General features: G+C 34.8%; 1 protein-coding gene and 1 pseudogene across 1 annotated transcript; one reads left to right on the forward strand and one right to left on the reverse strand.

Annotated features, from left to right (window-relative positions):
• Positions 1–23,997: 23,997 nt before the first annotated feature.
• LOC149229624 (monofunctional isopimaradiene synthase, chloroplastic-like) lies at positions 23,998–38,697 on the forward strand (annotated as a pseudogene).
• A 9,469-nt stretch (positions 38,698–48,166) lies between these two features.
• LOC149229625 (cytochrome P450 720B2-like) lies at positions 48,167–49,129 on the reverse strand. Its single transcript, XM_089378689.1, has 2 exons — positions 48,786–49,129; positions 48,167–48,659 (listed from the first exon to the last, which is right to left on the reverse strand). Exons 1-2 carry the CDS (start codon positions 49,001–49,003, stop codon positions 48,560–48,562), a joined length of 318 nt encoding a protein of 105 aa, XP_089234815.1. The 5' UTR covers positions 49,004–49,129; the 3' UTR covers positions 48,167–48,559.
• Positions 49,130–72,089: the final 22,960 nt, after the last annotated feature.

Consider the following 72,089-nt stretch of genomic DNA (forward strand, 5'->3'; position numbering starts at 1 on the left):
CACTGAGATGAAGCGCTGACATTTTGAAGGCTAAAGGAAGGACATGGTCTGCTTTGTTGTCCTAAGGAGGACCCCACACGGGCCATTACCCCACTTTCCTCACTCTCCTACTTACATTTCATGCCGCTCATTTCCTAACCCGACCCTCACATCCCGACGAAACCCTCTTTTGCCTTAGCCTCAAGAAAATTAACCCAAAGCCCCGCAAAACCTTACCTTTCCATCATACACGCCCTCCACACATTTCCAAGGACACTTCATACCTCCGTGTCTCTCTGTAGTTGATTTTCCCCCGTCGATCCAATGGTCCATGTCTCGTCCGATCAATGAAACCTGCCTGATCATTCCCCACCGTCAGATCACCCCCACCAGATCTGACAGCTATCGCTCATATCGCACAGGTAATTAGCGAGAGGAATACCCACCCAATAAAGGCGGTTTTTCTCTCTCTTCTGCTGCGATGTGTCATCCGTTGAATGGAATTGAGTGGACTCCACCGTTTACCACTTACTGCCCAATGAGCACCTGATATAAATCATAACTGCCCAAACCAAACCACCTCTGGGTGTTATCATCCACGCACCTCCTTCACCCGATAACCATCCGATCTGTTCACTTAAGATCTAACGACCCGAACATGTTCCTCTCCCACCACGACTTTGAACCTCATGTGCATGATCTCCACTGTGCATTCCCCTCGATCCGACAACCCTCATTCACAACTGCTCTCGATCATCCTCCACCTCTCTGTCACTTCTCTGTCCATCCGATTTGGCACATCCGTCCACCTATGCACCTCATACTCCACTCCATATTTGTTATCCGAAGAACAAGGTGGCCAACTCTGTCATTGTCATGACAGTCAGACCGCTGAACCAATTAACAGAAAGCATGGCTGAAGGAAGGACACAGCATGATCTCTGCAAACATAACTAATTAGTCATGGAGCTCCACTACCACAATCAAGCCATCCACCTAGCAGGACATCACAGTACCATAATTAATTACCATTTTCGTGATGGAAGGAGAATTGTATCCTTGTACACAATCAGACAGTTAATGCCAGTAGGTGGTCAATTAAGACATCCCCAGCCCTAAACAGCTAAGGATCATTGTAAAGAAAAACTATAAATAGCATAATGGAAGATGTAATCAAGGTTGGCAATTGTTTTTTGGTTCAACTTCTAGAGATTGTAGATATTCTGTAACTTGCAGCGTCTCATCTTCATTTTTAACAATGCAAGCTTCTTTTGTTGTTAATTGCTCAATGTCCATTTCTCCTCTATTCTAAACTTGTACCTGGAATATTTTATTCATGATATCTTCTATGCCTAATGCTAGATAACTGTCATCTTATCTCTATATTAGTAAATTGAATGTATCAGTGAGTAGGTCACTCGGGTTTCTTTTGTATCAACTGCAAGATAACTGTCATCTTATCTCTTCATGGATAGATTAGATTTACAAGTTTCTTTACTAGTTGCAACTGACCATCGTACATTCTATATGCATCTACTAGTGTGGTTAGTATTTCTCATCTATTCACCTAATTCCCAAATGATTGAGTATTGGTGGTCTAAATCCTTGTAGTCTGACGGTGTTCATGCATGTCTGGAGTGAAAATAGAGTAGAAGTGGTTATCTGGCTTGAACCAAACCATCATCCATCCCAATAAGTTCCTAGAACCATATTGAAGATTATATGTTACCAGGCATCTCCGAGCTACAATCTAGGAGAGTTTCCTGGAGCCCTAACATAATTAGCACCGTTGCCGAGGAGAGGAGATTGAAGCTCATCTTCACTCGGAGAACGACACAGATCCAAATTTGATGATAGACAAGGTCTGGACACATTTTTGGTTGTAATCATCTATCTGGCGACTCTACTGGAGGCCAAACCTTTTGGCGACTCCACATCATAGTTTTGGCTCAGCTTGTGATGCATACTCGGAGAAATCCTCAGAAGTCATCAGCTAACCCAGTACCTGGTCTTGAGAAGATCATCATGGAAAGAAAGATATCATAGAAAGGAGCATCAGGATCAAGTAAACCTAAACAATCTTATGCATATGGGCAAGAAAGGCTTGGAATAGAACAAATACATGTTGAGAATATAGCCTCTAGCACTAGTAGTAAAGAAAATTTTTCAGAGATTCATAAAGCTCCTTATTCTTTAGGTTCTCCTTTTGGTTTAATCCCAAAGGAAACCTCACATCCTATCCCCCATATTCCTTTAGTCCTGTCAATCACTCCTCAGCTCTCTATCACTCAGACTGCCAATACTCTTCAATCCACTACATCCATGGCAGGCCCAAAAGCACTCACCAAAATGGAGAGAATTATAGCTGCTAGGTATGGACCTCTAGTACTGCCTATTCCTCTGAAACTATGCCTGCTGGAGAATATCAGAAATACATGCCTAAGTTCACCAGGATTGAAGGGGTTACTGCTGAAGAACATCTTGAGTCCTTTTATAGTTATGCTGCTAATCTAGACATCAGTGAAGATGATGTGTGGATGAGAGAATTTGTCCAAAGCCTAGATGGAGAGGCCAAAAAATGGTTCAGAGAGTTGACCCCCAGATCTATAACTAATATTGAGGCCTTGGATGATGTATTCCTAAAGCATTGGGGGGATAAGAAAGACTTGCTCTACTACCATACTGAGTTTGGGAACCTGGAAAGGGAAAATGGGGAGTCACTTTCTGAGTTCAATAAAAGATTTAACTGCATGTACAACAAGATACCAGCTGAAGTGAAACCCACCCCTACCTCTGCTAGACTCATTTATGCCAGTTCCTTTGATTCCAACTTCTGTTTACTGTTGAGGGAGAGATGATGTGCTACTTTGGCTGATATGCAAGATGTAGCCTTGGAAGTGGAATCAAACATCATGGCTGCAGAAAAGCTCAAAGGTAACGCTGATAGAAGAAGATAGAGAGGCGAGCCTTCATCATCTTCAGATCCCAAGATCGATAGAATGGCCAAGATGATAGAGTCATTAGCCTCTGAGGTTTCCAAATTAAAGGTTGAGAAACACTCCGGGAAAGGAAGAGTTCCTAGCACCTTTGCTCCTCCAAATCAAAATCCATATAGAAGAGCCAATGAGCAGTGGCATATTTTGCAAAGAAACAAAGATGCTAATGAGGACCAAAGGGTGAAGGCCCCTTTTTAGAATGTAGTCATGGAAGAAGAATAGTTTGAGGAAGATGATGAGATTCGCTGCATGGAAGGCAAAGGCAGTGCTACCCTTTTTACCAAAGCTGCCTATGGGAAGTCATTATTCAGTGGCCAGATCAGCCAAGAATGTTATGGTGGGGCTGTTCTACAAACTGTAGATCAACACCAACACAATCTGAGGACTATGATGAATAACATCAAAGAAACTCCTGTTCATAAAGTTTTTGTCCCTGCAGAACAACAAGCTAATAAGCAAAAGCAACCAGAAGTTGATCCTGTCATCCTCAAAGCTCTAGCCATAGAGGTAAGAAGACTTGACAAGTCCCCTTCTTCTTTCAGTTTTCAATCAGAAATCCAGAAGCCAAGAATACCGATATCCCTGATTGAACCAGTGAAGAATGATTCCTTCAAGAAATCAATCCTTGAGGATCTTGAGCCTAGAACCATCCAAGCTTCCACTGACTATGTAAATCTACAGGATGACCAACTAGCTGTTATCCTCAGCGCAGTGATCGAAAATTGTGAAGATAGCTCCCCATCATTCTATGTTACTCTGCCTATTCAAGATAAAATCCTCCGTAATTTCCTTCTGGACACTAGAGCCAGCCATAATTCAATGCCCAAGGCTTTCATAGATAAGCTCGGTCTTAACATTATCAAGCCTTATTAGTTGGCTTCCATGCAACTCAGGAAACCAATTTGCCAGATCACAAAGGAGGGAGGCCCACAAATTTGGGACATGTTCTTTGAAGGGGCCTGCTCTAAGGAAGCTACAGGAGCAAGTGAAGTCGTTATGTCCCCCACATAAGAATTCATTGATCCACCTTTTATATTAACTTTTCAGGTCACAAATGACACAGTAGAGTATAAATCAGACCTTATTATTCAGTAGGTGTACAAAAGCTTCCAAGTAAAACATCAAAGGCTGGAAGCATGCAGAGAGGAGTTGAAATATAGGCCATCTCTGCCTAATAATATCAAATGCTGGAAAGTTTTTGAAGTGGGTGATAAAATCAATAGTCTTTTGCAAGTCTTTGATGAATTGGCTGATATGCACGTTGACCAAGAGAAAGAAACCTTTGGTAGAAAGGTAAAAAGGGTCAATTTTCAGTTGGGTGACTGTTTTCTCAAAAGGAATGCATCAAAGGAAGGAGGGAATGTTTTTGATGGCCCATTCAATGAGTTGTTCTCTGAACTTTATTTCAGTTAAGGCTTTCAAGCCTTGGTATTGTAAATATGTTGTTTTCAAAGTTTTTACTTATGCAAAATAGACTCCATGCCCAATGGAACACTAGGAGGAAGTTTTGATTTTTGGTCTTACTAGAAAGGCAGTGGTCTAGAGTTCTTGAAACCTCACAGGGAGGATTTCATCCCCAGAAGGAGCCAGTGTTAACCCTGAGATGAAGCACTAACATTTTGAAGGCTAAAGGAAGGACACAGTCTGCTTTGTTGTCCTAAAGAGGGCCCCACGCAGGCCATTACCCCACTTTCCTCACTCTCCAACTTACATTTCATGTTGCTCGTTTCCTAACCTGACCCTCACATCCCGACGAAACCCTCTTTTGCATTGGCCTCAAGAAAATTAACCTAAAAACCCCGCAAAACCTTACCTTTCCATCATACGCACCCTCCGCACATTTCCCAAGGACACCTCGTACCTTTGTGTCCCTCCGCCGTTGATTTTCCCCCGCTGATCCAATGGTCCATGTCTCATCTGATCAATGAAACCTGCCCGATCATTCCCCATCATCAGATCAACCCCGCCAGATCTGATGGCTATCGCTCATATCACACGAGCAATTAGCGAGAGGAATACCCGCCTGATAAAGGTCCTTTTTCTCTCTCTTCTGCTGCAACGTGTCATCCGCTGAATGGAATCAGGCGGACTCTACCATTTACCGCTTAGCACCTGATGGGCACCCGGTATAAACCATAACCACCCAAACCAAACCATCTCTGGGTGTTATTGTCCGTGCACCTCCTTCACCCTATAACCATCTGATCTGTTCACTTAAGATCTAATGGCCATGTTCCTCTCCCACCACGACCTCGAGCCTCCTATGCACGATCTCCAGCGTGCATTCCACTTGATCTGACGGCCCTCATTCACGACCGCTCCCGATCGTCCTCCACCTCTCTGTCACTTCTCTGTCCGTCCAATTTGGCACGTCCATCCACCTATGCACCTCATATGTGACTCCCTATCTGTTATCTGAAGAAGAAGGTGGCCGACTCTGTCAGTCTCATGACAGTCAGACCGCTAAACCTAATTAACAGAAACCATGGCCGAAGGAAGAAGGACATAGCACGATCTCTGCAAATAGAACTAAACAGACATGGAGCTCCACTACCACAATCAAGCCAACCACCTAGTAGGACATCCCAGTACCGGAATTAATTACTGTTTTCGTGATGGAAGGAGAATTGTGTCCTTATACGTAATCAAACAGTTAATGCCAGTAGGTTGTCAATTAAGACATCCCCAGCCCTAAACAACTAAGGATCATTGTAAAGAAAAACTATAAATAGTAGAAAGGAAGATGTAATCGAGGTTGGCAGTTGTGTTTTGTTTCAACTTCTGGAGATTGTAGATATTCTGTAACTTGCAGCGTCTCATCTTCATTTTCAGCAATGCAAGCTTCTTTTGTTGTTAATTGCTCAATGCCCATTTCTCCTCTATTCTAAACTTGTAACTCGAATGTTTTATTCATGATATCTTCTATGCCTAATGCTAGATAACTGTAATCTTATCTCTCTATTAGTAAATTGAATGTATCAGTGAGTAGGTCACTCGGGTTTCTTTTGTATCAACTACAAGATAACTGGCATCTTGTCTCTGCATTGGTAGATTAGATTTGCAAGTTTCCTTACTAGTTGCAGCTGGCCATCATACATTCTGTATGCATCTGCTGGTGTGGTTAGTATTCCTCATCTATTCACCTAATCCCCAAAATATTGAACATTGGTGGTCTAAAGCCTTATAGTCTGAGGGTGTTCACGCATGTATAGAGTGAAAATAGAGTAGAAATGGTTATCTAGCTTGAACCAAACCATCATCCATCCCAATAAGTTCCTAGAACCATATTGAAGATTATATGTTACCAAGCATCTCCGAGCTACAACCTAGGAGAGTTTCCTAGAGCCCTAACAGCGAAAAAAGAAAATTTCCATCTGACAGTAAGAAAAATTACGGTGATGTGAGGTAGATTATTGAAAATTAAGTTTCAAGCAATGCAATATATCATAAAGATGGAAAATTCTTGGAAATGTCATACCACATGAAGAACGAAAAATTGATCTCATGTGATTTTTTGCTAGTAAAAATGAGATGGGCATGAAAATCATAGAGGAATCATTTTGGAAGACATGAGAATGAAATTTTAGCCAATTCTTTTGGAAAATTTGTATATTTGAACTTTTTTCTTGTCATAAACATAATATATTTCATAATATGTGATATGTCTCGTGAAGAAGAGCTTCATGTTCAAGTGAAACATTACAAAAAATAAAACCTTTACAAGATATGTCCATTAGGGGAATTTTGAGGTAAAGAATGGGTCTCAAAAAAAAATGTACTAACAAAATCAACTTTAAAATAACTAATAAGATTCAATATGGTGATGTGATATCCAATGGTAAATATTTTGGAGGGAAAAGAAGAAAACTATTTTGTTTAATTGTATTTTTTATTTTATCTACTTATAGGTTCACTCAAATTTCCAGTGTAGACACCTTGAATTTTGCATCCAACTAATACCCACTTTGAATACTTTTGATTAGAACCATATTAAAAAATGAAAATATGTGAAAAAACCATGTTCAACACAACTTTTATAAATTACAGTAGTATGGTTATTGCAAACTAGTCTAATAGGCAACAAAGATTATGATACTTTTGATGGTAAATAGGTTCATAGAAGATAATCATTCCTTTGATGGTAAATAGATTCATAGAAGATCATCATTCTTGACACCAGACTTAGAATCAAGTTTATATGGAACGAGGGGATTCCATTAGGCTTCCTTCCTATTTTAGATGTTTTGAGTTTTAGAAGGAGATATTTTGTGATTAATGAGGAAGGATTGTGTGATGGATCACAAAAGGAAAAGGAACTAACTTCAATAGTGATTCACATTAATTGATATGATTCACATTAATGGTGATTCATCATTATTTTGATGGTAAATAGGTTCATAGAAGATCATCATTCTTGACACCAGAATTAGAATCACATTTATATGGAACCAGGGGTTCCATTAGGCTTCCTTCCTATTTTAGATGTTTTGAGCTTTAGAAAGAGATATTTTGTGATTAATGAGGAAGGATTGCATGATGAATCACAAAAAGAAAAGGAACTCAATTCAATGGTGATTCACATTAATTGATAGTGCTGAAATATGGATGTATTTACAAGGAAAATTTGTATAATGAATTGCAAAAAAAAGGAACAAACTTTAATGAGGATTCTTTGTTAACTACACTTATAACGTGAAAGGTATGCCTGCTCAGTCTCTTAAAACCAAATGCCAATATTTTCTTTATTTTGTTAGGAACTTTTTCTGTATCATTTCCACCCGTTAATGGCATTTCTTCGCTTTAAGCTAAATCTACCATTTTATTTACTTAAAAGTTTGTTGCAAGAACATTGAGCGATCCTTATTTCATCAAGGGTTAATTTGAATGTTGGTTAAACGTTATTTGGATAAATCTAGGGATTCCTTGGAATCCTTCCCATGTAGGAATGATTTAAAAAACTTCAGGTTAATGAGAGACAAGAAAACCATTGTGGGGTTTCGCCCAGTTCTAGAACAAAGAACTCAGAACTTGCTGAGTCTGATAGCATTGATGATTTTGGCCTTAATAAATCTTCCCATTTATCCCATTTACATATGTAGTATTAATGTGATGAAAATATGTTCAGAAATATCATTTTGACACCTGCTTGTGTAATGTGAAGCATGGTAAATAAAATGAAGTTTCAACACATTGAAATGTAACTCGAATTCAAAGATGAGGTTGAGTCAACCCTCTCAGACCATAATCTCCATTCTAATTCTACACAGAAGGAAGAAAATAAGTAGCCAGGTCCTGAATCTCAATCCAAAATTAAGAAAAAAACATATAACCGATGTTGGAATTATGGTACATTTGTTGTCCTTGATAAAAACCCACATACAGGTTAGTTTAGAAATGATAAAGGGAAACTCACATTGTAACAAGTCTATTTAGAGGTAATAGAGTAATGTTACAGAAGAACGGGATGATGGGACAAAGGATTACAGATCAAAAATCAAGAAATTGAGGAAAGAGAATGTTTTAAGTTATATAAACTGTTTAACCTAGTCCAAGTAGTGTGTACATGCAGGTACATAGTATAAAAGGAGCTTATACGTATGCACACAGTTTCACAGAAGGAAAAGCACATATGGGATGGAAAATTAAGGTTAAAGAATACCAAGGGTCCATACCATGGTATTAACCCACAATATTGAACGGAATAACAGTTACTTTATCTTGTCTAAGAATACCATAGGTTCTAAGTGTTGTTTTGATGCATAGTATTGAGAAAGTCTCTAAGTATATAAGGAGGAGAAGATCAAAGGGCTAAATGTACAAGTGAAAGGGTTTTTCATGAATACTTCTATCTGAAGTATATTTTGTGTTGTAAGGATTATGGTTATGATCTGAAACATCTTGTGCGCCCTTGGATACAATGTTGGATTAGGATCATGAGATATGAAATGACTTATCATTGTATGATCTGATAATGGATAGACTAGATCTAAGTGCTAACGCATGTTTTATCATTTAAATGCTATGATCTTCGTATATCTGAAGTCTTGAAAAGTTGCGAATTTAAAATTCATTATTTGCAAATCTATACGTAGGTTCGCCTTGGTGAAGGAGCGTATACACGCAGGTTCGACACTTCCAAGTAGCGTATGCAAAGGAAGGGATTGTTGTTCAGAAATGACTAATCTATCTAATCAATGTTTTTGTTTTACTATTGTTTGTTAATGATGTCTTCATTAGATCTGAAGTAAAACTGATTGTATAAGGCAATTGAGTTTGGCTGACTGATTGATTAAGTAAGAAGGGTGATCTTTGTTGCTATCTGTTTAGAACTCTGTAATATGATAAGAGATCTTCAAAATGTCTTTGGGTAGTACAGTTTTTGGTTGATAAGTTTTATGATTTAATATATTTAGAGGTATATGCAGGTTGGATTACAAAAAGTAGTGTATACACACAAATTATCCTCATTGAAGTAGTGTATACATTCTGACATATGATTTTTGAGGTTGCAGTTGGTTCTAGCTGTTGATGCAGTGTTCTGGGTTCAGCTCTGTGTTATGGTGACAATGATCTGACTCTTCAGATTGATTAATTGTGTTTTGCTTCAGAGTTGATGGGTTTTAGTGATTAGTTGATGTAATTGTATTTGATGGTTGTATTACAGTTATGATGATCGATTTTGATGTTCAATGTTACTGATGGGTCCAGTATGAACATTTGATGAAACGTGACCTGCATATTGTGTTGATGTGTATGAGGAGTATCGAGTCTAAAAATTTATGAAACATGGTTCCTGGAGGAAGAGTGGAGGGGGTAGCATTCTGTAGGCTGGCACCTATGTATTGGTACAAGTTTACACTAGTACAAGAGCAAGGGGGTTATAGCTCTCTTCCAGTAGCAACTGGAGAACGAGTAAAGGTTATAGCCTTTTGTAGGTTGGCACCTACGTACTGGTAAACATATCAACTAGTATAAGAGCTAGTTGGTTGGAGCTCCCTTCTAGTAGAAGTTGGAAAATGAGTGAAGGTTGTAGCCTTTAACAGGTAGATGCCTACGTACTAGAAAAATTTTGCACCAGTGCAAAACTTGTAAACACTTTTTATAATAAGAAGATTGAAGACTGAGATGACAACAATGGTGGTTTTTACCCACATTGGGTTTCTGTCTGAAAAATCATAGTGTTCATGTGTGATAGTGTTCATAGACAAGCCTGTATCGAAGAAAATAAGCCCCAACCAAATCATTTCTTTTAATTTTTTTATAATAATACTCCAACTCATAAGGATGATGATAATTGTGATAGCCATTGTCAACACAATGATGATAATGATGTATTTAATCAAAGTATAATTATAATAATAATAATAATAATAGTTAAATAATCACTTATTGTTAAATAATAATAAAAGTTTTTTAATTAAATACTGTTAAATAATAATAATATGAATATAAATTAATTAAATAAAAATAATAATAATTAATTCATTTTTACATAATAATACTTAATAATAATAATTAATTCTTTGTCACAATGTGACGTTGGACCATGGTTGACTATGATTCACCATGTTTGACCCAAAGGAATAACAAACCATTGGGATTAATACAAAAAACCGAAGATTGAACATGTTTGATTCTATAAAACATGGTTGGCCATCGTTGGTTATGGTTGACCATGATTGATATTATAAAACCAAGTTAATAATAAACCCAATGGATTGATATTATGAACCCAAGGGAAAAATAAACCAAAGGGAATAATATTAACCAAAGGGGCTAATATTATCAACCCAAGATATAAAAATAGTAAGATAAATATTAAAAATACTAAAATAAACATGGTTGAGCATGATTAATTTTCATATCGAGACAATCATTGTCACAATGTGACATTGTACAATGGTTGAGCATGGTTGATTATGGTTAACCATTATTGAATAATATTAAACCCTAGGAATATGAACCCTTAGGTCAATAAACCCAAGGGATATATATTATAAACCCAATAGAATAATAAACCTAAGGGATAACAATTATAAACCCAAGGTATATAAACCCTAACATCAATATTATAAACCCTAAAATGAACATGGTTGACCATGGTTGATTTCCATATAAAGACAATCCTTGTCACAATGCAACATTGGACCATGGTTAACCATGGTTGACCATGACTAATTTTCATGTTGAGACAATCTTTGTGAGAACACAACGTTAGACCATGGTTGACCATGATTTATTTCCATATCAAGCCTTATTTGGCAATGGTTGAACATGGTTGGTTATGATTGACCATGATTAACAATGATTAATATTATAAACCCAACTGATGGATATTATAAACCAAGGGATTAATAGTAAAACCCCAAGGGATTATGAACCCAAGGGACTAATATTAAACCCAAGGGACTATTATTATAAACCCAACATATATAAAACTTAAGATAAATATTATAAACACTAAAATAAACATGATTGACCATCGTTGATTTTGAACATATTGAGACAATCCTTATCACAATTCGATGTTGGACCATGGTTTACCATGGTTGACATCATAATAAATCATGGTTGATTGGGGAATAATAGACCCAAGTGATTGATATTATAAACCCAAAGGAACAATAAACCGAAGGGATTATGAACCTAAGGGAATAATATTAAACCCAAGTGATTAATATTATAAAGTCAAGGTATAAAAGCCCTAAGATAAATATTAAAAATACTAGAATAAACGTGGTTGAGCACAATTGCTTTTCATATTGAGACGATCCTTTTCACAATGTGACATTGGACCATGGTTGACCATGGTTGATTATGGTTGACCATTGTTTAATAATATTAAACCCTAGGAATATGAACACTTACATCAATAACCAAAGGGATTGATATTATAAACCCAAGGGAGTAATAAACCTAAGAGATAAAAATTATAAACCCAAGGTATATAAACCCTAACATGAATATTATAAACCCTAAAATAAACATGGTTGACCATGGTTGATTTCCATATAGAGACAATCCTTGTCATAATGCAACATTGGACCATGGTTAACCATGGTTGACCATGATTGATTTTCATATCGAGAAAATATTTGTTAGAACAAAACGTTGGACCATGGTTGACCATGGTTGATTTCCATATCCATATGGTTTGGCTATGGCTGAACATGGTTGGCTATGATTGACCATGGTTTACCATGATTAATATTATAAACCCAATGGATTGATATTATAAACCCAAGGGAATAACAAACCCAAGGGATTAATACTAAAACCCCAAGGGATTATGAACCTAAGGGAATAAGATTAAACCCAAGGGACTAATATTATAAACCCAACATATTATATAGAACCTAAGATAAATATTATAAACACTAAAATAAACATGATAGACCATGGTTGATTTTCATATTGAGACAATCCTTATCACAATGCTATGTTGGACCATGGTTGACCATGGTTAATTTTCATATCCATACAATCTTTGTCACAGTGCAACGTTTGCCCATGGTTGATCATCGTTGATTTTCATATTGAGACAACCTTATCACAATGCCATGTTGGAGCATGGTTGACTATGGTTAATTTTCATATCGGGACAATCTTTGTCACAATGTGACATAGTATTATGGTTGATTTTCATATCGAGATAACTTTTTCCATAACGTGATGTTCAAACATGTTTGACCATGATTGACCATGGTTGACCATGTTTGATTCTATAATACACAGTTGACCATCATCAACCATGGCTGACCATGGTTGACCATGATTTTCCATGGTTTTTATATGTAGACAATTTTTTTCATAATGCGAGATCTAACCAAGATTGACCACGGTTGAACATGGTTGGTTATGGTTGACCATGGTTGACCATGATTGATATTATATACCCAAGTCAATAATAAACCCAAGGGATTGACATTATGAACCTAAGGGATTAATACCAACCCTAAGGGATTATGAATAGAAGGGAATAATATTAAACCCAAGGGACTAATATTATAAACCCAACATTGGTAAACCCTAATATAAATATTATAAACACTAAAATAAACATTGTTTATTTTCATGGTGAGATAATCCTTGTCACAATGCGACATTCAACCATGGTTGATCATGGTTGGCTATGATTGACAATGGTTAACCATGATTGATATTATGAACCTAAGGGAGTAATAAACCCAAGAGATTGATATTGTAAAACCAAAGGAATAATAAACCCATGGGAGTAATATTATAAACCCAAGGTATAAAAACCCTTAGATAAATATTAAAAATACTAAAACAAACTTGGCTTAACATGGTTGATTTTCATATTGAGATAATCCTTGTCACAATGCGACGTTGGACCATGGTTGAACATGTTTGTTTATTGTAATGTTCCCAATTGTTGTGAGTGCAAAATTCACCAAGGAGTTTTGCCAATTTTTGGTGATATTAAATAAAAAGAAGGAAATATTATTTTCTAGTAGAAAAGTGGAAATTATTATTTTAATGAATAATGGCCCAAAAGTAATATTTTATTAGTGGAAAGTGGGGACCACCAAGGGAGAGGACTAGCAATTATAAATAGAGCTCACAAGCCTCCATTAGTATCTTTGACATTTGAAAACAACTACTCATCTATTCACTTTGATGTTTAGTGAGTCTACCAGTTGTTTTGCCACAAGTCTCTCAAGCGGGAGATTCAACCTCTGCTTCGGGGGACCATCTGTTTCCACCCTAGGGAGGTTGTTCCACAAGAATGTTCAGGAGTTCCAGAGCAATGACATACACCAACAGCCAGTGCAAAGCAAGGAGTGCGTATTTCTCGGCAACTAGGAAACACGCAAAGGGAGATTGAGGCAAGCAGAGATATGATTGCTTGTCCGAGAGTTAGGGAGTTGAGGTAGCAGCATTAGACCAACGTTCTTGCTGGTTTTACAACTAGTTGAGCCAACATTCCATCAAGTCGAACTGATGGCCTGAGGGATAGCGCAAAAGCCACTAAACATATTTTCGTGGTGCTTGGGAGCAGTTGATTTGGGCCAAGAGATCATCCGTGAAGTTAGGGATTGGATAACAGGGGTAAACTCAACATTTTGGAGGATTTTTTCTAGTGTATTTACAGCTAATTTCCAGTCGGCCGAGTTTTGTAGCTACAACTAAGGGGAGGCTCCAAGGGGGTCGAAAGTCAGAAGTTAAAACCAGCCAAAATACCTTCTGTCTTTTTCTGGGTTTTGTCCAAGGAGTCTGGGGTTAAAAGAGTATAAATTTCTGGGCAATTTTAGTGCACTTCCTAGCCATTCGAACTTCAGTAGAGCAGTAGTTTTCTAGGCAGCGCAGTGCAGATTGTTATAGCAGCTGGGTGACCTTCACCTCAGCCATTTGCCTACCTGGGTTTGGTCCTGCTTATCCATTTTGACAAGCCTAAGTGCACCATTCCATCATATATTGTATTTGGCTTGCAGAAATTAAATAAAATGGCTCAGAAGGTCTTGATTTGCAACTTTATATGGGTGTTTGCTAAATATTTCGTTTTTGTAATTTGTTGCATATATTATTTGTTTGTTATCATTTGTATTCCTATTTAGGATCATTACATTTATTGTTGACCATTGCTGAATAATATTAAACCCTATGAATATGAACACTTAGATCAACAAACCCAAGGGATTAACATTATAAACCCAATGCATATAAACAATAACAATACTATTATAAACCCTAAAATAAACATGGTTGACCATGGTCGATTTCCATATTAGATTAATCGATTGTGATATTGACATAATCATAAATAGTTGGACAAATATTTAATTCTTAATATTGGGGTTTTATAAAACCAAGGGATTATTAATATTATAAATACAAGAGATCAATAAACCCAAGGCATTATTAATATTACAAACCCATGGAATTAATCTTATAAAAAATAATGATTAATAAATGCAAGGGATTAATATACCCAAGGAATCAATAAAACCAAATGAATTATTAATATTATAAACTTGAAAAATGAAAAAACCCAATCATTTGATATTATAAACCCAAGGAATTAGTAAACCCAAGGGAAAAATATTGGAAACCCAAGGGATGAAAAATTGCAAGCGATCAATATTAGAAATAGAAGGGATTAATAAATCCTAGGAATTAATATTTTAAACCCAAAGGATTGATAAACCGACATGACTATGAATATTATAAACCCTAGGGATCGTTAATATTATAAACCCAACAGGTTAATAAACTGAAGGGACAAACATTGTAAACCTAAGGGATTAAGATTAAACCTTAGGACTATTATTTAAACCTTAATATTGGGGATTAATAAACCCAAGGGATTAAATGATAAACCCAAGGAATTATTAATATTATAAACTTAAAGAACAAATAAACCTAAGCATTTAATATTATAAACCCAAGGGAAATAGTAAACCCAACAAAATAATATTTTAAACCCAAAGGATTAATAAATCCAAGTGATTAATAAACTCAAGGAATTAATTAACCCAGCAAACTAATATAAAAATTGAAGAGATTAATAAACCCTAAGACTTAATATTTTAAACTCAAGGGATTAATAAACCAAAGGGATTATTAATATTATAAACCCAAGGAACTAATAAACCCAACAGTTTAATATTATAAACCCAAAGAATTAGTGAACCCAAGAGATAAATATTAAAAACCTAAAGGATCAAGAAGCACAAGGGATTGATATTACAAACACAAGAGATTAATAAAGCATGGGAATTAATATTCTAAAAATAAAGGATTGATAAACACTCATGATTATTAATATTATAAGCCCAAGTGATCAATACACCTTAGAGATTGTTAGAATTATAAACCAAAAGAATAAATAAATTAAAGGGATAAATATTATAAACCCAACGGATTAAACACTTAATGTCAAGGTTTAATATACCGACGAGATTATTATTATTATAAATCCAAGGGATTATTACTATTACAAATACAAAGGATGAATAAACATGATGCATTATTAATATTATAAACCCAATTCATTAATACTATAAAAACAAATGATTAATAAACCCAAGGAATAAATAAACCCAACAAACTAATATTAAAAGCCTAAATGATTAATAAACCGTAGCGATTAATATTTTAAAGTCAAGGGATTAATAAACCCAAGGGATAAAATGTTAAAGCAAAGGAATTATTAATGTTATAAACTCAATGAACAAATAAACCCAAGAGTTTAATATTATAAACCCAAGAGAAAAATATTATAAACCTAAGGGATTAAAAAATGCAAGGGATCAATATTAAAAAGAGAAAGAATTGATATTTTAACCCCAATGGATTAATATTATAAACTCAAGTTGTTTAAACCCCACGATAAATATTATAAATCGAAATATAAATATCAATGACCATACTTAATCATCGTTGATTTTCATATTGAGACAATATTTGTTACAATGCAGCGTTGGACCATGGTTAACCATGATTCGCCATGGTTGATTACGGTTTTCATTTGAAGACAATCTTCATTATAACATGATGTTCGACAACGTTGATGATGATTGGTTTTGAAAATGAGAGAATATATGTCATATTAAATATTGTAAAACCCCTAAGCCTTAAATCGATGACATCAATATTATAAACGTAAATAATGTTATAGTACAAAATAATAATAATCAATATAAGAACCATATTGTTAAGCATTAAGACACCAGTAAAAAAACATTAATATGAATACATTAATAATAATACACTATAAAACATTAAAACATGATAAATCATCAACACATTAATAATAACACATTTATATCACCACATTATAGACAATAAATAATTTTTAAAGAACAAAAACATTAATATCAATACATGAATATATTAATAGTATAATAATTATATTGTAATCTAGATTTGACCATTGATATATTGTGCTGATGAGGTACACAGATTTTTAAACCAAAAATTAATCTAGGGAACCAGATTCATTTTACACAATCCATATCATTTTAATATGTAGAATCATCGTAACATTAAATGTGATAGGTAAAGCGAAAAATAACTAGGTGAAAGATCAAAAGGTTTATTGGTGGTATATATTATGGATGTAGTAATCTATTTGCTCTATGTTTAATGTGATAGGTAAATTGAAAAGTAACCACGTAAAAGATCAAAATTTTATTGGTGGTATATATTATGGATGTAGTAGTATATTTGCTTTATGTTTTTAAAATTTTTGTGGTCTATTTTTTTTTTTAATTTGTTTATAGTTTTACAAGGATTTATTGCAATTACAAGTTTGAGTTGTAAGCTCTCCACAATCATATTGTTTTAAGGGGTTTTTTAAGGTGTTGAATCCATGTATGTAGTCAGAAACCCATTTTAAATAACAAAAATGAAGATTTGGGGAAAACAATTTCGCCACATTCTAGCCAAAAACTCCAAAATGTAACATGATTACACGATTCCTATTATAGATTACTTGATTGTATCATGAAAACTTTAGGATTTTTTCATTTTCAGCAATGAAGAAAAGTTTTAAAAAGATATGATGTAATACATATTGATAAAATTATTTTTTAGTGTGAAACATTGTGTGTCACGAGGAAAGATTTAGTATGATATGTGTTGCACTATTTTTCCAATTATGGGTAAAATGCACCATATTACATGAAAAAGATATTTTGTGCAATATGAAATGAAGAGTTCGTTGTGGAGATAAAAGCTTAGTAGAATGCAATGTGTTACTACAATGCTATTGCATGGAAAGGCTTTTTTTTAAGAGGGTGTTTTATCATGTGGAAAATATCCATGTGTATGGCACACCACAAAGGAGAAAAGTGTTTGGTTCATGCAAAATGTAGTGAAGCAAATATTTTTAACGAGATGTAATGTGTCACAACAAAAATATCTTCATTGTCATCCAATGTTTAACAAGGGAATTTTTTTTGAATGCTAAGTGGTGCAAGAAAGTGTTTTTTTGAAAGGTGCTATAAATGAAAAGTTGTTGTAGACAAAAAAAGAAAAATTTGTCTTTGTTGTAGTAAAGGGAAATTTCCATCTCAAAAAAAGACAAATTATAGTGATGAGATGTAGCACACAAAGATAACGTTTCAAGCGATGCATTATATCATAGATATGGAAACTTCTTGGAAACTTGATACTACATGAAGAAAGGAAAATTCAGGTGATGTGATGTTTTGTTAGTAAAAAAATGATTGACATGAAACAACATAGATGAATAAATTTTGGAAGATATGTATATGAAATTATGGCCAAGTTTTATGGATAAATTATATATTTGATGTGCTCTCTTGTGAAAATAAGATCTCTGGTGAGATATGATATGTTCCACGAAGAAGAGATTTATGTTCAGGCGACCCATCAAAAAGTATAAAAGCTTTGCAATATGCCTCTTACATTCATTCTCCACTTTTTCACAAGACCCAATGCAACAATCTACTAAACTCTATCAATAGCATGTGAAAAGAAGTCCTTGAAAAGTGTTCATATTCATTGTTATCCTTTCATCTTTCATATACCCAAAGAAATAAATCACCTCTTCTCCAAGGCCTCCTAGGAAGCACACGAATGAAATAGTTCCAAGAAGCAAAATCTTGTCAAAAACTAAATGTTCTTCCTACATGCATACACATGTATCACACATGTCAATGATTTTATTATCCAATATAATTTTGGGCATAAAACCCGTTTATAATCATGTGATTGTGCACAATCCTCCCCTCTTCTAGTGCCCTCAAATTCGATTCATGCAACAATATAGAATGCAAACATGAATTTCATAAAATACATAGAAAATCCTTGTTGTAGTATATTTATAGAGGGCTACATGGATTCCTTCAACATTCTTTCATATATGAAATCCCAAATCCTCACATTGGTTGTCATAGTATTAGAATTATAAGAGTTCCGCATTTTACCATGGACATAAAGTTGTGAATAGGACTAAAAAATATGTTGTCCTAACTACAATGAAATAGTTGGCCTCTTTTGGTGTCATAGAGCTTAAAAACTTAGAAGACTAAACATGGGTGTGATCATATGGTCCAATTGCTTACCTCTTACTCTTTAAAGGGTCATTGACTATCTCAACCTGCTTATGCTTACAACTCTCATACCACATGAAGAAGGAAAAATTGATCTCATCTGTTTTTTGCTAGTGAAAATGAGATGGGCATGAAAATCATAGAGGAATAATTTTGGAAGACATCAGAATGAAATTTTAGCCAATTCTTTTGGAAAATTTGTATATTTGAAGTGTTGTATTGTCATAAACATAATATATTTGATAAGATGTGATATGTCTCATGAAGAAGGGCTTCATGTTCAAGTGACACATTACAAAAAACAAAACATTTGCAAGATATGTCCATTAGGGGAATTTTGAGGTAAAAAATGGGCCTCAAAACAAAAGATGTTCTAACAAAATCAACTTTAAAATAACCAATAATATTCAATATGGTGATGTGATCTCCAATGGTAAATATTTTGAAGGGAAAAGAAGAAAACTATTTTGTTTAATTGTATTTTTTATTTATCTCCTTATAGGTTTACTCAAATTTCGAGTGTAGACACCTTGAATTCTACATCCAGCTAATACCCACTTTTCATACTTTTGAGAAGACCCATATAAAAAATGAAAATACATGAAAAAAGCGTGTTTAACACAACTTTTATAAATTACAGTAATAAGGTTATTGCGAAGTAGTCTAATAAGAAAAAAAGGTTATTATACTTTTGATGGTAAATAGGTTCATAGAAGATCATCATTCTTTTGATGGTAAATAGATTCATAGAAGATCATCATTCTTGACACCAAACATAGAATCAAGTTTATATGGAACCAGGGGATTCCATTAGGTTTCCTTCCTATTTTATATGTTTTGAGTTTTATAGAGAGATATTTTGTGATTAATGAGGAAGGATTGTGTGATGGATCCCAAAAATAAAAGGAACTGACTTTAATGGTTATTCACATTAATTGATATGATTCACATTAATGGTGATTCATCATTCTTTTGATGGTAGATAGGTTCATAGAAGATCATCATTCTTGACACCAGACTTAGAATCAAGTTTATATGGAACCAGGGGATTCCATTAGTCTTCCTTCCTATTTTAGATGTTTTGAGTTTCAGAAAGAGATATTTTTTGATTAATGAGGAAGGATTGCATGATGGATCACAAAAAGGAAAGGAGCTCACTTCAATGGTGATTCAAATTAATTGATAGTGTCGAAATATGGATGGATTTACAAGGAAAGTTTGTATAATGAATTTCAAAAAAAAAGGAACAAACTTTAATGAGGAGTCTTTGTTAACTACACTTATAACATGAAAGGTATGCCTGTTCAGTCTATTAAACCCAAATGCCAATATTTTCTTTATTTTATTAGGCACTCTCTCTGTATCATTTCCACATGTTAATGGCGTTTCTTTGCTTTAAGCTAAATCTCCCATTTTATTTACTTAAAAGTTTGTCACAACAACCTTAAGCGATCCTTATTTCATCATGGGTTAATTTGAATGTTGGTTAAACATTATTTGGCTAAATCTAGGGATTCCTTGGAATCCTTCCCATGTAGGAATGATTTCAAAAAAATTAAGGTTAATTATAGACAAGAAAACCATTGTGGGGTTTCAACCAGTTCTAGAACAATGAACTCAGAACCTGTTGAGTCTGATACGTTGATGATTTTGGCCTTGATAATTTTTCCCATTTATCCCATTTAGATATGTAGTATTAATGTGATGAAAATATGTTCAAAAATATCATTTCGACACTTTCTTGTGTAATGTGAAGCATGGTAAAGAAAATGAAGTTTCAACACATTGAAATGTAACCCGAGTTCAAAGATGAGGTTGAGTCAACCCTCACAAGCCAACCCATTCAGGCCATAATCTCCATTATAATTCTACACAGAAGGAAGAAAATAATTAGCCAGGTCCTGAATCTCAATCTAGAATTAAGAAAAAACATATAACCCATGTTGGGATTATGGTACATGCGTTGTCCTTGATGGAAACCCACATACAAGTCAGTTCAGAAATGATAAAGGGAAACTCACATTGTAGTCTATTCAGAGGTAACAGAGTAATGGTACAAAAGAATAGGATGATGGGACAAAGGATTACAAATCAAAATCAAGAAATTGAGGAAAGAGAATGTTTTAGCTTATATACACTGTTTAACCTAGTCCAAGTAGCATATACACGTGGGTACATAGAATAAAATGAGCGTATACGTATGCATGCAGTTTCACAGAAGGAAAAGTGCGTATGTGATGAAAAATTAAGGTTAAAGAACATCAAGGGTCCATACCATGGTATTAGCCCACAATATTGAGCGGAATAACAGTTACTTGATCTTGTCTAAGAATACCATAGATTCTAAGTGTTGTTTTGGTGCATGGTATTGACAAAGGCTCTAAGTATATAAGAAAGAGAAGATCAAAGGGTTAAATGTGCAAGTGGAAGGGTTTTTCATGAATACTTCTATGTGAAGTATATTTTGGGTTGTACTGGTTATGGTTATGATTTGAAACATCTTGTGCACCCTTGGATACATTGTTGGATCAGGATCATGAGACCTGAAATGACTTATCATTGTGTGATCTGATAATGGGTAGGCTAGATCTAAGTGCTAACACATGTGTTATCATTTAAATTCAATGATCTAGGTATATATGAAGTCTTGAAAAGTTGTGAATTTATGAGTCATTATTTGTAGATCTATACACAGGTTCGCCTCGGTGAAGGCGCGTATACATGCAGGTTCAACACTTCCAAGTACCGTATGTAGAGGAAGGGCTTGTTGTTTAGAAATTACTGATCTATCTGATCATTATTGTTGTTTTACTGTTGTTTGTCAATGATGTCTTCATTAGATCTGAAGTAAAACTGATTGTATAAGGCAATTGAGCCTGGCTGACTAATTGATTGAGTAAGAAGGGTGATCTTTGTTTCTATCTGTTTAGAAATTTGTAATATGAAAGTAGATCTTCATAATGTCTTTGGGTAGTACAATTTTTGGTTCAGAATTTTTATGGTTCAATATCTTTAGAGGTATACACAGGTTGGATTAGAGAAATTAGTGTATACACACAGATTATCCTCATTGAAGTAGCATATATATTCTAACATATGATTTTTGAGGTTGCAATTGGTTCTGGTTGTTTATGTAGTGTTCTGGGTTTAGCTCTGTTTTCTGGTGACAATTATCTGACTATTTAGATCGATTAATTGTGTTTTTCTTTAGAGTTGATGGGTTTCAATGATTAGTTGATGCAGTTGTATTTGATGGTTGTATTACAGTTTTGGTGATTGATTTTGATCTTCAATGTTACTGATGGGTCTAGTATGAACATTTGATGAAATGTGCCTACATATTGTGTTGATGTGTATGAGGAGTATCAAGTCTAAAAATTTATGAAATGTGGTCCATGTAGGGAGAGTGGATGGGGTAGCCTTCTATAAGTCGGCTCCTATGTACTGGGACAAGTTTACACCATTACAAGAGCCAGGGGGTTGTAGCTCCCTTCAAGTAGCAGCTGGAGAACGAGTAAAGGTTGTAGCCTTCTGTAGATCAGCGCCTACATACTGGTAAAGATATCGGCCAATACAAGAGCTAGAGGGTTGGAGCTCCCTTCCAGTAGAAGCTGGAAAATGAGTGAAGGTTGTAGCCTTTAGTAGGTAGATGCCTACGTACTAGAAAAATTCTATAACAGTACAAAACTTGTAAAGACTTTTTATAATAATAAGATTGAAGACTGAGAGGACAATAATGATGTTTCTTTCCCACATTGGGTTTCCACCTGAAAAATCATAGTATCCATGTGTGCTACTTATGTGTGTTGATTTATTCTATTCTTACTACATCTGTTTATTGCTTAGTAAATGCATCAAACACTAATTTAAGTTCAACAGACAATGAATTAGTTTTTTTACAAGCTTATTATCTATATGATGGTTTCATTCATTATATTCATGGACATATGTTGTTTGATTTCTGAAAAATCGCATATATAGTTTCAAAAGGAAAAATTATTATTGTGAAAGTTTAAACATTGATTCACCCCCCATCCCCTCTTATTATTTTTCCCAACAACCCAGAGAATATCTAGAGCACAACGAAATAGTGGAAATAAAGTCTCTGCTGAATAAGTCCATGTTGATGTCAAGTCCCTAGACAAGCCTGTGTCGAAGAAAAATAAGCACCAACCAAATCATAATTTTTAAATTTTTTTTGATAATACTCCAACTCATAAGGATGATGATAATTGTGATAGCCATTGTCAACACAAGGCTAATAATGATGTATTTACTTGAAGTATGTATTGGGAGCAACATTATACTATTATTGTTCCCTATGTAGAGCATAGAAACCAACAACTTCATTAGGAAAATGACTAATTAAGATTGATGAATAAGCTTAGGGAAAGTCAACAGCATAAAAATACTTATTGGTTGGAGGAAAAGCCATAGTCATAAGATACACACATTATCATCAAATTTTCTAATGTCAAAGAACTCACAATTTTATATCCTCAGAGTCAAATTTCTGTCAAATAATATGATGTCATTGGTTTATTTATAGGTTGTAAATTCGGCAAGGTATGCTTATTTTTTTTATTTAGTTTATTAGTTTTGAGAGAAATTATAAAATCTCATAATTTGTAGTGTTCTATGCTATTCACTTCTTCATTAGCTTATTAGTGCCTCGATTTAGTTGATCTTAGAGGTTTATTTTACAACTCAGTATGATGTAATTTAAATTCTAGAGGCTTATTCTATAGTTCAGTATAATGTATGTAACTCTGTTAATTGAAATTTTTCTTATCACTGCAAAATATTATTTATTTTAAATCCAAAAGTTAAAAAAAAAAAAAAAAAAAAAAAAAAAACTATACAAAAAATTTAAATATTATTCACTCTTAAAAAAAATTGAGGGTGAAGAGATTGAATCTTTCTAAATTCATATTAGATCGGTGTTTAAGATAAATCTACGCTAGTAATATTTGAAATTGATGCACAACGATTGGGATGAAGGAGGCATTGGATGGGCTAGGGAGAATCTTGTTGCTGATATTTATGTTATGGCCATGGGACTTTGAATCTTAAGACTACATGGATACAATGTATCCTCAGGTAAATGAAAATGGGGACACGAAGAGCCAAATTTTAGTTGTAAACTGTGCCAACAGCCAAGGATTTGAGCTCTTTCATTCTGTTGAATCATCTGCAAGCATCATTGTTCGCAGATGTTTTAAAAACTTTTAGAGATGAGAATGGTGAGTTCTTTCACTTCTCGGGTCAAACAGAGAGAGGATTAAAAGACATGTTAAACGTCAACCATTGATCACACGTTGCATTTTCGAGAGAAACGGTCATGGAAGAATAAAAACTTTCCACCCAAAGATATCTTTGGAGTGCTTTGGAAAATGTGGATGAGAACATTAGGGGAGAGGTATATATAATTTTCCGGCTCTTTTAACATCTCAGTCTTGCTGCTAACTCAACCTGACATCAATGATTATATATATATATATATATATATATATATATATATATATATATATATATATATTGTTGGCATTATGATACATGTATGACTCAAGTGTTGTCCTTGACGGCAACTCACTCAAATGATAGATCACAGTTTAGATTCACAGAATGAAGAAAGAAAGGTATACGTAGGTTCACTATATACCAAGTAGTGTATACACGCAGTTTCACTATATACAAGGGCGAGTATAAAGTACACACTCACTTTCACAGAAGGAAAGGCACATACATGTCGGAAAACTAAGTTTTGGTCTATGGTATTTGGTCCAAGGTATTGACCCCAGGTATTGGGTCCAAGGTATTGGTCCTACGTGGTTTTGGACCATGGTATTGAGAGAGGCCTAAACCTATATAAGGAGAAGAAGATCATTAAGCCAAAGTGCAAGGGTGCAAGGATTGAATATCTGATGAAGTGTAACATCTAGTATGCTGGTTATGGGTTTGTGATGCTTTGCTTGACCTGAACCAAGGATGCACCTATGTGGTTGATGATGGATGATGGATCGGGATCATAAGGCTTGAAATGCATTATCATTATGTGGTTTGATCATGGATAGACTAGATCTGAATTATTGACGCATGTTTTATTGTATAAATGTTATGATCTGGGTATGACTGATGTTTGGAATAGCTACAAAGTTATGAGTAAATATTTGCAGATCTGTATGCGGGTTGGCTTTGGTAAAAGCGTGTATACACACTGGTTTGGTTCATCATAGTAGCATATACATTCTGAGATATGATATTTGAAGTAGCATTTGGATCTAGTTGTTGTTGTAGAGTTCTGTGTTCTGCTCTGTGTTCTGGTGACTGTGTTTTGTTGAGAGGGTTTTAGTGATTCTGTGTTCAGTGATTCAGAAATGAATGATGTAAGTGTAGTTGATGGTTGTATTGCAGTGGTGATTTATTTTGTGCTTCAATGTCGTTGATGGGTCTAGTGTGAAAATCAGATGAAACGTGCGCTTCATATTATGGTGTTGTGATGAATCAAGAAGGTTGTAGCCTTCAGTAGGCTGGCACCTACATACTAGTAAACGGATCGGCTAGTACAAGAGCTAGGGGGTGGTAGCTCCCTTCCAGTAGTAGCTGGAGAACAAGAGAAGGTTGTAGCCTTCTACAGGTGGGTTCCTGCTTACTGGTATGAGTCTGCGCTAGTGCAAGATTGTAAATAGGTTTCTCTTATCTTAAAGAAAACAGCAGCAGGTGGTTTTTGTCCCACATTGGGTTTCCACCTTATATCATGGTGTTCATGTGTGCTTCTTACGTGTGATGATCTGTTCTATATTACTGCACATGTTTACTGTTCATAATGTTAATGAAGTTCTAATGCACTGATTAAAGATCAACATATAATGGATTAACTAAATCATAAGTTTATTGGATATATGCTAGTTGCATTAAACACAGTTGCGTGTACACGCAGGTTCCCTTAACTAAAGTATCGTATATGAATCTAAGTATGGGAATGAAAAAGTTAGTGATTTGCTAATACTGATTCACCCCCCCTCTCAGTATTATTCCCAACAATTGGAATCAGAGCAGGTCCTTTGGTAGAAGCTTGATCACTTGAAGGAGATCCGTAGAACAATGGGAAAGAAAGCGCATCAGAAGAAGAAGATAGCTCAAAGGAACAATGACAGCCTGCCATTGAGTGGAAGCAAGTATTTAGATTCTGAATCACCTCAGATTGAAGATAAGCAAGCAAATGAAGCATCTGATAAACTCATAGATCAACAATATCTATTTAACAAAAGGGAGAGTGCCCTAAAAGAAGAAGTTATCAGCTTAAAAGCTCAGCTGGAGTGTGCCTTCAGAGTACGTCAAATGCTGCAAGAGCAGAATGAAGAACAAGAAAATGAGATTCTCAAACTAAGGCAACAAGTGGAAGAAGGAAGAAAGTTTGAAGAAATATTGAAGAAGCAATATCTGGAAAAGGAAAAACAACATCAGGTTGAGGTAAATATCTTGAAAGGTAAATTAGAAGAAAAAGATAAACTATTACGATTTCAAGACAGTACTAAGATTTTGGATGATATTCTTAGTAGTCAAAGGTCACCTACTATCAAAATTGGTCTTGGTTTTTATGAATCTATTGAAGGTGAATCTAGCTCACAAGGTGAGACAAGGAACTCTAATGCAAAATCTGAAATTCTCAACAAGGAGATGAGAGGTCAAACCCATCAACAACCAAGCAAAGATAATATTCAAAGAAAATAGTTGCTCCTAAATATGGAAGTGATAGATGGTTATTTCCTCTGATGAATAATGTTGAATGTTATGTATGTCATAATTTTGGACATGTTGCAGCCAGATGCAGAAATAGAATGGTTCAAGACCATCACACAGAAATATCATCACGTTCCAGGTACTCTAAGGGATATTGTTTTTCTTGCAATATGTTTGGTCACAAAGCTGTTGATTGCTACAGAAGGAATATGAAACATGTAAGATGTTATGCATGTAACAAGTTTGGACATATAGCAAAGGAATGCAGGAACAAAGTATGGGCACCATACCAAAAGGAGAAAACATCATCACAGTCGAAGATATGGAAGAAAAAGGAAGTATAGTCAGAAAGATGTGGCATAGCAGAGTATACAGACATGACAGACTCAGAGGGAGCTGAAAGTGTGGAACCTCAATGTTCTAAATCTCATACGCAAGTTTCATGAAGACAAGTCGCGTGTATACGCGAGTTCGAAGCTGCACAGTCGCGTATATGTTGGTTTGAGGAAAAGCAATGGGACAGACTCAGGAAAAAGGGTCTGATATGATTCAGTCCATTATTTGCTCTATTTGATAATGGTTACAATCTGTTGATGATGTGTGGAAATGTGTTGGTACTCATAAGATGTTGTTTAGAAGTGTTTTTCATCCTAACTTGATGATGATGATGCCTTGATACTTCTTGTTGATATATGCATGATTAGATCTGACAGTGAACAGATGGCACAGGTTCAGGGGGAGCATATGCTTCGAATAATGCATTGTTGGCATTATGGTTAGAAGTCTTTGGTGATAATGCTTATGTGGCTAAATGATACATCTTGCTACTTATTGTTGGTTGGTCAAAAGAATGGTATTGTAGTTTACAAGTTGCTGATGTTGATGAGAGATGCTTATGGTGTAGATCATATGGTGTATGATAGTTGCTGATGACTATCATGGTCTTGTTTAGGTCATTGGTCTTTGCTAAAAATGTCATGTATTTCTTTTAAAGACCCATGAGTCATATGATGTAATTTGTAACCCTAATTTGCATGGGAAGGATGATGTAATAATGTCTATTTCATTCATGTATAAACATTTGGTATATCCCCACTTGGTTGGGTCGATGAGTCAAAATGGTATATCCCCACTTGGTTGGGAGATTGACGTATGTATGAGTCATTGGCGATAGGAAGGTCATACTCACATAGTTGAGTTGTAGAGTCATGTTATTCTTTTGAAAAATATCTTTGCAGATTTTGCATGTGCTCAGGGGGGAGCATGGACGGATTGGTATATCTTGGCATGTACAAAGGGGGAGTTTGATTAAAATGTGCTCAGAGGAAGCATGGATGGATTGGTACATCTCAGCATGTACAAAGAGCTCAATCAGAGATTTCAGCATGTACTCAGGGGGAGTATGGACAACAGAATGTATATTAAGGGAGAGAATATCTTGGTTTGCCCTTTGCCCTTGATGTCAAAGGGGGAGAGCGACTTGGTGTGGTTATTGACATCAAGTCCAAAGGAGGGGATTGTTGGCATTATGGTACAGGTATGACTCAAGTGTTGCCCTTGATGGCAACTCACTCAGATGACAGATCACAATTCAGGCTCACAGAATGAGGAAAGAAAGGTATATGCAGGTTCACTATATACCAAGTCGCGTATATACGCAGGTTCACTATATACCAAGTAATGTATACACACAGTTTCACTATATACGAGGGCGCGTATAATGTACACATGCACTTTCATAAAAGTAAAGGTGCGTACATGTCGGAAAACTATGTTTTGGTCCATGGTATTTCGTCCATGGTATTTTTTGTATTTGGTCCAAGGTATTGACCCTAGGTATTGGGTCTAAGGTATTGGTCCTATGTGGTTTTGGACCATGGTATTGAGAGAGACCTAAATCTATATAAGGAGAAGAAGATCATTAGGCCAAAGTGCAAGGGTGCAAGGATTGAATATTTGATGAAGTGTGAGATCTAGTATGCTGGTTATAGGTTTGTGATGCTTTGCTTGATCTGAACCAAGGATGCACCTATGCGGTTGATGATGGATGATGGATCGGGATCATAAGGCTTGGAATGCATTATCATTATGTGGTTTGATCATGGATAGACTAGATCTGAATTATTGACACATATTTTATTGTATAAATGTTATGATCTAGGTATGACTGATGTTTGGAATAGCTGCAAATTTACGAGTAAAAATTTGCAGATCTATACATGGGTTGGCTTTGGTAAAAGTGCATATACACACTGGTTTGGTTCATCATAGTAGCGTATACATTCTGAGATATGATATTTGAAGTAGCAGTTGGATCTGGTTGTTCTTGCAGAGTTCTATGTTCTGCTCTATGTCCTGCTGACTGTGTTTTGTTGACAGGGTTTCAGTGATTCAGTGTTCAGTGATTTAGAAATGAATGATGCAAGTGTAGTTGATGGTTGTATTGTAGTGGTGATTCATTTTGTGCTTCAATGTTGTTGATGGGTCCAGTATGAAAATTGGATGAAACGTGGGCTTCATATTATGGTGTTGTGATGAATCAAGAAAGTTGTAGCCTTCTGTAGGCCAACGCCTATGGACTAGTAAACAGATTGGCTAGTACAAGAGCTAGGGGGTTGTAGCTCCCTTCCAATAGTAGCTGGAGAACGAGAGAAGGTTGTAGCCTTCTGCAGGTGGGTGCTTGTGTACTGGTATGAGTTTGTGCCAGTACAAGACTGTAAACATGTTTTTCTTATCTTAAGGAAAACAACATTATGTGATTTTTGTCCCGCATTGGGTTTCCACATTATATCATGGTGTTCATGTATGCTTCTTATGTGTGATGATCTATTCTATTTTACTGCACATGTTTACTATTCATATGGTTAATGAAGTTCTGATGCACTGATTAAAGATCAACATATAATGGATTAACTGAATCATAAGTTTACTGGATATACGCTAGTTGCATTAAACACAGTTGCATGTACACGGGAGTTCCCTTAACTGAAGTAGCGTATATGAATCTATGTATGGAAATGAAAAATTTAGTGATTTACTAATATTGATTCCCCCCTCTCAGTATTATTTCCAACTATATATATATATATATATATATATATATATATATATATATATATATATATATATATATATATATATATATATATATATATATAATTTTATTTGGAGGTGGAGTATGCCCTCAAATATCCATGGCTTAGGAGTCTACCAAGGCTAGAGTTCATAAGCTACATTAAACATTACGGGGCACGCGATGTTTGGCTTGGGAAACCATGTATAAGTAAGATTGTGAAATTTATAATATTTATTTCCAATATAATACCGTTGAACCCAATATTGGTTGCAACCTGCTAAATAGTAAACCATTTGTATTTTAATGTATAATTGATGGGAGCATGATGCCATAGATTAACAACGACAAATATTTAGAACTGGGCAAACTGGACTTCAATAATGTGCAGTGTATACACCAAAAGGAGCTTCGTGAGCTTCGAAGGTGCTAGTATTGTTTAATTCGATGTTTCAATCATTTAAGCCTAGTATTGTTTAGTTCAATGTTTCATTCATGTAAATATAAGCTAAGCTAGTGTATCTCGCATTGGTCAAAGGTGGTGGAAATCATCGAGTTTCGCAGAGCTCAATTTCACACGTGATCGTGTTGCTGAAATATTTTTCTCAATCTCCTCTTCTATGTTTGAACCAAAGCTAGCTTCATGTAGAGCCGCCTTTATCAAATATACCACCTACCCTATCATTTTAAGCGACCTATATGACACTTATGGATCTATAGAAGACATCAGGTTGTTCACAGAAGCAGTTAAAAGGTGGATATTTAATATATTAAATCTCTTTTGATCTAAAAATAGATGAAAGTTTCTGCATCTATTGTGGTTGCTAAACTATGTATTCATGCCTATTCGTCGTCTTTGTTATAGATGGGATCACTCTCTGTTAGACCGAATGCCGGAACACATTAAAATATGCTTCCTAGGTCTGTAGAGTCTGGTAAGTGAAATAGCGAAAGAAGGTTGCAAGAGACAAGGGCATAACGTGCTAGGCTACATTCAACACTTAGTACGTACTATGTTTACAATTTTGATGTTACACAAGTTTTTTATTTTCTACAAAGATATAATTAATTATTGATTATGGAATTATGGGTCATATAATATATGGCAGCAGGAGATCCAGCTTGAAGCATACACGAAAGAAGCAGAATGGTTTGAAGTTGAATATGTGTCGTCCTTCGATGAATACATAGAGACTTTTAATGTGTCAATACCACTGGAAATCGTCATTCTGATTGGTGTTCTTTTCACTGGAGAGGTTAATACAGATCACATACTCTCCCAAGTTGGTTACCGATCCAAATTTGTATATCTCATATGCTTGACAGGGCGTTTGGTGAACAATATCAAAAGTTACCAGGCAGGGTACTCAATCTCTTGTAATCCAATGTAGGGTCTCTGTCTTAGGTGCTTATAATTTATTTGAACGGTTGCTAATTATTTGCAAGCATAGAGAGGTCAAGGAGAGCTGGCTTTTTCCATACAGTGTTACATGAAGGACCATCCCGAATTGTTAGAGGAAGAAGCTCTCGAACATATGTTAAGCTCCATTAATTTTTCACAATTGCTGCCTAATTATGGAATTGCAGTCTTTCCTTAACTTATGGAAACCAACTGCAGTAGTTTCCTTAAGTTAAGAAAATCAACTGCAATTAGTAAATTTGTAATTGGGAGCTACTAAAGTGGTCCATCACTTTGATTCGAGTTCTCTGCCTTGATTTGTGGGACATCTAACACATAGCTATTAGAAGCTTGATGGAAGCTTAGCTATATGTTCATCTGTTTGGTCCCCAAGCTCCTCTCTCAATCCCCTTCAGTTTTTCACACCATCTAGCTGAGATAGCAGAGCTTGGAAGTGCCTTCAAAATTTTGTATGTTTTTCTTTTGCTTGGATTGAAGCTGGAGTGCTGAAGAAGAAGCAAGTGGACTGTGGCCTGCATCAAAACATCACCAATGGCTGGAGGTAATTCGTATCCCTGGGCATTAAGTTTCAACGATTCTTTTCAGTTCTTTCCGCATGCAGAATCACTGTTGAAAATATAGAATATTCTAACATTTGGTATCAGAGCCTCTATTACCTCTACCTTGGTGTGCTCTCGCCGCCCTTTTGTCTTTCTGTGCACCCCAAGGGCGCCACAGTCGAGCTGCATGTGCTCCCAAGCCAAGCTGCATGCACTCCCAAGCCAAATGGTATATGACTTCATCGAATTTGTCATGCTGGAAACGGCAATACAGAGCACATTGAGTTTCATGGGCTTATCCAAACCCATAATAATTGTGTTTCATGGCGGTATCCTAGATGAAAATTTGAGGAAATCATATGATTTTGGTTTTTGGAATTACCTTTTCGTTTTTGTTTTAAAATTTTAAAACTCAAGGAAACTGGATAAGAACCTAAGGGTATGGATGGTGCCCCATCTTTCTTAAATAAATAAAGTGATCTTTAATATTATAGCTAGAGCTGCATTACGATTTCTTGGTATGAATTTATAAATAGACTGATGTATAAATAATGCAACGATTTAGTTTTTAAATGATGTAATTTTAATTGAGCTCTTTGTAGAATTAGGGTAACTCTTAATATATTTATGAAGTAGATTAGCCTAAAACTAAGTTGAACTTTTAGGTGTAGTGTTGATAAGATGCACATTTAACAGTGGGAAACGGTATGCAACGATACCGGGTTGTCCTGTTTAAATATTTGGAAAGGCAATGTATTTGCTTCCCTTACAAACGTTTGCGGAGAAATGCGGGTAATGTATTTGCTCCCCTCGCAAACGTTTGCAGAGGAATGCAGGTAATAGGATTTGCGAGATCAGTATGACACTGACAAAATATATGCAACTACACCAGCTTGTCCTTGTTTTAAATGCTTGGAGCTGAAAGGCAATGCATTTTCTTCCCTTTCAACCGTTTGGAAAGGAATGGGGACATAGGGTGTGACAGATCAGTTTACAAACATAATTCTATGTTGCCCAGTAATTACACCGCATTAAACAATGATGAATAATTACAAGAATGCAAGCTCTCTCATTATGAAGATCATAATTATCATGAAACAAGATAAAATAGTACAGGATGATTGTTGAATGTCACCAAACGTCCATGTAAACAACAACATTTTTTTTTTAACTCCAAAATAATTAAGAGCCATGAGTGATAAACAGTACATAATTAAGAACCGTAGGGCATAAACATACTTGAGAACCTCGAAAGCCTGTATATACAGTGGGTTGATGATATCTACATTGGTAGGTTGTCATAGATAGTGTGGTGTCCACCCACACGCTGTTTAAGGATGTTGACTACCTGTCTAGAGACATTTTTTAATGCGTTGTTGTTTCGATAAGAAGAAGAGATAAAAAAATTATAATTTTCCTCTCGAGGAGGCTCAGCCTTAACACGCAGGAATAAAAATAAATTATAATTTTGTCGACAGTTCGATAACTTTTTTAATATTGTTTTTCTCATAACTTATCTATTTCAGTGATTCAGAAACTATAAACTATGAGACTTGCACATTACAATAACGGTGATATTTTGATGTGCTATACATCCTAAACAATATAGGTGTTGAAACTTTCGAGATCAAAGCATGTAGGAATTTTGTGCCATAGTTATAATATCGTGCAAATATAAGAGATTACATTCGGCACTGTTCTTGGCATTTTCTTTAATGAATTTCAGTTTATGATGTTGTAAAATTATCCCAATTTGGAAAGTGGGATGCAACTTTAAAATTTAAATTTAATTTTATTTATCTTATGAGCAAAATAGTTTGTTTGCTGGTCAATTTTTGTTGCTTTATAAACTTAAGGACGGAGCCTAAAGTCAAGCCAGCTAGCCTTCGAACTGCATTTGCTATGCAAATGCAAAGTAGATCAACGCTGCTTCAGTCAATCTCCGGGTTTAGTTTATAAATTGAACAATCAATTTGTAGTCATTTTCGGTAATGCTGACTGCTTTAACCTTAATTTTGATTTTGCTGGAAAATTATTACAGTTATATGGAGTTTATTAAATGTCATTTTGACTTACTCCTTTCAGTAAACATTATTTTTCTCTTTGGTTAAGTTTTGTTTATGCAATCAAATAATGTCTAGTGATCCATATGATTTTAATTAATTAGAGAATAGCCACAGCATCTTTAGTTAAATAAAATTATATATTTTGATTGCTTAGATCACATAAAGATTATTTAGACATTAAATTGTAATTAATTACACTGAATATAATAAATTTTATCCCACAGGAATTTTTATTGTATTTATATAATTAATTAGGATAAAATTTCATAACCTACCCACAGGAGTTATGAATTAATAAGTTTTATCATAAAGTTTTATTGAATCTGTTTGAATTGAAAATTTAGCCCACAGGCAATTTTTATGTCATTTGATTCAATTCTTTTTAGCATGATTTACATTGGTAAAACATGAAAGTTTATTAAGCCTCAATTTTAACATAAGCATGTGATTCTTTATTTTGATGCAGCAGTACAACCTGCAAATTTCTCTGAAATTCGTTGTGACATTCCCGAACTTAAGGAAATAATCTCATTTGTTTGTTATGAATCTAATATGGTTAACGTTAATATTAACACATGGTGGATTGATTCTGGATCAACAATTCACATTTCGAATTCCTTGCAAGGTTTGCAAAACCTAAGGAAGCCAGTGGGAAGTGAGCAAAGCATCTTATCAGGAAACAAGATGGGCTCGCATGTGGAAGCTATAGGAACATGTTATTTAACTTTAAGTAGTGGTTTTGTTTTGGAATTAGAAAAGACCTTTTATGTTCCAAGTTTTTCTAGAAACTTGATCTCAGTTTCAAGGCTTGTACCTTTTGGATATTCCTTAAACTTTTCAGAAAAATCTTTTAGTCTATTCTATAAATCTGATTATGTTGGGAATGGTATTTTGTCTAATGGTCTTTACTGCATTAATTTACAAAACAATGTCACTTATGATTCAATGCATGTTCACACTGGCACTAAAATATGTGTTATTAATGAAGATTCCTCTAAATTATGGCACCGGAGACTAGGTCATATCTCCATAGATAGAATTAAAAGATTGGTAAATGAAGGAATACTTAATACTCTAGAATTTACTGATTTTGAGACTTGTGTGGACTGCATAAAGGGAAAGCAGACCAACAAGTCAAAGAAAGGTGCCAATAGGAGTTCGGACATATTAGAGATCATACATACTGATATATGTAGTCCAGACATGGACTCACATGGTCAGAGATACTTCATCTCCTTTATAGATGATTACTCACGATACATGTATCTCTACATGCTTCATAAAAAGAGCGAAGCATTAGATGCCTTTAAGATCTTTAAGGCTGAAGTAGAGAAACAATGCGGCAAGCAAATTAAGATCGTGAGATCAGATAGAGGTGGAGAATATTATGGTAGATACACAGAAGATGGACAAGAACCTGGGCCATTTGCTAAGTTTCTTCAAGAGCATGGGATTGTTGCCCAATACACCATGCCCGGTTCACCCGACCAGAATGGTGTAGCAGAAAGAAGAAATCGAACATTATTGGACATGGTGTGGAGTATGCTTAGCAGCTCCAATCTTCCTAAATCCTTGTGGATTGAAGCAATTAAGACGGCAGAGTATATATTAAACCGAGTTATCCAACCAAGGTGGTTCCTAAAACTCCATTTGAATTATGGAAAGGTTGGAAACCGAGTTTGCGACATATGCGCGTTTGGGGATGCCCGTCTGAAGTGAGAATTTATAATCCACAAGAGAAGAAGCTGGACCCAAGGACCATTAGTGGGTATTTCATTGGATATGCTGAAAGGTCTAAAGGTTACAGATTTTATTGTCCATCTCACAGCACTAGGATTGTGGAATCAAGAAATGCAAAGTTTCTTGAAAATGACTTGATCAATGGGAGCGATCAAACCAGAAACATAGTTTTTGAGAAGGATCATTCAGAATCTCAACCTTCCACTTCAAGTGATAGATTGGTTATTGTTCATAGCACCCCTCAAGTACAAACTGGTGTTGAACAACCAATTGTTGAAGTTCCACAAGCTGCTGATGATATTCCAGTAGATCAAGGAGTTCAAGAGTTGCCAAGAACTTTTGAACAACAAGTTGAACCACATACTTCTCAGGAAGATGATGATACAACATTAAGAAGATCTACTAGACCAAAGAGATTAGCAATTCCTAATGATTATGTTGTGTATCTACAAGAATATGACTACAACATTGGAGCCGAAAATGATCCCGAGTCCTTTTCACAAGCTATGAGTTGCAAAGAATCAGAACTATGGTACAATGCCATGAAGGAAGAGATGAATTCCATGAAGAGTAACAAAGTCTGAGATCTTGTTGAGTTGCCTAATGGTGCAAAAGCCATTGGATGTAAATGGATCTTTAAGACAAAGAAAGACTCATTGGGCAACATTGAGAGATACAAGGCAAGACTTGTTGCTAAGGGATTCACTCAGAAAGAAGGAATCGACTACACAGAGACTTTTTCTCCTGTATCTAAGAAAGATTCCTTGCGCGTTATTATGGCATTAGTAGCCCATTTTGACTTGGAGTTGCATCAAATGGATGTGAAAACGGCTTTTCTTAATGGAGATCTAGAGGAGGAGGTTTACATGAAACAACCTGAAGGATTCCCCTCTAGTGATGGTGGGCAATTGGTTTTCAAGCTCAAGAAGTCATTATATGGTTTAAAACAAGCATCCCGCCAATGGTATTTGAAATTCCATACTGTAATTTCTTCTTTTGGTTTTGTAGAAAACATTGTGGATCAATGTATGTACCTGAAAGTTAGTGGGAGTAAAATTTGTTTTCTTGTTTTATATGTGGATGACCTTTTGCTAGCAACCAATGATAAGGGTTTGTTACATGAGGTGAAACAATTCCTCTCTAAAATTTTTGATATGAAGGATATGGGTGAGGCATCTTATGTCATTGGCATTAAGATCCATAGAGACAGATTTCGAGGCATCTTGGGTCTGTCACAGGAAACCTATATTAATAAAATTTTAGAGACATTTCGGATGAAGGATTGTTCACCAAGTGTAGCACCCATTGTGAAGGGTGATAGGTTCAATTTGAACCAATGCCCAAAGAACAACTTTGAAAGGGAACAAATGAAGAACATTCCATATGCTTCTGCTGTCAGAATCTTAATGTATGCTCAAGTCTGCACAAGACCTGACATTGCATTTGTTGTGGGAATGTTGGGACGATATCAGAGTGATCCAGGTTTAGACCACTGGAGAGCTGCAAAGAAAGTAATGAGGTACCTTCAAGGAACCAAAGACTACATGCTTATGTATAGACATACGGACAACTTGGAAGTAATTGGCTACTCAGATTCTGACTTTGCTGGATGTGTTGATTCACGCAAATCAACATCAGGATACATTTTTATGATGGCCAGTGGAGCTGTATCATGGAGGAGTGCCAAGCAGACCTTGATTGCCACTTCCACTATGGAAGCCAAGTTCATCTCCTGTTTTGAGGCTACTTTACATGGTGTATGGCTTATGAATTTCATTTCTGGGCTTAGAATTATGGATTCTATATCTAAGCCATTGAGAATATATTGTGATAATTCAGCTGTTGTTTTTATGGCTAAAAACAATAAAAGTGGGAGTCGAAATAAACACATCGACATTAAGTATTTAGCTATAAGGGAACGTGTTAAAGAAAAGAAAGTGGTCATTGAGCACGTCAGCACTGAGTTAATGATCGCTGATCCTTTGACTAAGGGCATGCCACCGTTTAAATTCAAGGATCATGTATTGAATATGGGACTTGGTTCCATTATGTAGTTTCTCATTGTATGGACAATGTTATGTTAATGAAATTCTTAATTATTGTGATGTTTTTTCTCATATTTATGTGCACTTTAAGTTGATTTGAGAAAATTCATTTAAGAAGGACCAAGAATAAACATAAGGTTTATTCATTAAGATATTGTTGCCACATAAATTATAATAAGAATAAATGCATTGTAATACATGGAAGATAATACTCGTCATTAGAGGACTTATCGCCATGATTCATGTATCTATTACTTAATACAAATTATCAATGGTTTTTAAGTTGAGACATTAAGTTTGGAAGTATGGACCAAGTGGGAGAATGTTAAGCTCCATTAATTTTGCACAATTGCTGCCTACAATTATGGAATTGCAGTCTTTCCTTAACTTATGGAAACCAACTGCAGTAGTTTCCTTAAGTTAAGAAAATCAACTGCAATTACTAAATTTGTAATTGGGAGCTACTAAAGTGGTCAATCACTTTGATTCGAGTTCTCTGCCTTGATTTGTGGGACATCTAACACATAGCTATTAGAAGCTTGATGGAAGCTTAGCTATATGTTCATCTGTTTGGTCCCCAAGCTCCTCTCTCAATCCCCTTCAGTTTTTCACACCATCTAGCTGAGATAGCAGAGCTTGGAAGTGCCTTCAGAATTTTGTATGTTTTTCTTTTGCTTGGATTGAAGCTGGAGTGCTGAAGAAGAAGCAAGTGGACTGTGGCCTGCAACAAAACATCACCAATGGCTGGAGGTAATTCGTATCCCTGGGCATTAAGTTTCAACGATTCTTTTCAGTTCTTTCCGCATGCAGAATCACTATTGAAAATATAGAATATTCTAACAACATATTTATAGTCTCATGGAAAACGACATCGCAGATTTGAAGTGTGAATTCATGAACACAAAATACGTGCCTGACAGTTGCAGGAGAATGGTTTTTTATAGTGCCAAATCAATGCAGCTATTTTACGTGAAAGAGGATGGTTTAACACTTTCACAAAATATGAAAATTAAAGAACACGTCAAAAATATCATGTTCGAACCAGTTGCGTAGAATAAATTATTCAAATAAAGGTGTGTGGTGTTCTGTTCACGGTGTAGTAATGCATGCACTTGCTGATCAATGGTTGTTATAACAATTTTTTTTTTTCTCTTTCTCAAGTAGGCGATGAAATTCATGGTTTCCAACGTGTTTTTACTTTTCCCCCATACGTTAAAGCAAATTAAATTTCATTTTATGTTAACGACAAATTATTTATCAATCATAGTCGAAGATCATGATGAGAATCATTAATTTGTAAATAATTAGGTGACCAATCATTTTTATAATTGCAATCTAGAGTTGACCATTGACATATCGTTTCGATGAGGTACACGGATTTTAAAACCAAAAATTAATATAGCGAGCGAGATTCATTTTACACAGTCCCTATCAAAAAGTTGGTGGTATGATGTGGCAGTTTATTTCTTTCTCTGCAACGATTTGACTGCTAACTTTACGAAGGCATACATACTCTACCCACATGTGACCTCTTAGGAGGAAACACATGCTCTTAACCATTAGGTCCACTCAAGCTATATATACAAGCATATATACAATCACATTTTTCAATGTAGTTGATATAACCAGATAGGCATATATAAACCACATTAATAATTATTATGTGTATTTTTTTTTAAACCAACTATTTATGATTATTAATAACTATAAAAATAATAATGACCATATTCTTATATATTTTTTATTATTATATTAATATTATAATAATAATACTAGTAATATTAATTAACAATAATAATAATTACCGATAATAATAATAATAATAATAATAGAGGAAAAAACTTAACAAGCACGTCAGAGGTATAGACAAACTACTTCTGTGAAGGAACAACCTCTTCTGCTCTAAATATGTTGGGATCCCTCTTCTGCCTCTAAAATAAATAAGTGCTATGCACAGTTATGAAAAATGAAAATATGAAAATGAAAAATGAAAATGAACAACGCGAAAGAAGAGAAAGGGTTCTTGTGTAGAGAGGAGATGAAAGTAACTCTGTCGGGGTACTGACCAGGATTGCTGGCAGCAAAGCAATGCTTGTGTTCCTCCGTGACTCCATCGGGGTGTTGTCCAAGCCTACTAGCAGCGGAGCAACACCAGAGATGAAACTAAAACTCTGATGATCATATGACTTGTGCGCCAATATACCCCTCATACCTAATCAAAACAACTATGTTGGCTTGGCTTGGAATGTGTGTCGACAAACCAAGAGCATGGCAGATGCTACATCTTACAATCAAGCAAGTGTGGAAACCAAGATGAACAGAGAACTGAATAATACTACCGAAGGTGTTAGACTTGCTTTTCACGAACAAGGTCCATTCAGAGAGCTAGATTTCTACCAGTGTGTCACCAAGTGTTGTAGCGGCTACAACTACCCTCCAACATTTTTGCCTTAGCTTCATTTTGGAGCCTTCCTACCAACCATCCTCAGTAGCATGTTTTGCACTGTCAAGCACATCAGCTTTAGCTATTTCATAGTCTTGTCAGCCTGTGCATGCAAGTTTGTTCCACCTCCTTCATAGGTTGATTTCCGGACTTAGTGTCAGTTGTTGGTTGAGAATCTCCCTTTGGGAATTGCACAATTCTAGAGGGGAACAAGCCTTCCCTCCAGAAATTGTGCAAGCCCAGTTGGACACCCAGCTGGGCTCCAAAATTGTGCAATTCTTCCTGACAGTATTCCTCTCAAAAATTGCGCAATTCATCCCACGGCAGCTACTCAACCAAGAGATTGCGAAATTCTGGGAAGCAATCACCTACTGCTCCCAAAAATTGTGTAATCCATCTGGGACAGCCAGCCTAGTAGCTAGCAGAAATTGCGCAAATCAACTAGGTAGCCTATTGGCTTCATAAATTGCGCAATGAAGTCATACAAACTTATTTGAGAAAATTAGGCAGTTTGACCCAAGGCAGCTACTCAGCCCAGAAATTACGTAATCATAGGAGACAGTCACCTGTTCCTCCCAAAAATTATGCAATCCCTCTGGGACAACCATCTTTGCTCAACCTTGAAACTATGCAAATCCCTCTCCCAAGCTCGCAGACCGATGTATGTGTGTTCAAGTTGACAGGTTCCCTCTAGGACTGAGAAAAACTAATTTTCATGCATGGACTGCTTTTCCCAAGGTAGCATGCAAAGGCATCCCTAGATTTAGGGATCTATTTTTAGCAGCTGGAGGTTACATGCACGGATAACTTTAGAAACCTCCTGCCAAGTGTTGCTTTTCCTAGATTTGTGGCATGCACGTCAAAACCTTGATTTTATAAAACTCATTTTCCGGACACTGCAGAGCTCATTCCTCGCATAAATCTTGCATCTCTAGCATCCCACATTGCATCTAGGAGTCGTTAGCACATTCAACTCAATTGTTTCAGGTTAAGCCCTCTTCACATATCTTGTGTTGCGTTTTGTCTCTTTTTGTGTTTCGGCTTGTGTGGGTGTTGTTTTCTTGAATTCCGTGAATGCTTGATGCAGTTTGCAATCATGTTAGCTTGTTTAAGCATCGTTTCAGTTTTCATTCGCATCTCACTATTGTCACATGCATGACATTGTTTTTGCACCGACGACCATCGTCACGACGCCCCGCTTCACACACATGCATACATCCTATTTTTTGAATCTTGCACTTACTATTTGAATGCATAATCATTCACTCTTATTTGCACTCATCTCATCATGCATTTAGACTTCTCATGTTTTCAGTCGCCTATCGGCCAGTTTGGGCTACCTTGGCTCGGACCGTACCTTGCCCGGCTAGAAATACGCATCTCCAGAAGCGAAGGCTCTACCTTCCCTCCAGAAATTGTGCAAGTCTAACCCAACTTTGACCTCTAGGCTTGCATTACGCAAGTCTTGGAGGCAGTGCCTTGTTGGCCCCAGAAACTGCGCAATGCAGTTTGCTGGTTGCATGTCACTGCTGACTGAAATTGAGCCTTGCATAGTTTTAGTCCTTAGTAGGCTAGGTTGGACTATGCATTATGCAGTTCTAGCAGTTAGTCAGCCTCCTGAGAGCCCAGAGTGTGCTTTGCGTAGTCTTGGCAGTCAGTCTCCCGATCTCCCGCGGAAACTGCACAACCTTCACGATCAATCACACAAGTATGTTGCATGGCAGTCCTCTAGTTTGTTTTGGTTTTCAACTAACATATTGCTTTCCATGAGTGTTGTTATGCCTCTAGGTATCACAAGTGTTGTCCACCTCCCAATAGCACAGGTACAATGGCTTCCAGGAGAGCAGAGTCAAAGACACCGCTAAGAGCGCAACTAGGGATGCAGTCGATCAAGAGTCTATGGACTTGCCTATCCACGAAGGCATCAATTTGTTCATGGACAAGGATATCAATATGAATGGCAATGACATCACATGAGCAGCACCATCAGCAGTAGTAGAAGGCAGCACACTTGCATGCAACGAATGCAAGAGGAAGGTTGTTGATAACATAGAGGCGGAACAAAGCTGCAAGTTTAAAGTAGATCCACCCATTATGAAAGAAGCTTTGGAGATTGAGGCTATGAGGTGACGGCGTGACACGTAGATTATGCGAAGGCAGAGAGAGAAATAGAGGAGTTGCATGGGTTGAAGAAACAACTCAAGGAAGAAGAAGAGTTGCACAAATGAGAGAATGAGTTACATTAGGAACATGTACAGGAGGGGGCGTAACATGCACAAGCGGATGAAATTGCACCGCTACAAGTTATAGATACATCTCAGCAGCTGGCATGAAGTGGACAAGGTGAGCACTGATGTTGATCACATGCAATGGAATTCAGAAGCATGCATACCATTATGCACATGCATGCGATCCCTCCCATTTGGCACACTCACCAAGGTGAACACAAGAATTAAGTTCAACTAGAGCTGAACATGTACTCGATAAGTTGATGGACATGGTCACCAGCACACACTTGGAGATTAGCACAGACACTATGCATCATTATCTTGCTGTTCCAGCCACACTGAAGACGATGATGCGCATGTTATCAAATGAGTTGGACAAAGGGGCCATATCAGTTTACCTAGATGCAATGGAGGCAAGAGTTCTCTTTCAGCATGATGTCACCATTGAGCACACGGACACCATCATAGAAGACCAAGCTTGGCATTAGTTTGCCACCATCAATTATTGCAAGGATGTCAAAGAGTTGGTCTTACCAAAATGGCCCAAATGTTAGTGATGTCTTAGATGGGTTGCTTAAGCCTATTTTGTCTCACATGGGTACATGTGCAGATTGTATGTAACATCTTGTCAAGTGGAAGTTCAAGTGTCGATAGTTGAATGTAACAGTCATCGAGTAGTTGAAGAGTCATGAGGGTAGGTGAACAGTCACAAAGGGGAATGTCAAGGGCCACCCCACCCTTTGTTATATATAGTCCCTCATAACTCGTTATATAGGCTTTTGGTTAGCCAAGCTTCCAATAGGAGTCTCTTAGAGAAAGCTTGGACAATATTGTAGCAAGCCTTATCTTCTCCACTGTGCAGAGCTAGTGTATCTCTTTGGAGGAGCACACAGTAGTGACTGCAACATTTCGTTGTCAGAACTAGTGGTTGGTCATGGTTGTATTGTATGACTGGAACTTTCACTTCTTAATATAACAAAGCCAACACGTTTCATGCATATTTTGTTATTGTATTTTAGCTATCTTGTATACTATAATAATATATGTATCTGTTTTCTTACACATGCATGTATGGCTTTCCTATATAAGTATGTATGAATCTTACTGAAATGTGTTGTTGGTTTAACCATCACTTTGGATTGCTAGCTCACTTGCTTTGCAGTTTGTGATGCATCTTTGCTCGTGTGTTCCATTCTTAACTACGTGCTTTCATAGGTTTCCAAGGGGCGCACTCACCTCACCCCCCATGTGTTTGAATCGCTCATGCACCTTCCTTGACTTACTGAATATGTCGCACCCTTGCTACCAAAAGGGACATCCTAGTTGCCTCTGCACACCATCGTGTTCAAGGTGATACCGTACGACCCACTATTGGGATTCGTACACCTAAGGGTCTGAGGTTTAGTTGGGACTTCTTACCAGGGAGATCCCCTGACATGTTGGTGGGTCCAACACCGTCAATACATCTCTTATTGAAGACAAAGTAGTAGTAAAGAGTGGTTTGAATTTTCCATGTCGTCAGTGTCATGTCATGTCACGAATCATCATGTGCCACATCATTTGTGGATTATGTAAATTCTATATTTCAAAATGTAATGTAAAATGGAAGTCCAAAAGTCATCTATGTAATGTGAAAAGTCATGTGGGAGTTGAAAGGTCATAGAGAAGTCAAACAATCATGAGGGTGGTTGAAGAGTTACATGGGAGGTGAATGATCAACCCATTTGTTATATATACACCCACATTTCACATGCAAAGGGATTTTCACCTTGGCTCCTCCTACCAAGCATTAAAGAGGAAGATAGTTAGTTTGGAGGATAAAGTGACTTCTATAATGCTCCACTATTGGGGCTAGTTTCGATGTATCTTGGAACTTTTACTTAATTCAGAAGCTCATTTAGATGACACACTTTCATGCATATGTCATGAATATTGTAAGATTGTTCTTTAAGTGTTTGCGATGGATGTTGTTTCTCATATGTACCAAGGAAATTTAACTATTTTGGTGGCTTTGGTACTTATCTTGTTAAAAGTGTGTTGTATTTGCTTTAATAATCATTTCTTCCTTGTGAACTATTTTGCTGTTTGATCAACGATTCATTCTTATGTATGTGCTTGTGTGCCTTTTCTATATTTGTATTATTACTTTTCTTTAAAGGTCCCACTTTTCTCTCCCCTTTCGGTAGAAGGACCTTGATACTTTCTGCATTTGAACATCTCACAAGGCATACTCACCTGCTAAGATATGTGTGCATTGCTCTCTTGTGCTGAATTTTCTAGCCAAGGAAAATATACAACATACATGGTAGCTAGGTCTATACTTTGGATGGGGCTTCTACTCCATATAGTGTGAGGTCTAATTGGGACTTCACATCAGGGAGACCCCCTTAGTTGACAAATTTCTAGCACTAGCAACAGATTGTAATTAAAAAAAATCCCTACAATTTCATCATATATAGCATGAAAAATATAACTTCAAGCTACTCTCATCACAGATAAACTTTATAAAGAATAAGATACTCTCATCACATAATTTATTGACACTAATAGATTAATTTTATTCGAAGATGGTGTGGTTCCATTCATAAACTTCCATGTTTGAAAATGTAACAAACATGTTCATTGCAATGTTTGCAATTCACCATTGCAAGACCAACCTAGTCAGGTATTCTTTGTTCAGGTCTGTTCTGTCTAGCTTCTTATACTTGGCATAACTCTAAATAAAAATGGTTTGACAAAGCAACTGATGATTTTTAATTTTAATAAAATGCATTTCCAGAAAACATATCTACTTCCTTGATACTCAACATGGGTGATGTACTGTTATATAATTGTGCAAGTTGTTTCTGGAATCAATTTGTATTTTTATGATAGATGTCTCATCCTACCCTTATGTTTCAATGGTCTATGCCATAAAGTGAAGAAATTTTATCTACGTTACACCTCTCTAAAGTTAACAACTTCGTCGTGATGGTAGTAACATGTGGTGCATAAGAACACCATGGAATATGGTAAAAGCCATGGACTTAATAATGTCACACAAAATACCCTTCTTCATGGGCTTTGTAAAGATGGTAGAGTACAATTCAAGATGTATATAAGTTTTGGAATGGCATATGCCATAAACTAAAGTAGTTGCATCTACATTACAACTATTTAAAGTTAACAACTTCATCATGATGGTAACTTATGGTTCATAAGAACACCATTGTATATGGGAAAACTTGTGGATACTATCACACACAATACCCTTATTGAAGACCTTTGTAAAGATGGTAGCATAGAATTTTAGATGCATATAAGTATTGGAAAGGCAAGGTTTTGATCTTGTCTTTAATGTTATGACTCCCTATTTGAAATTCCTATTTCTATTGTAGATTTTGAAATATTTTATAAATATGAATACTTCAAAATTATAATGAATAAAACAAAAATTATTATAGTTTATACCCATAAATGACCAAACAACAACCTCTAAATAAGATACCCATGGTGTGAGTGCAAATGAATTGTAATACCATTGCCCAAGCTCTTTGCGATGCAAAGTTTGGACAAAGATCAAAAGTATAATATCATCATTCAGGCTCTCTGTAATGTAAACAAATTTGGATGGAGGACAATAGCAACTATATTGCAAGAATTAAAGTTTTTAAATCATGGGAGATGATCTATTGTATTTCCAATATGAAAAGATTTTTAATAATGCGAAATGGAGTTCATATCACATGTCTTTAAATTTTAAAATTCTACAAGCAATGCCAAAATTCTTATAACATGTGATTGTTTTACTGTATTGCAAAGGTTTAAATCTCCTTGTAAAATATGTGATGTGAATTACCAGTAGGGTAGTAGGATATAAAGTGTTAGAAAACACAAAAATTGTGAGGTTGTAGAATAAAATAAGAATCACATAGAGACCTTCCCAATTAGTGCTTTAGAAACCCCAACCCCATATAAAACCCTAACCCTAAAGATTTGAAATTCACACAATTGAGTCGAATTTTAAAAATTAGGCAAGGGTATCCATGTACATTAGGCAAGGTTAGCTTTTTCCGTGCTTGAACACATTATTCTCAAGTCAAATTAAGTAATATTTAATAAATTTTTTGTTCAACCTTAAAATCAGAGCCATAACCCATCATAGATAACTCTAAAATGAGAGTTATAACCCTAAAATCAGAGCCATAATAGCCATAACAAATCCATAACAATAATTTACCCTCCACGAAACCAAAACCAAAATTAGAGCCATAAACCCTAAAATTAGAGCCATAACATCAATTTACCTCCACAAAACCAAAAAAAACAAAGCCATAACACCCATACTACAATTTCTAGCAAGAAAGAATGTGTTAAAAAACACAGAAATTGTGAGCCACGCCTACACATCATTGCAACAGTGATGAAGACTTGAACAAATCTTACTTACAACAAACTGCTATAACTAAAAAAAGACAGTGGTGGTACACTCTAAGAAAACCTAAGAGAAGTCCATGTAAAAACAATTCAAAATTTGAAGGGTTACATTCATGAAATAGGACTCAGGCATGAAACCTCCATATCAACCATTCGACATAATGAAACTTGCAATAAGTCTGTGCAGGGACAAATTTACCACGATTTGGTGCACCACAGGCAACTTACAATAATCCGCTAAGGGATAAATGGCAACAACCCCGTAAATGGCAAAGCCCCCACAATCTCATCGAAACAACCTCACACGAAGAAAATGACAACCATAAGAGGCAAGGAAATGAAGGCTTCTATCATGGGATTCGAGGGAGCATAACGCCCACACATGAGACGTGAGCAACATAAGCGAGGGCATAATACCACCTCCTATGTTTGAGGAAGAACAAACCCTAAACAACCTCGAAAATGATCGTGAGCAATGCCAAAAGGTTGGCGACACCTTACCTTCCATGTATGACACTTACTGTACGGTCCATGTGAATGAATGCATGCACTTTGATGACTTGGAAGGGAGGGCACACAACAGCTGGTGTCCCCTATGGCTCCTCACAATTTTTTAAGCCAAAAACACATGACTTCTCACATAGTGATGGTTCCATCTCACCTTGGCTTTGGCTTGGTTCTTAGTTCTCCTTATTCTCTATGTTTTCAAATGCTCTCAAGGAGTTTTATGCAATTTGGCGCTCCGATACCATGATAAAGATTGCAAAGGTTGAAAACATGAAACTAGAAATGGAATGAACTAGCTCTAACTCTTTTCATCATTGAGTAACATCTAAATAAATTACATAAGAAAGAAGGAAACAATAACAATAAATCAACGAAATAATACTCAACTACAACTCAACTAAACTAAGTTAAACTGAGTATGACACCCAATAGACAAAAATGAGATTGAGAGATTAATGTTGTGAAAAATATAACTCAACTAAGTAAATTGACCTGAAAGTGAGTATGACACGCCATAGACAAAAATGAGAGTGGGTATTAATCCTCTCAGCAATATTTTGAATTGAAAGTCAATTAACTGCATCTAGCCGACGAGAATGAGAGTTAATGCTCTTACCAATATTTTGAATTGAAAGAAATTTTTACCTAATTGTACCAATACATTGATCTATCTAACTTGTTACTTTGAATTGAAAGTCCAATCCATTTTTACGTTGTACATTAAAACCTGGCTGTCCAATACGTTTTGAAAATGAAATTTTCACAAAAGACATTGAAAAAACCTTTGCCTTATTAAATTATTCAACAACTTCATCGATTTTTACGTTGTACATTAAAACCTGGCTGTCCAATACGTTTTGAAAATGAAATTTTCAAAAAGACATTGAAAAAACCTTTGCCTTATTAAATTATTCAACAACTTCATCGATTAGTACTATTAGATGTATCTATCTAACTTATATTTTGGATTGAAAGAAAAATTTACCAGTTTGTAAAAATTTCGAGGGCTCCTATCATCGCGTCCGTATTCTGAACAGCGCACCACTAATTTGAAAATTTTTCAGCAATTCTCGTTTATTCCATAGTCTATTCACGGTAAGTTCGAGGCCACCGTAGCTTTCAAATTGAATGCAGGAACTTTGATATTGAATTATATGCACCCATCATATGCCAAGGAAAATTTATGGACAATAGACAAATTTCGGCATCTCAAATCTTTAGTGTAGTGCTGTGGAGAGGAGATCTATTTTCAACGTGGCTACGAAACTTTGGTTTTTATCAGGTGTATCTATCTAACTTATATTAGATGTATCTATCTAACTTATATTTTGAATTGCAAAATATGTTTGTTGAATATTGGATCCACAGACACAATCATTCGAGATCTTCCGAACAAATTTGATCTGAATATCTCGCCATACCTGCGTAATTCGCCTTCACATATATAATTCACATCTTGTATTTGATATTTGATAAAATACGCTCCAATGTTAAAATTAAGACAGTACCTCAGCTCTAGATGTTGAACGTTAAAATTAAAACAGTACCTTAGCTCTCGATCTTGAATGAATCGGCGTGGTTGTGAACCCGAATTAATCGCTCGCTTGAAGCCCGAGGATTCTCCAATCAATGGCCACCCTCTGGAACCGGGAGGCAAATTGTAGCCTCGACTGTCCACTATTCTGTAGAGCTGAAGCAGAATCATCGCCAGAACGAAACAGACGAAGCCCACCAGCCATGAATACGTAACACTAGTCTCCGCCATTTTCCCCAATTCAATGCTTTCCTCGGAGCGCAACTATCCCCAATGCTACGACTCGATTATCCCTGGCTTTCATTGGATTCTCTTTTTGTCCACTTCCGATGCCCCGCTGCTTTCATTGGATTCTCTTTTTGTCCACTTCCGATGCCCCGCTGCTTTCATTGGATTCTCTTTTTGTCCACTTCCGATGCCCCGCTGCTTTCATTGGATTCTCTTTTTTGTTGTGTCCGCCGGATAATTCATAACCAGTACACATGCACCTTGCCAGTTTGATAAGTACATGTTGCACATGTTAAATTGAGCACATGTTAAATGGGGTTAGTTGTGATTATATTTAATCCTATTGTTTATAGTTTTTGTGTTATATTATATTTATATTGAGGCGTCGTTATATTTAATTCTATTATTTATAGTTTTTTGTGGTGTTATATTCGGTTTAAATCTAGATAAATCTATTGTTCATGCTATATAATATATAACTATCTATTTTCAGTTTTTCCCTCTTCATTCCTTGTCCATATAAAATAGCAACGTGTCATCAGAAGTGAGAGATTAAAGAACTTGACAGAAAAAATGTCACAGCAACTTATCTTTAGAATATGGGAAGAAAGAGAAGAGAGAAGTGAGAGAACTTGACACAAAAACTGTCACAAAAACTTATCTTTTAAAATCTGGGAAGAAAGAGAAGTGAGTCACTTTCAGTCCATCACTTCCCCACCTCAGATTTATTTACTTATTTATTTTTATTTTTATTTTTTTGAAAAAGTGTGAAAACCGAAATTGTGAAAAAATTGGAACTAACGTACCTCGTGAGCGGAAAGAGCGCATACTATGTACTCAACACATTTCTCTTTACGGTTTTATAGTTGATAGACATTTTTCTTTATAGTAAATGTTGGTCTTAGTATGATTTTCTCTTTTTTATTTCTTTTATAGGAAATTGAAACCAGTTATAATAATCTAAGAAATAACATAGACAATTCGTAATTATATTTTGATATTTTGAAGTAATACAAATTTAAATTATATATATATATATATATATATATATATATATATATATATATATATAAATAATAATATTTGATATTTAATTTAAAATAATTTATTTGTAATATTTATTATTATTACAAATTTATATTTTATGAATATATTTTTATGTCGTTTTATATAAATACATATTACTTTTAAAATATATTAATATATAAATATTAATGTATAAAAAGTGTGTGGATTTTTAATAAGAAAATTATATTGTTTATATTTTTGGGAGAAATCATATAGAGAACAAAGGGTCTATGTGACTTTTCAGGAAAATATAAATATTATATCATGACTCACACAAGCATAAAATCATAGAAGAAAATTATATATAAATATTATTAATGTTGCATTATAATTTAATTGATGAAATAATTTTTTTAGGAATTTGAAAATATAATTTCAAGCAAGATTATGATTTCTTGCTATTAAATTACAATTTTAAATAAATAAATAGTTTCATCACTCAATTATTTAATTAAACTAAACTATATATATAATTTAAATCTTTTTATTATTTATTATAACTAATTTGATATAAAATAATATTTAATAATATAAAATTCAGTCTACTTCCTTCCCTTTAAACATATGAATATATTTTACTATAAAATTCACAATATAAATATCTAAGTTTATTATACTATAAAATTGATGACATAAATATTTGAATTCCTTCGTTTAAGTATCAAAATATTACAAATATATTTGCGTTCAAATTTTTTTTTGTCTAGTTACATGAAGGAGTAGATCCATATCATGAAGTAGTAGATCCATATTAGTTAAAAAAAAGAAAGGACCATGGTAAATTTAGATATTTTTTCTTAATTATTATATAACTAGCTTTATCACCTTTGTTTCAAACATGTTTCCAACTTCTCTTTTTGTTTATCTTTTTCTTCACTTCATTTTTATTTTTTTATTCAGAGCATTTTCTTTATCTTGCTCATTCTCATGCTTTCTCTCCTTAGCTTGAGTAGCTTCATTTGCAATTTTTTCTTCTTCAATCTTTTTGCCTCTATCTGTACTTCTTTTTTCTCAATTTTTTTGGACAATTTTTCTTCTACATCATTTCTCTCTTCTTCCACTGTTTTGTTCCTTCACTTCAAGCTTGGCTTCTATTTTGGTGTTGTTTCTTTCACCTCTTTCTCTTCCTTCTCCTCCTTGTCCACCATATTTTCCTCAATCCTTGTTTATTTAAAGTCTTGTTCACCTTATTCTTATGTGATTTTTCCACCATTTTTGAGCGAAAGTAGGTTGAGTGAGGTCCTTAGGAGAGTCCATTCAAGTCAGAACCTCCATTATGTGTGGAATGATGTCATTTCTTATCCTAAAGCAAAAGTAGGTTGAGTGGGGTCCTTAGGAGAATCTGTTTAAATCAAAACCTCCATTATGTGTTGGAATTATGTTATTTCTTATCCTAAAAGGGACACAAGTAGACTAGAAATCTCCTTTCTTGTTTTGAGTAACAAGTAACTAGAAATCTCCTTTCTTGTTTTGAGTAACAAGTAATTAGAAATCTCCTTTCTTAATTTTGAGTAATTTATTAGGAAAAACTAAATAAATATATTGTAAAGTCTCATTTTCAATTTTAAGTAAGATGTTTAAAATAAATTTTTTATTTTTTATTTTATATTTATTTTATTTATTTGAAAATCCAATTTCAAAAATAGTTTAATTTTTTCAAATATATATCAATATAATTTATGATTGTTATGTAATTCATATGATTCTTTTTATAATAATATATATATATATATATATATATATATATATATATATATATATATATATATATATATTAATTTTATTTCTTTGTTTATAAAGGGAATTTTTTTTCCAAATTTTGATTTATTTTATATTTTAAAATTAAATTAATATTATGCATTGTATTAAGGTCTTGGAAACAAAATAACATTATTCTATTTTGCTAGTGTTTTGTGCTTTGTAGAAGTTAGAGTAGTTTGCAGAAGTTATAGTAGTTTGTAGAAGTTGGCAGGTGGTTGCAGTAATTTTTGCCAAGTCTAAGTCGCAGAACCATGTGAGATGTCATCATCCTCCGTTCTAGTCACTTCATGAGCGACCCCACGATAGGGGGAGGGTTCTTGTCAAGCCCACGAGTTGCGGATGTGATGTGCAATGAGTTGGGTGAGCGCTCTCGGTTAAACATGATGAGCCGGGTGAGCGACAAGTCAGTGGGTGCAACGAGTTGGCAAGCGGGTGCATTGGTTGCGACGTTTCGTTGCGACGATTGGACGAGTTGGAGGAAAGCGACGAGCTGGGGCGGTCAGTTAAAGTCGCTCGAGGCACGAACGCAACAAGCCAACGAAGGAGTCGAAAATCTGAAAGTTGAGAATTTGGCTAAGTATGGCAACTTTGCAAAGGCGAACTTATATCATGCAAAGTTGGGCATGTGGATCTGGCGGGGCGACAGTGTAGGTGAGCCGACATGAAGGGTGGGTGAACTGACATGAGATGTGGGTGAGTTAGCCAAATTGACAAGTCGACCTGAACCATCCATGACGAAGCATATATATTGGTGGACATTTGGATGAAGAAAGAAATCAAGTTTGATCATCATAAGTTCAACAAGTGGAAGCCAAGGGTGAAGGGCGAGCTAGAGAGTTGGGCGCATAAGGCAAGGCGAGGTGCAGGCGGTGGTCTGATCGAAGCACCAAGACGGGACGAATAGAAACGCAGAGTTTGGCTGAGTGAGCCGTAGGTTGAGCAGGCGACCGATGAAGGGTGCGCTGCATGATGGGCAAACCAGTGAGTCGGGTAAGGCGGGCGACCCACGAGAGGGTGCAATGTACGCTGATGAGTTGGGATGAATGAGTGGTCTGTGGTCTGGTGGTGACAGGCCGGTAGGCGAGTATATGGTTAGAACTATGGGTGAGTGGACTGTAACTAGATAGGCACACGATAGTGCGAACGAGTGTTGTGATAGAGCAAGGCGAGGGCACACGAAGTGCGGGCGAGCATTGAATGAAGGGTTGAGTAGCGAGTAAGCATCGGGCGGGCGACACGCCGTGGAAAGGCTTGACTGAATAGGCGAGTTTGCTCAACATGATGGGCGGTAGACCAGTTGCCATGACGAGCGGTGTGGAGGGCAGCCCGGGGGTGGGTACCTCTGCTCGACGAGTTGGGTGATTCAACCCGGTGAGGGTGGGCACTCCTGAATGAAGATTCGGGTAGGCTACATGGTGTAGGCTGAAGTTGTGTATTTTGGCAGATTTTGCAAGAAAGAAGTTGGGGTTCTTCTCCAAGGACTGTAATTGTATATTTTGAAGAATTATCATTATTATTGCAGGCAGACTCATATTTAGGGAGTTGCCCCTCCTGTTAAATATTGTATCTGTTGTGCATATGTCTAAAATGATAATGATGATGAAAGATGTTTAATTGAATGTTTGTACTGTGTTATGAATGTTAATACTTAGAAAGTGAAAAATAAACAAAGTATGGAATGTTAGGTGCAGTCCACACTTGAAAGTATTGTTGAAAAGAAATCGGGTGGTGGTGCCGAACCTCCTATGAGTGGTTGAAAGGCTACCACCAAGATAGGGGCGTGACAGTTTTCCTTCTAGCGCCATACAATTAATGAATCAAATAATGGAACGAGATGAGCTTATAGCTCAGCCACTGGAGGAAAGGAAAATAAAATAATGGAACGATAGGAGCTTCTAACTCAACCACTGGAGGAAAGGAAAATGAAGAGTCACCTATGACAGGGGCTTTGTGGCAAGCAAGAAACTCAGTGTGTTTCTTGCCAAAAACCACCCAAAATAAAAAAATTGTGATTCCAAACAACTGTTTGGAAAAGACTTGACAATTCATGAAATACCATGTCCTCATTTGTAAAATCATGGGTATCTGATTGAAAGAACAAGAAACTATTCAATCGATCCAAACAAAATGGAACCCCAATGGGCCAATCAAGCTTAGGTTAAGAGAATAAGGTTTTCTTATAGTGCTTTTCATAGATCTAACAGATTGGAAAAGGGTATTTGATAATAGGCCCTATTTCATGAACAATATTCATTTTTTTATGAGAAGAATGTTATAATTCGGAAAACATGCACGGGCCTAGTATGGGTGTGTTTCTTTTCATTTCCCAAAGACTTCTAGAAACTCGATATTTTAAAAAAAATTGGTAATTTTATAGGAAAATTTATGAATATCTTGACTATTACAAAGAGAAGGAGACATGCACGCTACACCCAGATCTGTGCCCATGTGAACATTTCATAGCCCTTGCTAAAATCAATTGACTTTAAATATAATAACACAATTTGGAGCTAGCTTTTGAATTATGAACATGTGTTGTTCAAATTTTGTTGATGCCATGAATATGTCCATTTCTTCAGCGATTGTCCATTCATAGTAGCATAAGAGAAAAAGATAAAAGAGAAAAAATATGAGGAATACTTTCAATCAATCGAGCCGAGAAAGGGTAGAGTAGCTAAAAAAAAATAAACCCTATAGGGTAATAATTCGGCTAAAACTTCTACGGCTATGTCTAAACCCAACGCATCTCTAGGTCAACCCTAGAAGACCCCAGATACCAATACGTTTTCCAATGTCATTAACAATTTCAATTGGTCATTGTCAACTGCATGTTCAACAATGTCATTAACAATATCAGCAAGAGGAGTTTCATGTTCTTGAGTTGGTGGAATGATCTCCATGTTACTGCAAATTTGTTCATGGTTATATTGTGTTTGACATAGAGTTTCATCATCTTCATCATATAAGTGTCCTTGAGAGAGGGAAATCATATTACCAGCTACAACAACATCATCTTGGTCATCTACTTCTTGCACTTCAACACTTGTTTGGGCATTCCCTTCTTCCTAACCATCCACATGAAATGCTTGGCTACAACCAGTATCATGCACAAGAGCATCATAGTTTAGTGGCCAGATTCCTGTCCTCCTAAAGCTAGCCTTGATATTTGATGGTGTCAAAGCCCTTTTAAAAGCTTTATTTGCAAGCTCTGCTAGCTCGAACCTTTTCACCTCAACCCCTGGACTCTCTACCATCCATGCAGCGCTCTTCGACCTGAAATAGTTCTTGAAAGGGCCAAACGCACTAACATCAAGGGGTTGTAGTCTGTGAGTGGTATGAGTGGGAAATTTCAACAGGTCGATGCCTAAATTGTTTGCTTCCTCAATTGTTTGTACAGCCATGTGGCTCCCATGGCCATCTAATATCAATAGGTGTCTGTTATTAGGCGAGACACCACCTGGTACTGATGCAGCAAAGTGAAAAAGCCAACTTAAAAATAGTTCTTTAGTCATCCATGCATGGGGATGTGCAGCCATGCATGCACCTGGTTCACAGTTCTGTATATAGTTTTTCAGTTGATTTTTACCTTTGAATAGATAAAATCCTGGGATTGAAGTACCAATTGCATTGACACAACATAAAATAGTTATCCACTCCCTACTCTTAGGAAAAATCTTTGGCACATTTCGGCTCCCTCTCTTGGCAATTACCCGCATGCCACAATTCCTCCCTGCCTGTAAACCTGTTTCATCATAGTTCCATATATGGTCTGCTCCATAAGAATGTTTATCGTAAGCACTAGAAAGTGTGTCATAGAACTTTTGCACAACTACAAGGTGCAAATTTAATGCTTTGTCTTTGTTAAGGCCCTCAGCAGTACGCAATACAAGTTCTGGATGCCTTTTTTTAAACCCAAACCACCATGATTTACCAGGAAACCCATCTTTGAATGGGTTTGGCCTCCCTTGACAGATTTGAGCAACTGTGGATTTGAGTTGTATCAACTCTAGCCCATGTCCCAATTGGGCCATCTCTTTACACCACTCAACCACCTCAGCCTCCTCCTCCTCAGTCATAACTGTAAGAGGCCTTTACATTTTGTATGAGTCAGTCCATTTATCCAATAATGTATTGATGAGGGAGGAATACCATGTTTTTTTCCAGATGCCCAAACTGAGTATCCATTAAAATCTATGTCGTTAATTTCAACTAACATTTGTTCTTTTGTCCATCCTCTTATAGCATTGATCTTTTTAGTTGAACTTGCCCCTCGGACTGTTGTTGACGGTGGTTCTATGGCTGATGGTGTGTTAACATCAGCTGCCGTCACATGGTCATCCTCAACAATGGTCCTTGGGGCATTGTTGACATTAACATCAGTTGTCCTGTCCTCATCAAACGATGTGCATCGTAGCTGTGCACCCCTTGTCACTTTCCTGCCACTTCTCCTTTTACGAGCAACATAACTACCTTTTGGCATAGATGCAACAACTTGTAAAATTATTGCATGCATTTAGACATTAGAATATTTGTAAATTATGCTTTCATACAAGGCAAAAATATTTATGCTTTATTACATGCAATTATCAACATGTATGTTAGTATCCTTGAAAAATCAAATATACAGAATCATTTTGTTGTATGTCTTCAAAATTATCAGTGGTTGTTGTTTGGTTTGACTACTTAAAATATTGTTTTGTTGTTTTGTTGTTTTCTGTAAGGATGCACTTCTCCAGAAATGGATCTTTGGCTATCAAGGAGTTATCATTGGCCAAACCAAGCATGGTATTTAATTTGACCAAGGCTCCAACTTGAGACCCCCTGAAGCACTCTTGATCACAACTTTGCCACCATAACAAATTTTTTCCTCATGTCACTTACGGTTGAAGTTTCTAGTCATGTAAACATTCATTTCAACTACAACTCTTATTTGCATCTTGTCTACATATATAAGAGAGGCCATGCCTTTTTCTTAAATCAGGAAAGCATATTATCAATTTGTAAAGTTTTGAGTAATTATTGACCTCATATATCAAATTAGAATGAGGGTGCAGTTTGCCATATTTGCAATAGTTTGAGGCTGGTTGTGCCTTCTTTGTGGTCCTTCATTCTGATAGGTTTCCCCTTGTGTACAACAACCTTCAAATAATGCCCTTCCACTGCTTCTTGTTCATTTGTTTATGTTATTTTCTTCCTTTTACATTGTTTTGTTTACTTTCTAATCATATTTTAAGAATGATCTAAACCCCCTTTTCCTTTTCTCCTTTCAAATTTTTCTTCAATTTATTTTGCAAGTCTTGTTTATGCTACCATTTGTCTTGATGATGTTTATTGCTAGCCTCGTACAAGGTTTTCGGTTTCAACACCGAAAGTTGTATTGCAATACTTTACCACTAATTAACCAACTCATCTGAAGCTTCTGATCTATATTACAACCAACACAAGGACAATAAATCTATGCTTATCTTCCAATTGGGCCATAGTTTTTGTTTCTTATTATAAAATTTCATTAAGCTTTTGTTAAAAATGATTCTCAGAAAGAAATTGCCTTGTGAAATTATGGTTAAACAAATTTCAATTGAGTTGATCATCATGTTCCTACATATTTTTTGCATGATGTCTATATTTGTGTAGACATTTTCTACAAGTATTGGAAGGATTTTCGAAGACTACCTGTGGTTTGCACAAAATTGGAATTTGTTTTGTTGCTTTTCTCATACATTCTTAAATGTATTTGTCATTGTTTTATTGAGTTTCATCATGTAAGAGATACAATATGTCACTGATGCACATGAATCAAGCATGAATTGAGAATTTGGATTTGCATTCCAAATTATTAGCATATGACAATAGCCGGCTATTAGACCATGTATATTGGCCTTCTCTCTTGTAAAAGTGTAAATTGATTTAAATTACTAATTTCATTGATGTATTCATTCTCTGTTAAATGCAATTTTTCAAAAAACCCATCAAATATGTATATCTCACTGTAATTTCCATGTTCTAGTATTTAAAATGTCATTCTGCATTTATTTTCAGGGTGTCATTGTTGCACTCTATTGGTTCAAGTATTGCTGTTTTTTTTTCTTCTTTCTTCTTGTTGTGTACCAGGCAAGAACCTAGAGGTTGCAACCTATTGTACTTGACTAGTACACTGTTCAGTTATGAGAAGTATGCCATAATTTTTAAAGGAACCTATTGTACTCTGGTGGCAAGCAGTTCAGTGATGAGAAATATGTCATAACTCCATTAAAGGAGCACCATCTACACATTTAACTAAGTTACACACTTATTATCTAGAATTTAAAGCTAGTGAATATATACTTCAGAGAAACTCTGCTAAGTCAAACTGAGTTGGACAGTGGCGAGCTTCATGGGTAATGGACAAGGTAGTTAGAAAATAAAGTGAAAGAAACTAGAATTATTAACTTTTTTCAGATAATTGTTGCCTGTCAAAAAAATTTCCCAGTTTCAAGCACATCTTGAAAAATTTGTATAAAAAACCTTGTAGTCATCAAATACGTACAAAATGCCCCATAACAGGCAAAAATGCCAGTCAAATTCAAATTCCATCCTTGTGGTGGATTTTTCAAGAACAGGCTCCATTGACTGTCTATAAAGACAAACCTTGTGTAGACATTTTCTACAAGTATTGGAAGGATTTTCGAAGACTACGTGTGGTTTTCACAAAATTGGAATTTGTTTTGTTGCTCTTCTCATACATTCTTAAATGTATTTGTCATTGTTTTATTGAGTTTCATCATGTAAGAGATATAATATGTGTCACTCGGGACTTCCTACTAATCGAGATGGTTCATAGCCAGGGCACACCTAGCAACTAAAATCTTGCTAGGCACATCAATACGTCTATAACTTTGAACATAGAAATAGGTGAATTGTGAAATAGAATTGTAGGTTGTGTGTTGATTTTCATGAAACTGAAACTGTAAGTGAAAAAGAATCTGTAAGAACTGAAACTACAAGAACTTTGATAAATGAAAACAGAACTGTAAGAAAATTGATATAACTAACCTAGATATACTGGCAACTGTTTTGTGATGTTTTGTCTTCAAGGTTGCTAAATAGTTCGAAAGCATAACATGCAACTTCAACAGTGGTTGAACTTCTTTTATAGTTTTTGGCACTTGAATTTAATTGGTGGACATGGATGGACATGGATTGCAATGGCTTCATTTTGAACGTGTGGTCTGGATTTAATTTGATGTGATCTAATGGTTGGGAATTTCTTATTTGTTGATCCATGTGTTTTCATTTGTTTTAATGAGAAATATGAGTTGGGTGTCATTTATTGAACAAAGTGGGTTTAAATATTATTGGGTTGGGTGTCATTTATTGAACATAGGGGGTTTAGTTGTTGAACAACACAACAATTATGGCTGACATACATTCACTTTTATTATGTGCAGGTATGGATATCTATTTAGGATACAAAGCTTCAGTTTTGATGAGTGGGGGTTGAAGTGACTGCTACTTTGTACTTCTGGAATAGACCATTTTGGAAGCATTTATGGTTTTATTTGTTTTCTACTTGGGTCAATATGGTTTGCACTCTTAAGTATTAAGATACTATTTATGGACAGTTGTGAGCCCAGTGAATGTATTGCGAAATTTTGGACATAAATTAATACTTATTTATACTTAATGTTATTTATCTTTGTTTAAATATTGGTTGCAAAAGTTTCAATTTCTGGTGGTTTGGTGGGATCAATACTATATCAATTACTGGTCCTTGCACAACATTAGACATCTCTCCCCTAGAAAGCTCGGAAAAACAATTGGAGTGTTTTCCGATTCTGAAGAATCCATTAGAGTATTTGAGGAAAGTGAGAGTGGTCAGAGCCGTTAAGTGCTCAAATCTTTGCTACCCAAGTAGTGTCATAAGGAGAGGGAGTCGTTTCCCCATCGCCCATACCTCTAAATATACTCTTAAATCTCATATATTAATATATCGACACACTTCTCCTCCATTTCTGCCTGTTAAAATTAATTCAGGTCAACCAAAATATTTTAAAAAAGCATCTGCTTGAGATTCTTACAAGTTGAAGTATCAAATATTGAGAATACCAACCTTGTCAGATGACATTATTGCATTAATAATATCATCCTTCGAAAATTCTCGAGGGAATTCTTGTTTCACTAGTGTTCAAGCAGAAAGCAAATTTGAAGGTATCCCAAAAAAAATTAAAAATAGTGAAATTCATCACATGGCACGATGTTGAAAATATTTAAATTATTTTGTATACAATGCACCAACATCATTGTACTCATCTTTTTATGAGAGAGATTGGAAAGGCAAGTTGAGTCTTCGCCAACACAAGCAATGATCTTGCTTGAACCAACTACATAATAAAAAATAGTAAGAAGTCGAATTGAAATATTTAATGCGAATAAAATACAAATAAGCTAAACATTATGTGCGTACTCGATTGTAGGTAGATGCTTATGTGTTTTGTGGCACTGCTCCCGGTATTAAGCGTGGTGAAGAAACGTGGGATGCGTTGTGTTGACTTCATTTCGCACAATTTATTTGTTGATGATGTGCTAATCTTTGCAATGTTATGTAGGGTTACGTGGACTTGCCTAAATGAAATCTTAGATAGATTTGAACATGCCACCAGTCTTCAAATAAACAAATCCAAATCCATCCTCTATCATAATGAAGTCAATATGGAAGTAGTGGAATGGATTTCGGTGTTGTTTGGAGTCGGTTTGAGATCTATAAAGGATGGAGTCAAATATCTTGGTTTTCAACTGAAGGCAAAGGGTTACTCAAAGGACGATTGGAAATGGCTCATTGACAAGTTTTATAAAAGGATATCCGCTTGGCAATATAGATGTTTATCTCTGGCTGGAAGAATCGTCCTAACTAGGGAAGTCCTCTCGCAACTTTTTGTTTACTGGGCTCATATTTTTTTCCTCCTGGCTAGCATTTTTCAGAAAATGAATAAGATCTCTGCCAATTTTATTTGGGGCGGAAACATAACTAAAGGAAGTTATCACCTCACTACTTTGGATAAAATTTCGAGACCGAAGTCTGCAGGTGGTTGGGGCTTGTTGGACTCGAGGACCTTTGGAAAGGCGCTCCTATGCAAATCTTTGTGGAGGGGCATCTTCGGTGAGGGACCATGGAGCAACATTATCAAAATGAAATATATGTGAGGTAAAGGCCTAGAATATTGGTTTCGTTTGGGGAGGATTGGAACAAAATACGGATCTGCCATATGGCTTAGCTTTCGAAAGCTAGAGAAATTTTTCTTAAAGCATTTGAAATGGTGTCTTCAGTCGGGCAGTAGAATTCTTATTGGAGTAGACCCCATTTCCTCTGGATGTGAACGCATTTCTATTCCTGAAAGGATCTTACTCTTCCTTCACTGCAAAGGTATTTTCACATGGGATAAATTGATCGTGGGATGGCATGGCCCGCTTCCTATCTATAAATCTGCTGATGACCTTGGCTTACTGCAGTCCATAAAATGCCTTTGGACCCCTGTCTGGAATTCTCTGAGAAACTGTGGGTTCTTCCAATCTAGGCCACAAGATTATCTGGTATGGAATATGCCATCTGCAAATTCTCAGTTGTGTGTAAAGGATATTTATGCTGTTATGATCGGTCTGAAGCCTACGCTCTCATCTATTTTCCCAACGGCTTTCTGGAAATCGAGATGCTCTCCCAAAATGATATATTTTTCATGGCTGGTGTTTTATAATAAAAATTTATCTTGGGAGAATTTGATGAAGAGGTAGTGGCATGGGCCGAGTAGATGCTTTATGTGCGAATCAGCTGAGGAAACAAATTTTCACATGTTCTTCAAATGCAACTCTCTCTTGGAGATATGGCAGGTTTTGGCAAGTTTTTATGGCTTCCCTCTGGTTTCTCATGCCTCTTCTCAAGAAGCTTTTATATGGTGGAGCCGGCAAAAGGAATCATGGAGACCGATCATTTTAATTGTCTTATGGTGTGCCTGGAGATGGAGAAATAACAAACTTTTTAACGATGCAAAGGAGCCTCTGAAGGATATTTGTCAAAGCATAATTCTCATCTATGATTCTATTCCCAAAAAATTTTCAAAATCTAGTGCTGTCAATAGAAATGTGCAAGTATCTTCTTCGCTGAGGTCCCCGAGGGCCTTTTTCGACGGCGCATCCCAACAAAACTCATGTGGAGCAGGTGTGTTCATTCAAATGGATGAGAATCTTCAATATTATCTCTCTTGGTATGCAGGTGTGGGTACAAATAGCCTGGCTGAGGCTAAGGCCCTTGCGGGTCTCCTCACTTTCTGTTGCTTTCTTGACATCGAGGCCATCTCTGTTTATGGGGACTCCAAAACAATGGTGGATCATGTAAATGGAAAAGGTTTTGCCAACTGCCCTCACCTCTCTGTGTGGATGGATCGAATTATGTTTTTCTGGAGATGTTTGTAGGGGTCTACAATCCAACATATCTACAGAGTTTGGAATCTGAGCGTAGATTGCCTATCTAAGGAGGCGCTCCTTATGGAAACTAGTACCTGGTCCTTGAAGATTTCTGTTGGCAGGGAGTCCTATATCATTCAGGACTTTTGTATCCCGGGATTTTGATCTCCCTTTTTTTGGCTTCTTCTGTGCCTTTCTTTTGTCCTATCTCTTTAGATCTGTCCTGGCATATGTTTATATCTGTTTATGCTGTCAAGATATGTCCTGGCATATGTTTGTTTCTGTTTATGTCGCCAACTATCTCCGTTTTTTGGTCCCAGCTGGTGCTGGGTAGGTTTGCTATTGTGTCCAGGCTATATGCTCTGTTCAGAGTCATCCTATGGATTATATTCCTCATATTTTGTATGAATGCTCTATTATACAGACTCATTATAATACAATTCAGCTTTTCTTTCTGAAAAAAAAGAAGACAAAGGCGTCAAGAGTGAGATGATGATGTCGGTGAGTGTCGTAGCGATGGAAATATGAGATGACAAAGAAGAGTACGAGGCCACTAGATTACCAGAGGTAGCGAATGAGCTTAATTATCTGGAATCTCAAGTAAATAAATCAGTTATATGAAATTATTGTCTTATGAAATTATTAGATATATTTGTGTTTGTTTGTCAAGTTGTTTTTGTTTTTCTATCTAGGTTTGACCTTGGCTTGAGAAACTATGACCTAGGTACATCTAAGCCGTCAAAATCACGGTCACCCGAATACACCTTGACGAGGCCACACCAACCCTAAGCTCACTGGATTTTAGAGCGTCTCTTCCATGGCACTGGCGCAATAACCTCCTTAATATTGGATCCTAAATGGCCTTACTGAAATTTGATCCTAAACTAATAAGACTTGACTACGAAATATCTTATTGTATAAATATTTTTACTCTATTAATTCTAATTACTCTATTAATTCTCTATTAATTCTAAATTTTCAAGTTTTTTTTTTTTATATAATCTTTTTTAATTTTACCCAAAATCTAATATAAAAAAATTATTAGAATTACGAATTTGATTTCTGTAATTTCCAAGCTTTACCTGTTATAAAAAAATGAGTGTTAATTAAAACTCAAAATCTCATTCATAATTATAAAATTCTTGAAAAAAACTCGATCCTAATTATAAAATTATAAAAAAATAAAATGTTAAACTACATGCATAAAATATCTTATATAAACTAACTTCTACCAGCAAACGCTTCGAAACTTCTAGATCTTCCTTCCACGCTTGTCAATTCTCGGTATCATCGCGTTCACTCGAACAGTCCAAACATAACCGTTACATCACAATTTCCTGAACGTTGACGTTAACTTAATATCTGCAACTATACATTTATGTATCGGCTTCGAGGGGTATTGGGCTTCAGATGCTTAAATTTGTCTTTTGTGGTTCAGAAGATTCAATGTCGATCACATTTCATTGACCTGTCGTTGGGAAGGATTGAATATTTGTATCTGTGTTTTGTCCCACACAAGATTCGATGTATCGGATTTCATTGACCTTCAATGTGATCACATTTCATTAACTTTTCGTTGCCATTGGGAAAGTCTCTACATTAAGTTTTTAATTTTTTATTAAATATTTTTTTTTGGAGAGGCAAGAAAATTTATAATAATTTAGTGGTTAAATTTTATAATTTAATTTTCAAATCAGCCATAAAAATAACAATATTTAGTTGTTATTCACTAATGCAGCAGCAACTCATTCAAGGTAATTCAATTTGCATTTCTAATTAAATATTATAATATAAATTTTGAAATAAATTTTATAAATTCTCAAATTTTCAAATAATAATCATCAATTATTTATCTCCATATATATATATATATAATATTTAAAAACATTACCAATTTCAAACAATGTCAATATCTTACCCAATATCAATGGGCTTGGCATTTTTGCTCTTAAACTATTTTCACAAGCAACCCATATATTTAGACATTAAATTGACAACTTCAAAATGTTTTCATCTATCTTACCTTGTATAAATGGGCCTCGCACTTTTGTTTTTAAACTATTTTCACAAGCAATCCATATATTTGGACATTAAATTTAGGAGTTCAAAATTTTTTCACATTTCATTGTTGACAGTTCCAAAATATTTCTATTCATAGTTAAATATTAAAAAATAAATAAATAATTGTTGTTTCAAATGTTAGCCTTGACTTATTAGATGAAGTCATCCAAGCTCGAAAGCTGTCAAGGTTACAGCTAACTTAAGACATTATTAAACATGTGCAATAGGTAGCATTGTTGTTAGTCCCTGCCTGGGACTCATTGTGCGTTGACCGCATATTAATCTCTTGTTTGACCAAAAAATATCGTTGTGCATCACAACTTTAACCAAAGTTTTCATAGTAGAAAATAATATAAAATTTATTATGTAATTTTTGATTGGACAACAAAGTTGGGGTCTTATTGCGGGCTTCGCAGCTTTCAAGACATTATGTTCGGCTTAAAAATAAGATATCCAAAGTTTTCGGAGATGAAAAGTTTTTGTTATCCAAAGTTTCCTCATATTGCCGAGCTTTTCCAAAACAACCTTTTCGAAATATGAGAGGTTAAAAATATTAGACAAGCAGTAATGTATATTTGTAATAAATAAAATTTTTTCCGAAAACATTAAAATATATATATATATATTACAAATAATCAGGAAAATAAAAATTAGTCATCTAATTTTAAGTTAAAAAAAAATAATAATCTAACCTTATCATAGTTATCGATGTAAAAAGCTAAAAGCTAACCTAAGCTTATAATAATTACATCACCACATCCTAAACATTTCCAATTTCTCACCCAAAAAAATTATAATAAAATTAGCTCTAATAACTTTTTCAGTTATCCGAAACTCATTTTTCCAATTATAACTCATGAAATCCTACATTTCAAATTTTTTTAACAAATATATCTCATAAAAATTATTTTTTTGGGGGTGTATGTTTCCACTAATTTTCTGCTATTAATTTTTTGTTATTTTCGGTTACTTTTTGTCTTTTTTTTTTACTGTTACCAAATTATTAGTAAGAACTCATATTTTACCGAAATATTTGACATTACTTTTTAGAATAAAATAAAACAAAAGTCACTAAACACTATTTAAATGATTCTAAAATTTTCTGAAATCTAATTAAATATAAATTACTTGATAAGAAAAACATAATAATAGGATGTTTATTGAAAAAGTTTTTGGCATATCAAAATTTATTTCTCCAGGGATTTCTCCGTGTCCTGCATGCAGTGTCGTGCATCCTGCAAGTGCCAGTTGTTTGCATATGCAGAGACGTCCACGGTGGTTTACAAATGCCTTGTCCTGAATCTCGAGTAAGTTCAGAGCAGAGAGTGTCGAGCAGCTAATTCTCTGGAGTAAGGTCAGAGCAGAGAGTGTGGAGCAGCTAGTTTGAGGAGTAAAGGAGCAGAGAGCGTCCAGCTGAGGTTCACCTTTACAACTTGTAAGTTCCATTTTACAGTGACTTAATATTACTTTCCACGATTACAGCAGTTCCACCATTACAATAGTTGTTTTTGTTCATGCCATTTCTTCGTCTAGTCCAAGTTCAGCCACTCGTCTTCAATAGTTAGTTAGTTCCTTAAGTTGAATATATTAGTTCCATTTCCATTTTAATTTTGGGATTTGTAAGTTAGTTCCTTAAGTTGAATATATTAGTTCCATTTCCATTTTAATTTTGGGATTTGTAGATGGTGTTTAAAGGATTTTTTAATTGCGAAAAACTCTATTTGTTAGGATCATCCATAACTCACATTCGCGGAATTTACAGCAATAGGCTCTTACAGTGACTTATATATTGTGTTTCGTACCTTTATTAGAACATCTTTTTATCATAGAACCCAACACAAGGGAAGGCGAGGTCACAAGTTGAGATCTTCCCTATGATATGTTGTTTTGCAGGTTCTTTGTAGTGGCGAATGCAATTGCATGTGGGTACACATTGTTTTCATTCATCTTCTCCGTAACCGGCAAATTTTCCTCCTCTAATTTGGTAATGCCTTTTTCACTAATTTGGTAATGCCTTTTTCTTCTTCTTTACTATGAAGGTGTGAAAGCTGCGTTATAAATGTTGTTCAAATCTCGAATTGAATTTCATAACTGTGTGCAGGTGATGGTGGCGCTGGTATCGGCGGGGGTCTCTGCAGCGACTGCCATTGCTTACGTCGGGTACAAAGGAAATTCTCATACTCACTGGGGAAAACTCTGCGGTATATATGATTGCTTCTGCCACTCCATTAAAATTCAATATGCTGTAAGATATATCCGAAGGGTTGTTATACATGAATATCAAGTGGGAGACGGCAGCAAAATAGGCAACCAGAAGCAAAGTAGAAATAATAAGGGTGATAATTGAGAAGCTCATTCTCTCCAACCCAATCTAACAGACAGAAGATAAACAAAGAAGTGAGTTTATGAGCGAAAATAGAGATTCATTTCTATATATCTGCTTAAATAATTTGTTATAAAAAGTTGTTGATTCAGGATCTGTTAGATTTTTTTTTAATTATTTGAATATTCATAGTGGTATTTGAAACGTGGACAATGTTAGCAAACGTGACGCCAGAGCACGCATGGTGTGTTTTAGAATATAAATTCGCGTGTAGCCCATGAAGCTTTCTCATCAAATAGTTAATGACTTTCGTTCGCAAACAGTGGTTCTGCGTGGCTCAACATTTATTTATTTGTTTTAATTCTTTTATTATAAATTATGACGAGTATATAAATTTAGTTCTTAAATAAAGTTAAGAAAATAACATTTTATAAATTAATATTATTAATTATAAAAGTAATAGTTAGATATCTACATTTAAAGGGATTTGCTAGAAAATTTTTAATAGTGGAGATTATTCATCAATTTATTATATTTATTTTATAAATAAAATTATTTAAAATATTATTCGTAAATATTATATTTTATTAATATTATTTTTAATTTATAAATAAGCTTGCTTAAAATATTATGAGTCAATATCATACTTTATTAATATTAGGTGAGAAAAAATTATGATTCATTTCACATTTAATATATTGTAGATAAATGTCCTAACATATGACTAATATTAGCAAGGAACTAATATTTCGATATTTATGGTTCTAATGCTGCATTTTACTATTTATAGTTCCCTATCTCTTTATTACTATTTAAAATTTTTTCCTATATCATGATTTATTTTGTTTAACATAATTATTATAAATATACTCTTAACATTTTATTTTTCTTTTTACATAAATCATATTTTATAACAATTTCTTAATTCTTTATCTTTATTCATTTTATGCAATATTATAAATTTATTTAATATATTTAAAATTATTAAATACACTCTTAACTACTTTATAAATATATAATATCTTTATAGCAATTCTTAACCCTATCCTTTATAAATCTATTAAAATTTTGTTATTATAATTAGTTTATTTAATATAATGAAAACCTCCAACAACTACTTTATATTAAATATACTAATTCTTATTTTTTAGAGTTTTTTTAAATTAATTATATTATTTTTTTAATTAAACTGAAAAGTAAAAAACTTTTAAATTACTAAAATATTTTATCAATATTTTGTAAAATTCAACTCTTTATTATTTATCTATAATTATAATTATTGATAATTAATTAAAATTTAAAAAATTATATTTTAATTTTTTTTATACATTAAAATATTTGAAAAATAAATTTTTTTATATTAAATTATTTATCATATATATATATATATATATATATATATATATATATATATAATTTAGAGTTAAAAATTTATTTAAATAAAAATAATAAAGAAAAATATAATAAATTTATTAATTTTTAATTAATGAAAGTAAACTATTCCCATATACTTATTTGAATATACCTACAATATTTTTTTACTCGTAACGTTTCACACGCTCTTACGTGAAAACCATGTTCTAGGGATTTCGAAAAATTTAAGTTATTGAGTAATAGGCCTAAACTACAAGGAAATATTATAACAATAAAATCACATTCGTGAATGTTAGTTTTTTTATTATCATAAAACCATCTATTTTTATGTCTTTCATTATGAACATCCAGTTCAACATCTTATATCATGTATTCCAGAACATCTTATATCATGTATTCCAGAATGAACGAGTTATGAATAACAAGTTCAACGTCTTATATCATGTATTTTAGAATGAACGAATTATGAATAACAACTTCAGTGTCTTATATCATGTATTTTAGAATGAACAATTAATTCAGTAATTACATCGTGTATTTCATAATGACCAACAGTTCAATGTCTTATATAGTGTATTGTATTTCAGAATGAACAATTAATTCAATAACTATATTGGATTTCCCATTCATGGTTATACCACCACTGCTTTGCCAACAATAGACAAGACATATTTGTTAAAAAATAAAAAAAAATTACTTCCCTTACGATTTCAACATTGTACTCTGACCAATACAATTTGTTTAAAAACAAATCTGCAAAAATAATTTGAAAACAATTTCGACCCACATCTTTTTATTACAAAATAAAAAATTACTCTTACGATTTCAGTATTGTACTATGAGTAATACAAATCATTTAAAAATAATTTCGAAAAAATTTCGGCGGGTATGCCATCTGCAACGTAGACCTTCTGGCAGACCCCGGCAGGGACTACCCGCTGCATGCAGCACTTGTTTAGTAACTGTCTCTTATACACAAAGTATCTTAGTAACTGCCTTTGATGCAAAAAGTAATTGATAATTAAATTAAACAAATATAATTAAATAAAATGATTCGTCATTTATTTATTTTAATAATAACAATTGAACAATAAAAATTAGTAATAATTGCTTAAAATTTATCACTTGTTTAATACAAGTGAATATTAAATTTATGAAATTTTGTAATAGGAAGATTATCACCTAACCATTAGTAATTAATATATATACAATTAATTACAATATAAGTGATAAAAAAAATTACCTTTTTAAATTATATTTTTTATTTTAATATATAGATAGAATAAAAAGAAAATTAATTCAATGAAAATGGAAGGTTCATATAGTCACTCTCCCACTTCCACTAAATATAAAGTTGATTTTGTCTGTCTTGGACTTTTCAAAATAGTGCATTTCTTTTGGGGAAAAAATTAATTCAATGAAAATGGAAAGTTTATATAATGACTCTCCCACTTCGGCTAAAAATAAAGTTAATTTTGTCTTACTTAGACTTTTTAAAATAATGTATTTTTTGGGAAGGAACATAATTCAATGAAAATGGAAAGTTTATATAATGACTCTCCCACTTCGGCTAAAAATAAAGTTGATTTTGTCTTACTTAGACTTTTTAAAATAATGTATTTTTTTGGGAACATTTGTTTAGATAATTTTTAAAAACTCTCAAAATTACAATGATATTACTAAGTTTTGGCATAATTTATATAAAATAAGCTTCTACTTTTTGTTTTTACAGTAAATCATATAAAAAATCTATTATATTATTACATTTTACAGTTAAAATTAGAATGGAAACATTACCAAAATCTAAATTCTAAAGCTGGAATGTAGAGTCATGTTTATCAAATAAAAGAAAACTCATAAACCTTTAGCCTTTGCATTGTTGTCAGTGTCTAGTTGATTTTTTTTTAATTTCAGTACGCAGTCATGAATAGTGACTTACAAACTTGATATTTTGACGTGATTAGGAGAATTACCTTCATTGTTTAATTATTTTTTATTGACTTTGAATTCCAACTTGTTTCTTCATTCACACACTTTTTTATTTACTTTGAATTCAATTTGTTTCTCCATTCACACACTTTGATAAGATGTTTAGGAGACATGAGGCCTTATAAAAATGAGAGTTAAATGATTATTTGATTTATAAGTCGGCTATGCATATCACTTTTCCAATTTGCCATAAAGTTGATGCCATGAATGTTACATTCCAATTTGCCAATAAAGTATGCCATGATTGTTACTGGAAAGTTTATATTGGTAGAACACCCTAATCATCAAAGTCAAATCATTAACCTGTTATTGAAAAGCACTTAATTTTATAAAAATAAAAACAACAACCAATACTATTTTCAAATCTCATTCTTATGCGTATATTTAACTAGGAAGGTATTATTCAAATATCAGAGCTTTTTTTCATATCATTAAAATAATATTGAAAAGTTATTAACTTTGTTTATTATCTATTTACTTTATTTTATAATGTTGATTTAACTATGAAGGAATTATTCAAATATTAGATATTTTTTTTCATGTCATTAAAAAAATATTGAAAAGTTATTAACTTTATTTATCATCTATTTACCTTATTTTATAAGGTTGATTTGATTAATGTATTAAAATTTTATATATATTGAGACATGACATGATGTGTGTACTACTATCACATTTGGTGATATATAATTTTTATTTTTATTTTTTTAATAAATTGTATTTCTTACAAATTCTGTTTATAACTCCATAAAGCTAGTTTTTTTTGTCTATATGAAGTAATGAAAAAATAGAAATTTAAATTTAAAATTTTTCAAATTTTGTTTTTTATTTGCAAAATATTCAGTTTAATATTTGTTTTTTTCAAAAACTTTAATAAACATTATAAAATTTGTTTAAATTTTCAAAACTAATTGAAAATCAAGCATTTTGACTAAAATTGATTACAATATAACCTGCCTATGCACTGGTATAATAACCTACAACGTTATTAAAAGGTGATAACATTGAAGAATTAAATGTTTTGGTTCATCAACACATCACATTATCAGTTTTTTCAATAATAGTGGACACAGTCCGTGTTGCTAAGGACTATCAATATTTTTGGAGCTATAGCTCCATGAATGCATTGGGGTAGTATATGTCAACCCTTAGATTTAGGCAAGTACAAAATCTAAGGGTTGGCATATAATGCCCTAGTGCATTAATGGAGTTATAGCTCCAAAAATATTAGTTGCCGTTGCTAAGATTAATGGTGATTTGGAACTGTGTCAGATCATCATCCAGTGACACCCTTTGATGATGACACCAAATGGAGATTCTAGGTACAATGGGTAGAGTTATAAAATTTGAAAAGGGGAGGACTTGGACTATTTAGTTTAAGAAGAATATAGGGTGGTTGGTTGGAAACAAATCATATATTAGGTAGAGTTATAAAATGTGAAAAGGGAGGAATTGGGACTATTTATTTAAGAAGGATATAGGGTGGTTGGTTGGAAACAACTTAGGATTCGTAGTGATAGGTGAATGGAGCTCGACATGTGTTCTTGTTTGATGCAAGAAAACAAGTGCAATTACAGATGAAGTGCAGATGAAATGGGTGTGAGGAAAGAAGATCGACCAAGCTCATAATTAGTGTTTTATTATCGTCATGATATATCTTCCCTGTTTTTCTGCGGTTTTTGGGCTTAAGAACTTTCGATTTTTCGAGTTCACTATATTTTGGGTAACGAAATCTAAAGCATATGGTAGGTGTTGTGAGTTTAAGATAAGGGTCAGTTTTTATGGTTGTATCTACATTATCTTTATCTTTATCATTATATCTTTTTCATAATTAGGGTTTCACTTCTAGAAACATGGCTACAGGGTTGGTACTAAAGGGCATTGATACCTTAGCAAGTATAAGTTCCTCTTTTATATGAGAGATGTTGTATAGGAGGAAAATTTCTAAATCATATTTCCCACTTCCTAAGCCCAGGGTTTCTGACAAACCTTAGCACAATAGTGCAGATGGAGCTTGGGGTTTCTGATAACCCCCAATATGGGGTTTGGGCTAGTTAGGGGCAGGAATTCCGGAGTCCC

The sequence above is a fragment of the Pinus tabuliformis genome, chromosome J (genome assembly GCF_031772625.1).
Source record: "Pinus tabuliformis cultivar Carrire ecotype Pingquan chromosome J, CPIR1, whole genome shotgun sequence".
NCBI lineage: Eukaryota > Viridiplantae > Streptophyta > Pinopsida > Pinales > Pinaceae > Pinus > Pinus tabuliformis.

Bases quoted from the DNA above. Each gene is read 5' to 3' on its own strand.
- LOC149229625 (XM_089378689.1), bottom strand. From the start codon at position 49,003: ATGGCGGAGACTAGTGTTACGTATTCATGGCTGGTGGGCTTCGTCTGT. The intron at 48,660-48,785 runs GTACTGTTTTAA...CGAATTACGCAG, and splicing joins ATTCAAGATCGAGAGCTAAG to GTATGGCGAGATATTCAGAT.